Below are 60,948 nucleotides of genomic sequence, written 5' to 3' on the forward strand. Positions count from 1 at the left end.
CCCAAGAGGGCCAGCAGCTGCAAGACCCCACCCACATTCACTGTGTTGCTGTCCCTCTGCAGGGGAAGCCGGACTTCACATCCAAGTTCAGCCTTCCGCAAACAGCCTACATGCCACAGGGTGAGCGATTCTTTCCCCCACCACTTCCAAGCCTTTCTCACCACAGACTGTCCCAGAAATGCCAAAGAAGAACATTCAAGGATAGGGTCTCAGTAGGTCCCTTCACCTCACCTATCAGATGCCTGAGTTGGATACCCTCTCCTTACCCCCCAGAAAGAAGGCAACCTTGTCTTCCAAGCTGGCGTCTCAGAACAGAAGATCCAAAGCCGGTGGCCGGACACAGCTTCCCTGGTCTGGTCCCAAGCCCTCCTATCCCTCCTGAGGATCTGTCTTGCTCTTGACTGGAGTTCCCTCAAAGCACACCCGCACTTGGGTGTGCAGTCCCAAAGCAGCTGTGGGATTGGTCGGTCCGAGGATGCGCAAAGCCACTGGATTTAAAAGCCACCAGGCGCAGAACTGCTCATTTATCATTCTCCCGTCGCCGGGGAGGGTTGCCTCCTGCCCCCAGCCCTCGACTCTAGAGAAGTATTGTCTTCCAGAAAAGGTGGTCTAAATAAAGCCAGGGACTCACTCGCTGCACCAATCAGCGCCGCCGTCCGGTCGGGTCTACCCGGCGCGGGTTGCGCGCAGCCGCCAGGAGGTGGCCGTCGGGACGCGGGTGCGGGCAGAGCGCTGCGCCCTCCCTGAGCAGTGGTGCAGGGTCTCTGCATCGCCTCCGCTGCTGCAGCCCCGCAGCCGTCAGCACTGCTGACTTGGCCCAGGAGGAGAGGGCGGGGGTGGGGGGGAGGGCCTGCAGCAGCCTGGGCTCCAACTGCCCCTGCGCAAGGAGCTTGGGAGAGTCTAGCTTCAAGGGCTTGGCTGGCCAAGGCTGGGGTAAAAGAGCTGGAGAAAAGGGCCCTGAGTCAGCGCTGGTGCAGTTGAGGTGTCCCAGGAGCCTGTGCACAGGATGGATGGCTCCCCCTGACCTGGGACCAGAGTGTACAGCCTTCAGCATCTTACTGCACCCACCCCCACCTGATTCAGGGAAACTGTGCTAGCCTCATTTCCCCTCATTAGCGTTGCTGTACTATAATTCACTGTTCTGGGGACTCTGGATGATGCAGAGAGAGACAGAGAGACAGAGAGAGACAGAAAAAGAGACAGAGAGACACACATTGAGAGACACAGAGAGAGCGAGAGAGACAGAGAGCAGCAGAGAGAAACAGAGAGACACAGAAAGACACAGGGAGAGACACACAGAGAGAAAGGGACACAGAAAGAGACCTTTCCAGTTCTACTCAGACCCATCTAAGTCTCCACCTGGACCACTGGGTGAAGCACCAGGCCATGAGATCTGAGACAGTCCCCACACCAATCTGTCTCTCAAAAGGGTCACTGGGTGGCATGGAGGCTGTCAACACCTGCACTGGATTTTCTGTCTGAGAAACCTGGAAGACACAGGGATCTCAGGACCATCTCTGCTCTCAGCAGTGGTTCCCTGGCCCTGCTGCTGGGAGATGAAGTGTCCCCGGACCCTGCCTAGCTCTGAAGGTGCTGTGTCACCTCTGCAACATCTCCCCTTCAGCCAGGATGGTAGTAGTCACTTCGGCCCTGACACCGTCTAAGGCAAGGACCTCTTGCAGTGAGACACTTGGGGAAGCTAGGTGGCTGCCCCCATTGTTCATTTCAAACTGGCAGTATGCACTGTTTGGGCACTGGGATTGCTGGGCACTGGGGTCACCTGCTCTCACTCAGAACTTCCTTCTCATCTGATGTCTCTTTAGGAGGCCAGTGGACCCACTGGTGGCTAATAACCCATGGCAAGGACACTCATTTGTCGTCCATGCTGCAGGAAGGTACAGAACGGAGCACTGTTTTCCTGGGCACACCTGCTCCATTCCCTTACCCCTCCATCCCCTGCCACTGGTGAGGTCACAGAGATGCTCATCTCGCTGATGAGGAGAAATGATCAGTCCAGAGCCAAATGACACGCCCCGACAGCTTCTGGGGTTGTGGGGTGGAGCCGGGATGAGCTAGAATTGGGCCTAGTGATATATAAGTGAGGTTCGCCTTAGGCAGCCCAGGATGCTGGCCTCAAAAGATCCTGGTGTGGGGGACTCTGATGACATGAACAGATGCATTGGGCTGGCTCAGAAACGGTTGCACCAAAGATATTAGCCTGATGGATTAAAGTCGTTGATTAATGGGCAGAAATCAAAGACACTTTTGAATATACTGGGAACGCATTTTGAAAAATGGACCAAGAAAGTGGTCTGTAAGGGAACGAGGAATGTGTGCAAAGCCAATAGGCGGTCAACCCCTGGTTCACACCTCCCCCCAGTGCTTTTCCAGGCAAAATAAGCATGTGGTCCAACAGCCCATAAAATACTTGTCTAAATACTTGTCCATTTCCCTGAAGACTGCAGTGTGTGGCGTGAGCAGGGTGCCTGCCAGCAGCCCCCTGCAGAGTGCAGACCCAGAATATCATGCAGACACCCATGGAGGTCACTCCCCTCCATCCGCTCAGCCCAATTGCCGTTTTAGAGGCTACCTGGATAATTTGTATCTAAGAGGTTTTGCTGCATAGCTTTTGAACTGAAGTTTGATGAGACTTAGGATTTTTCCTCTTGGTCAAAAGAGGAATCACAAGAAATTGAGTCCTTCAGTCCCGGACAGATGTCACCCCCAATGCAGACCTGGACCCAAGTACTGTGTGTCTGGGATGCCAAGCCAGCAGTACCAGCCTGGAACTCTGCCAGCTGGCACCTCAGCTTTGGGGTGGCGCTCTGGCCAGGCGCACAGAAGTCTGGGTACCAGAGACACAGCTCTGGTGCCTCAGGGTGCCTGGACCTCCCCCAGAAAGAGCCCATAACCAGAATGCATTTCGTCCCGGTTTCTGTGCAGGTGAGTCCGTCTCAGGGAACTCTTCATGGGGCCCCCTCCCCCACTCCGGAGCACCCACCATTCAGCCCTAGCTGCCAACCAAAGGGGTTTCATCCTTTCTTTCACATGTAAGCCTCTGCCCCAGGAACAGTACATCGCTCTGTTTGAGTTTCCCTCCAACGCTCCTCTCAGTAAATCCAGGAAAAATAAAACCTCCCCCTCTGAGAAGAGGCAATGAAGGCTGCCTCTGCATCCCCGGGGTGGGGTGCAAGCGGGGCTTAGACCAGTCTGCTCCAGCGCTACTGCACAGGTCTTAAAGAGCCAGCGAGCCTCACTCATGCACGAGGCAGCAGAAGACACGCACCCGGGCAGGACTGAGCCCAAACTCATCAGGAAGTCCACAGGGTCCCCGCCCCCAGCGTGTGGGAAAGAAACTAACGCTTAGGGTTTACGTGGGGCTGAGTGCATCGCAGGTCAAGGCACCCGACGAGCTGACCCATCCATGAGTGGGTACCCCTTTCTCTCCCCCAACCCCACCTCCAGCCACCTCCTCCCACTGCAGCCACCGCCGAGGTTCTGCAGTCACTTGAAGGAGAAAGATTTCGCAGTACGGCATTCTTAAAGCTGCAGTGTCCAAATTCTCCTTCAAAGCCCAGCTGTCCCCGACATCAGCTTACTTACCCTCGGTCCTCTGCAGAGGGTGGGTGGGCTAGGGGACGAGACTGTTGAGAGGAAGCTTGGAGCAGTCCTGCAGGTGGGGACCAAACGCCCAGACTCTGGCAAGGGTAAAGAGAAAGGAGACTGCCGAGAGCCTCCGCAGTTAAACCAGGTTGCTGGGACTGCAGCGGAGACTGCAATGGAGTAGTTTTTTTTTTTTTTTTTTTTTTTAAATCATAAACCCCCATCGTGATTTCCTCCACAAACTTACATTTTCTGCAGCTAATTAAAACACAAGATGCACATACGTGAAGCCCACAGGAGAAAGAACACCCCCTGCTTTTTCACCCTAAAGAATTTAAATAGCATTTAAAATTATTTTTAAATTGACTCCCGCGAGCGACTGACTCAGCTTTCCCTATGCCGCTCGGCTAGCAAGTCATGCAGGAAAGAACCTGGATGGAGTTCATTGAAGCCAGAGTTTCTGTAAAGTGCAGGGACAGAGGACTCCAGCTCCTTAGGGGAGAAGGCTTTTTGAAAACCCAAAGGGACACAAAAGATGTAACGAGCACCCCGCGGCAGCACACCCATGCCCGAAAAGTTACCTCTCTCTCCTGCTCAGCTGCCGCTGCTGAACTATCCGGATGGCTGGCAAGTTGCAGACTGCCGCCGGAGGGGCCGGACCCAAAACCAAAGTGTCAGCTGGGTGCAGGGAGTAGAGGGCTGCAGGCAGTGTCGCCCGCACACATCCCTCCCCAGTTTAAACCCCGACACTGCAGGATGCCCACTCCTGGAGGCACATCTCCAGAGCCTTCACCTCCCCTCATGCCAGGACTGGGGCTTTGTTCAACCAGCTGGGTTTGCTCACCTGGCGATGAAGATGAGTGGGGGTGGGGAAGGGGGGGCTCTTTAGAATCCTGTAGCTGGGATTTTCAGGGAAGGTGGGACTTGTTTCAGAATTAAAGCGTGCTGGCCAGGGTTGAGGCAAAGGTACTAGTCTGCTGGACTTCAGATAGGTGCTTTCTCTAGAAAGATCGGGGTAGGACAGTGAGAAAGGGGACAGCTCCTCTCTGCACACCAGCAAATCCTCAACAGTTTGGAAGGCACCTGTTTTTGCATTTCCGCTGAAAAGAAAATTTTCAAAACATTCAGACATTTAATGTAGACGGAGGCCAAGGAGTGTTAGTTTTATCCTGAGGTGTCTTCGGTTCCTAAAGTTTGTGCTCCCACCTCTGTGTAAATCGATATCATCTAGGATCGAGGCAGGGATTTAATTGAGAAAGTTCCAGGAGAGAATGCACTTTAAATGCAGATATGGTTAAATAGCTCATTCCGCTATAACCCACAGGGGATTGCTCAGAACAGACACACCGAGAGAGGGCAGAGGGTGAGGGGGATGTAGGTATTCTCAGGTTTTGAATTTATTATAAACTCAAGAGTATGAGAAAGGACAGCGAAGGAGAAAGTGCACATATGTGTATGTCTGTCTGTGTGCGTGTGCACACATGCACACACATGTATACACGCAAAAAGGTAAAGCAAAACTCTCCCTTTAAATAGCCTGCAGGAGGAAAAATTGCACCAATTCTGTGTCTTCTTCAGTCCCAAGATAAGAGACCAGGAGGGGCTCCTCTGCAGCCCGCAGCCCGCCTGGGACACAGCCATACTGCTGCAGTGCACCATGGCCAATGGGCACCACCTTGTGCCGGCGCCCTCGTCCACCTTCCTAGCCTGTGGGCTTTGTACAGAATGAGCTATGCTGGGGGATATGACCCAGCACCACCCACAACCAGACTGGCCTGTCCTCTTCTTCCTCACGGCACTCCTTCCTGGCTGAGGGGAGGAAAGCTGTAGAGACCCCTGAGATGCCTGGGATATCATACCTGAGGTATCTGTCATAGCAGAAGGGACCCAGAAAATACATAGCCAAACCTTTCCCCTTTTGTAAGTAGGAAATCTGACACCTGAGAATTGGGAGGATACCCTCAAGGTCACTTGGCCAGTGAATTGCAGCCTGAATTAGATCCTGGGTCTTCGGGTTCTTGGTCCTGTAAAAATTCTTGCGACTCCTATCATCAGACCCTTGAATAACTGATCTGCTTTGACTGTGACCTCAAATGACCTTGACATTCCCCTCCGCTCTGCTATGCAGATTCCTCCTGTAAATGTTGTGATCAATGACAAGCAAAGAGCCAAGAATTCCAGCTCTCTGAAAGCAGGAAAGAGTATTAGTTCTACGACCAACGGTGGCGAGACACGTGGGGACCCAAAGCAGCATTTCTTTCCTTCCTACCATACAAGAAACGTACAGTGCTGTCAACATCGGTTTCTTTAGGTTTCCTTGAAATTGACCACAAATCTGGAGGTATATGGCAACAAAAACGTGGTCCATAGGTGCCGTGGAAGTGGCTCAGTGGTAGAGTGCTTGCCTGACACACAAAAGTATATGATCCCCCATTTCAAGAAGCCAAAATCTGAATTGGAGGGGTGGGTAGGGTAGCTTGGCTCAGGAGTCTTGAGTAGACTGAGGTCCAGCCTCTCTCCAGCCCTGGGGCCCTCTCCAACTCATTAACACAGTTCTCCTGGCTTGTCTTCCCCCACCCCCACCAAGTAGGTGTTTCTCTACAACAGCAGTAAGGGCTTTTAACCACCGAGCCATCTCTCCAGCCCCTCTGGTCCTTAGTTTAATTATATCTGCAGAGACTCTTTTCCCCAGCCAGGACACACTCACAGGGTCTAGCTAGAGCTCTCTTTGCCCAGCCATAATTTACCTCTGCACCTTGCAATAAACTCTCCCCCGAGAAGAGCAGCAGTCAGTGAAAGGGATGGACTTAATCCTCTCATCCCACCCCACCCCCGTCACAGTCCTCAGGAGGGCAGTGACAGTGGCCCCTGTGGTCGTCCTTGTGTTTTTAGTATCGACTCCTTTGACTCCTACAGCCCTCTGCATAGGTGCTACCATCAGCCCACTTTACAGAAAGGCACAAAGAGGTGTGCGCCATACAAGTAATAATGGCAGACTTGAAGCCATTTGACTCTTGCCCACACTGCTGTCTCACCACACCCTGGCTGCAAATGCTCCTGTCTCTATTTATGCCGTTGATTTTCAGCTGGCTCCGACACATGTCTTTCACCGACCATTTTGGGATGTGCTCTCTGCACTGGCCTCTTCATCTGGTGTCCTCGGTGGGCGTGGTTTCTGTTGCGTTTTTTTACAGATAGGTGAAGGCACAGTGGCCAAGGTCATGCTGAGACTGAGAATGGAGGAGAGCTGTCGCTGCACACTGAACTTGGTCAGCTGTGATTAACAAGACCCAGAATCCCACGTGAACGTGTTAGCACAACACTGGCTGGGTGGTACTGAGCCAGAGGGGACAAGCCATGTTCATCCTTTCTCTTCTTCTTCCTCCTTCTCCTCCCCCTTTCCCTCCTCTTAGTCCTCCTTCTGTTTCTCCTCTTCTTCCTTCTCTTCCTCCAGCCCTCATCTTCCTCCTTCTCTGCCCCTCCCGTTTTGTAACGCTGGTGGTGGAACACGGGCCTTCTCCCAGCCTAGGCAAGCAGCCGACCACTGAACTGTATCTCCCAGCCCCAATCATTGCCTTTGAAATAAAAACGAGAGGACACTTAGGGCAATGACAGTCATTCGGACAGTTGTAAATGAGTTGTAAATGACTTCTCCTTGGCCCCCAAATCTTTGAGCTTTGCCACAGAAGTGTTCAGTTAACTTGGCCCTTGAAAAGAAGACAAACTATGTGTGCTATTTCACTCCTGCTTGGGGTCTACTAGGGCAACAGGACAGGAGGTTCCGGCACACAGGGGCTCAAGGCAGCCATGGCCATGTGTGGGACACCGATCCTACTGGTGCTTATATTTTCAGTAACGTTGGGGGAAAACTAGATTGAAGCTAGGGGAAGTTCTGGTGGGAGGTCTCTCTCTCCAACATACGCTCAGGGAGAATGACTGGGCTGCTCCTTTTAAGGATGAAGCAGGCTCTCACGCTGCGGTAGCCCAGGGCTAGCACCATCGGAAGTCAAGAGCATCCCTAGATTCTCTTGTCATTAAATCATAAAAAGTCCCCTGGCCTGTGGATTACCACATGTCTGGATTGGGAGCGGAAAAAGTAAAATGGACCACAGCTTTCCCTTCCTGCTGAGCAAAGCCTCGGAGGACCTCAACATCCTAAGCTTTTCCCCCACCAACACCAAACCACAGTCACCCGGAAGGGGAGCAAGGTGGTCGTGGTCAGCAGAGGATGAAGGTTTTCTCATTCTGGGTCCCTTATGTCACTGATGTTGATGACCTCACGTGGGGACCCTTCTGCTCCAAGGACACCCGGGTGACAGAGCCGAATGCATCACATCCTTGGTGAGACCCCCACCTACCATAACTGAGTGTTCCTCTATCTCCAGCCACGGACAGCTCTTGATGTATTTAAACATGCATTGTCTAAGGAGCAGAAAGGCCAGCTTGGGCCCGCATCGTTGGGGTCCCTCACTTGCTCACTGTTTATATCAGGCAGGTGCCATGTGCAGAGCAGAGGAGAAATATAGTTCTCCTCACTGAGAGTCTCCACTGCTGTCTCCCTGGTCCCAAGTCAACCAGGTTTAGCTTGCACATCCTCGTGGGTTAAACTGTTTCGCTAAGGTAGTTAGTTGGCTTCTGGGAGCCTTCTCCTCAAGGGAGTTTGTGTTTAACAGAAGAAAAAGACACTTTAACTACAAAAGGAATGGTGGGTGCATCTTCAGGCCCCAGTAGCCAAATGGAAGCTATTTTTATCACAAGGCAGCCTTCCAGGGCCCTCGAGTACCTTCCTGCGCATGTGCCTGCATTTCTTCAGCTGCACCAGAAACGTCCCCTGAACCTGCCTTTTGCTGACAGGTTCTCTCAGGGGGTCCCTGTCATGGGACAAGATGTGGGACGGTTACTTCATTCCTGCTGAGCCCCCAGCAACAGCCAGGAGCACAATAGGATCCATTGGGCTTGTGAGTAAGTGGAGAAGCCGACTTCTGCTCTTCTCTACGTGGCTGAGTCAAACTGCCCACTTCCAGGCCAATCTGTGCCCCCACACTACTCGTAAAATCCTCTTGCAGCACTGTGAGTGAAAACTGCTTCTTACACCCTCCTGTGTCACAGCTACTGGTCACAGACATAGACGTCACCCCTGCCGTGTCCTCGTGAACGAGCTGGGAGAACTGGTTCCTGCAGCCCGAACTCTGCAACCCCGCTAAGGCCAAAGGCTACAAGATCTAGCCTTCACAATCTCCCCTGTCGGTCTCCATATGCTCCCCAGCCACCACGCTCTTTCCATATCTCTGCTCCTCGCGCCATTTGCCATAGTCCCTGCAGTCTGGCGGCTGCTGCTGCCCTGGGTTCCCTGGTTCCCTGGCTCATGCGTGGCTCTGTCTTTTTTCAGTGGGGTGGCACCATTGTGTAGACAGAGGCCGTGAAGTTTCTCCACCAAGAAACTCTAGTCTGAGAGAGATGCCCCTCGACAAACAACGACAAACATAGACTTAGCATGGCTGCTTCCTTGCTGGCCAGCGGCTGGCTTCCCACCCTCTTCTCTCCCGATGCCCCTGTCTGTCTGTTCCTCCGTTCCCACTGCTTTATCAGCGTACCAGAGACTGGACGGCAGAAACGGCCGAAATCTCTTCTTTCCACAGCTCTGGGAGTTTGGGAGTTCCAGAGGAAGGTGTTGGTGAGGCTGTTTCCTCCTGAAGCTTCTCTGTTGGCCTGAAGGTAGAATGTGCTCTGGGGGATGTCCCTCTGTCTGTCCTGGTCTCTTTATTCAAGACTGTACAGCAGTGGTGAGAGGTCAGGCCTATCCTAAGGACCTCAGGTGAGCAAATACACCTTTTGAAAGCTGGTCTCTCCCTGTCTGCAGATTGGTCGCGTGGAGAGAAACTTGGGGTTGGGGCTTCTGGGTGAGCTCAGCACAGCATGAACTAATTTCTATTTCACTTAAAATGCTGTCGAGGGGCCGGTGAGATGGCTCAGTCGATTAGAGGTGCTTGCTGCTTCATTCCCTGGGACCCACACAGTGTAGGAGGAGAGAACCCACTCCTGCTAGTTGCCCTCTGACTTCCAGGCATGTATCGTTGGCGTATGTGCAGTTCCGGGTTCCTGGTCCCCAAATAGACACAGAAATTTTCTGACTGTTTAATTTAAAAAGTATTGTAAAGATCAAAAATATTTTAACCATTCTTTGTAGCTTATGGTAGCCCCTGTGTGTCACCAGAGACCCTGGCAGCCCCACCCTTCTCTTCTGCCATCCTCAGCCTGAGCCGGAAGAGAGGCTGGAGTGCCATCTGCCCTGTCAACATTTCAAACAAGAAGAGGCAGGGAAGAGAAAACTAGGGGCCAAAAGTCAAATCCTCGTCATAATTCTACTTGATCGATTTTGTTTGCACTTTGTTGGGCAGAACTTAGGCATGTGGTCGCACCCAGCTGCAAAAGAAGCTTGGGGAAACAGTGGTACAACTATGAACATTGCCACACAGAAGAAAAACGAGGGTCTGTAACTAGGGAAAGGGCAGTCAAGCATTGGGTGGGCCAGTGGCCTCCAGGGACTGCCAAGTCAGCGAGGAATCCCAGCCTTCTCTTCTGGGGCGGAGGGATCAGGGGCTTTCTTTCCTTTCCTCTTTCTTTCTTTCTTTCTTTCTTTCTTTCTTTCTTTCTTTCTTTCTTTCTTTCTTTCTTTCTTTTGTTCTAACACAGTCTCTTTGAACGTCTGTTGACTTCTGCTCATCACCATTCTCAGGCACCAAGGGCACAATCTCAAATAGCAGAAGAGTAATAAAAAGAAAGCAGATTGAATTTTCTATGACTAGAATCTAATTAAAAGGCTGTTTTTAAAGAGAAGAGAGAGCTCCTTGAAGAGTAAGATTCCTGGTCTCTGTGCCCCCCACCACCTCAGCCTGATCCTAGGAAGGGACTGGCATGGGATTGGGACTAAGGTGGCCTGCTTGTCAGTGCTGTACCTGCTCACCCAGATGGTGCGACTCCAGCCTAGGCCCCTTCGTAATTAGGGCAGGTGAGGAGACCACACCCATGCTGTAGAGCTGAGAGGAAGGAGGGTGGTTGGGGTGCCTTCAGTATTGGTGGAGGAGGAAGACTCGGAGCTGCAGTGTGGCGCAGCCTCAGAATGAGGGCTCTTAGCGGTGACTTGTCCTTGAGCAGTGTCCTTCCTGGGCCTCAGTAAGTTGTTTGGTGATTCACATGGGTCCCTTGAGTCTGCTGACAATTTTTCACCTTTTAGATTTTGCATGACTCAAAACTATTAAATTATTACTATTGTTGATGTTAGGGTTAAATCCAGGGCTTGGTACAGCTAAGCGGTCCTCTACTACTGAGATGCACACCCCAAACACCCAGATCCTGTTTTGTTTTGTTTTGTTTTTCTCCTTCTTCTTCTTTTGAGACAGGGTCTTGCTATGTAGCCCAGGGTAGCCTGAAACTCACATTCCTCCTGCCTCAACCTACCAAGGATTGGACTCACAGGCATGCAATAATCAAGATGTGGAAAGAACCGGGGTGTCTATAAACGAATGAACAGATCAACAAAATATGGCATAGCCGCACAGTGGAATATTATTCAGCCATCAAAAGGAAAGGGATAGAGGCAATTGCTTCCACATGATCGAACTGGGGGACATTAAATTAAATGGAAGACGCCAGTCATCAAAGCCCTACATACTGTGAACTGGTGTTTAATGGGGACGGTTTTGTTGCAGGAGATGGAAGCGTTTTGGAGGGGAATGCTGAGGAGAGTCACTAGGCACTGTGAACACTGACTTAACGTTTCCAAAACGTGAACTTACAGTAAGCAAAATGATACAGTTTGCGTTTTTAGTTGCTGAAAACGAGGAGAAAAGTATCACATTAGTTGTGTCCTGTGAGTTAGAAACTGAGAGACCCTGGGCAGCTACAGCATCATATACAGCAGGCTTCCCTCCCCCTAGGCTGAGCCGCCACGTGGCTGCACTTGTGTGGAGAGGATCGGAGACATGGAGCATTTATCCCCATGGCAGACATTTATCACAGCTGGGACAGACTCTGTATCAGAACAGCAAGAACAGTAATCTTTCCGAAGGCCCCATTCCAATGCCTGGAAAAAGCCTTGTCCAGTTGCAATTAAAAATATTTTTTTATGTGCATGGGTGGTTTTGTTTGCATGTATGTCTGTGTACCACACATGTTCCTGGGCCCATAGTGGCCAGAAAAGGCTATGGGAGCCCCTGAAACTGGAATTACAAATGGCTATGAGTTGACATGTAGGTGCGGGACCCGAACCCTGATTATCTGGAAGAGCATCCAGCTCTCTTAACTGCTGCCATTTCTCCAGCTCCCAATCCATCTGCATTTTCATGCAGAAGGTGGTTAGAGTTAGTGTTAGCCAGGCAGCTCTCCTTAGTCCCAAGCTCAGGAAGGGTGTTGAGAGTCCACTTCTCTACAGGCAAGGCATGTGCCATTCAAATCTAGGGACCTGAGGGTGAAAGGCAGCTGGTGAACTTGCTGGAAGCCCTGGGTTTCATCCCCAGCATGGGATAAACTTGGGATGGCGGCTCATGCCCATCATCCCAGCACTGGGGAAGGGAGGGCAGGAGAATGGGGAGCTCAAGGTCATCTTTGGCTACATAGCCTGGGCTACATGAGATTCCGTCTGAAAAGTAAAGAAAGAAAGGAAGGGAAGGGAAGGAAAGAAAGGGAGGAAGAGAAGAAGGAAGGAACCCCAACCTAGGTTGAGGCCACTGAAATGCTTCCTCCCTTGAAGGGGCTCAAGAAGCTAGCAGGATGCTTCTCTTCTGACTCAAGCAATCCCTGGATGAGGCCCGACCTGAACCTGCTTCTCTCTATTAAGTTCCAGGACACTGGACCTCACCAGCTAGCTTCAGGCTCTGCCTCTTGAAGGAATCCCATCGTTTGGAGTGAGCACTGTCTGGTCTGCTGAAAGCAGGCAGAGGTGAGGCAGGCAGTGCAAACAACAGCCCTCATTAATACATGTGCTAATTGCCTTAGCTGCCCTGGCGAGATGAGCCCCTGTAGGCATTTCTAAAGCCTTCGCCTCTAGCTTCCGGCACTGAGCAAGTGGAACTCATGGGGAGCCCAGTCCATAAAAATGGCTCCCATGCCCCTTGAATGACATCTAAGGCTAGGCCCTGGACCTGTTGGCCCCTTCCCCAGTAGCACAGAGGATCTGCAATCCTTAAGTCATAGCCCCTCCCCTACACACTCTGTGTCTTCCCACCGTTTTTCCCTCCTCCTGGTAGCACTTTTGCCTCCTTCTGCAGATGACACAGGAACAGATAGGTGTCTAAAGTGTCGGGGTCCGATGCCCCAACATAAAACTACTTTTTCAGTTGGGACACATTGAAGGAACATTCAAGGCTCTTTAACAGGAGGACGTTCCAATTTCCTCTCCCATCCCTCTTCCCTTCCTCCTTCCTTCTGATCCGGGCAAGCCTAGGACTGATTGATATTTCTCCGTGGAAGTTATTGTTATTATGGTGCCAGAGGCCTTTATGAATTTCGAATGTTAATTTTTTCAGCAGAGATACTGTTTCCAAACACCTCCTCCCATTCTGCTTCTTCACTCTGTAGAAAAAATCTTTGGTGCTGGGTGTGGCAGTGGACACCTTTAATCCCAGCACTCATGGCAGATGCAGGCAGAGCTCTGTGAACATGAGGACAGCCTGGTCCACACTGTGTGTGTGTGCGCGCGTGCATGTGTGCATGCGTGTGTGATGTGGTGTGGTGCGTGCTTGAGTGAACACCATGGTATGTGTGCGGAGGTCAGAGGACAATCTCGGCTTCTGGGTCTCACCTACCACTTTATTTGGGGCAAGGTCTCTTGTTGTTGCTGTGTTCTGGACCAACTGGCCCTTAGGCTTCTCATCTCACAGTAAGAGCTCTAGGATACAGACCCATGCTATGTCCTAGGCCAGCTTTCCCTGAGTTCTGGGGCCCTGGACCCCAAGCTTGCTCAGCAAAGACTTGATCCCCTGAGCCATCTTCCCCGCTCTGCTCTGTCGCGCTCCTGCTCTAACCCTTTGAACGCAACCAAGTGAGAGTTTTCCATACGTGAAAAGCAGACGTTTATCTGACAAAGATCTAGTCCGCTAACAACTATGCTCCGCTAATTAAGTCACGCGTGGAACCAACCAACGTAGATAAAAGAGCCTTGGGGGGGGGGGGCGCCAGGTAAGGCTGGGAGCACTGGACACCTTGTCTGCAAAGTGTTTACAGTCTGGTTAACACGGGAAGGCTGCAACCCACTGCGATTATATTTTCTCCCCCGTAAACAATGAAGCTTGAAGGTGCCACACGGTCACCTCTATGTGTGCATCTGTCAGCTGGTGTGACGGGAGGCTCCAGTGTCACAAAAACCACCTGAGTCCTTCATTGGTCCTAAACCACACAATCCAATTTCTCACCAAGAATCAATATTCCACCCACATGGCAGATGCCGAGGGACATCTAGATCAGCGAGCATTGACGTCAGGTGTTGTGGCACCCCGCCTCGTTGAGTCTCTTACCAGGTCAAGGTCGTGTTCTAGAGGAGTCTGTCCTAGTTTGACGTTCCATTGCTGCAATCAACACCATGACCAAAGCAACTTCAGAAAGGGAAAGGTTTAGCTGGTTTACTCTTCTAGGTCACAGCTCATCACTGAGGGAGGTCAGGATGAAATCTCAGGCCGAAATGAAGCAGAAATGGTGCGAGAATGTTGCTTATGGCCTCACTCAGCTGGATTCCTTAACACAGCCCAGGCCAACTTGCTTAGGGATGCTGCCGCCCACAGTGGGCTGGGCCCGCCCACAGCAGCCATCAATCAAGACAATCTCTCAGATCTGAACACTTCTTTAATTAAGGTTCCCTCTTCCCAGGGGACTCTAGACTGCGTCAATAGACAGTAAAAACCGACCAGTCAGGCACAAAAACATCACCTGCCCTTCCTTCCAAGGGGACTGAGCCGTCAAAAGCCAGAGAGGTGTGGTAGTGTATACCTGTAATTGCAGCTACTGCAGAAACGGATGCTCGCAAGGTTGAGTCTGGCCTGGGCTATATAGCGAGACCCTGCTTCTTAATAAATAGGCAAACAAATAAGAATGACATCCTTAGGTGTGACACATATGTGTAATCCCAGCACTGTGGGAGACTGAGGCAGCAGGAGGCTAGCATGGGCTACATAACTATACTTTGTCTTAAAAAAAAATAGTTACGGACATTTACATATACATATATATAATTAAATTCAATAAAATGAGCTCTAATAAAGCAAAAAAGTTAGAAAGCAATTATTTACACAGTCAGGAGAGTCCGCTACATGTGTGTTTCTAAGTTATTCGTTTTACATATATAGATGTTCTGCCTGCATGTGTGTCTGATGCCCACAGAGGCCAGAAGAGGGCACTGGATTCTCTGGAACTGGAGTTACAGACAGTTGTGAGTTACCATGTGGGTGCTGGGAATTGAACCCCGGTCCTCTGGAAGAACAGTCAGTGCGCTTAACCCCTGTGCCATTTCTCCAGTCCCCTTAAAAGATGTTTAAAACAAAGCCAAAAACAGGACCAGGAGATTCACTTGCAGGCACTGTCTTTGGGTTCTCCTCTTCCCTGGTTGGTGTCTGTCTATCAGTCAGTTCTGTTAATTTCTCTTCCCTAGGGCCATTCCATAGGACTCAGAAGTCTTGTTTATACTGTGTGTTTCCAGTGTTCTGATGTCTGCTAATGCAGACGGCCCTGAGCCTCAGGTCAAGTTAGTTAATAGAGGTTACCAAGAGTTTGCCTGGGAGCTTTTTATGTGCACATTGAGCAGCCTAGAGCCCCACACCACCCCAAGACCATCATGCCTCTGCCTTCATCACCCCAGGCCGGGCATGGACAGCAGAGGGGCAGGCTGGGTTATGCAAGTATGTGTGTTGGAAGCATGGTCCTCAGGGTGGTGATGTTGGGAGGGACGTGGGGCCTGTGGGTGCTTGGCCTCTGCTCTCAGAGGGGTTGAAAGCGGTTCTCAAGGGCTCCTGGTTATTCTTGCAAAAGCAGTTTGTTGTCAAAGGGAAAGCCTACCGCTTGCATTTTCTAACTTCCCGTCTCTCTGGGATCTGTTCCCCTTATACATGATTCTGCTATGATGCTGGCTACTACCGTTTGATGTGGCCAAAGGATCGCAGTGCTCTTGATCCTTTGAAAATTATGTACTGTGTGGGTGGGGTGGCGCACGCCTTTAATCCCAACACTCTGGAGGCAGAGACAGGCGGAACTCTGTGAGTTCGAGGTCAGCCTGGTCTACAGAGTGAGTTCTGGGACAGAAACAAAAACAACAAATACAGAAACAAACACCCGTGCCCCCCCTCCCCCAAATAAAGACGACACTATGAACCAAATAAGTCTGTTTTCATTATAAAGGACGGGTCCAGGTATTTCACCGAAGTGACAGAAATGGGCTAATGGGTCTTTCCTGCCTAGAACACTATCCATTCCTAGACCGGCCTCCCCGGAGTCACTATCCCTCATCGCAGAAACCTCACTCATTGTTCTCTTGCTTGCTTTGCCTCCTGAGAAACGCGGACACTTCCTTGCGTGGTGTCCTCTCTCCCACTTGTTGGGGGACTTTGAAGACAAAAGCTGTCTTTCCATGTCAGTCGTCTCCGGATCTGTTACCCTGCCCTGCTGGAATATATGAAAAATCTGCGGGACCCTTCTTCCGTCCTGGAGATCGAAACCAAGGTCCTCATCCACGCTATGTAATCAAGCATTCTACTGTGAAACTATGTTTCCAGCCCCAAACTTACACTGGCTTGTTTATTAGTTTGTTAGAGAGAGGGTCTCTCTATGAAATTTTGGCTGGCCTGGAACTCACTAAGTAAACCAGGCTGGCCCTGAACTCAGCCCCAAGCTTCTGTCTCCTCAAGTGCTAGGACTGAAGACATGTGACACCATGCCGAGACAATGCACCTTAGAGCCGTGCAGCTCGCCTGCATGGCTCTGCTATGAGTTCTACCCAGCATGCTTTTCTATAATCCAAGAATCTAAAATATCTTGTTGATGTGGGATGTCCTTCTGTATATGTGTTGCTCTTATTGGTTAATGAATAAAGTTGCTTTTGCCTATGGCGGGGCAGAAAATAGCCAGACTGGAAGAGATATAGAGAGAGAGTAGGCAGAGTCAGAGAGACACCATGTAGCTGCCTAAGGAGACAGATGCTGGAACCATATCCATAGGTCACAGCCTTGTGTTGATACACAGAATAATAGAAATGGGTGAATTTAAGATATGAGAGCGAGCTAGGAATATGCCAAAGCTATTGGTCAGTGTTGTAATTAATACAATTTCTGTGTGATTACTCAGGTATGGGTGGCCGGGAAAAAATGAGCAATCTCTGTTTACAACTTGCTTCCTATTTATTTATTTGTGAGGCAGGGTCCTATAAAGCATGGGCTGACCTCAGGTGGCTAAGGATGACTCTGAACTTCTGATCTTCCTGCAGTCACCTCCCTAGCACTGGCATTACAGATATGTGCCACCACACCTAGTTTACAAGGTACTGGGTATCAAACCCAGGGCTTCCTGCAGGCAAGGTCACCCTCTACCAACTGAACACCATCCCTAGCCCTTATTCATTTACTTGTTTTGAGACAGAGCCTGAACTCTGTATCCCAGGTTTACATCAAACTCACTATGTAGCCTGAGACGGCCTTGAACTCTGCCTTCTCCAGTCCCCTGTCTCCCCCAATTCACACCTACAGAGGTTCTAAAATGAACCCCAGTTGTGTCATTCTGCCATTTGAAACCCCACAGAGCCTTCCGCTGGCAACTGGCATCAATGCCATGTGTGGCTTCTCAGGTCCCGTGCATCTCAGACCCTGCCCTCAGGAAGCCTCTGCTAAGGGACCAGATGATGCTCGCTGCCTTCTAGCTCTTCAGAGGTGCTGAGTTGATCCCACGGGACGCCTTTGTGTATGTTTTTCCTGGGACATTTTTCGTCAGCTTTTGGGTACCAGCTTCTTTCTCTCCAGCCGCTGTCCAGTGTCTCCTCATGGAGATCTCCTCTCTAAGCACCCAGTGAAACCCAACCCATCACTCAGTTGTCTTTCCTTCCTGGCCCTAGCCACACTCTGATTCCCCATTGGATTTCTGTCTGTTCCTTATGCAGACCGAGAACAGACTAGAGGCTGCCTGAGAACGGGGCCCTTCGCTGTGCCCCTGAGCCTGGCAGAGCTTGGCAGGTTCTACTGATTGAAGGGATGAGGGTGTCTTGGGGGAGTCTTACCTGCATTTTCAGCACAGGAAGAATACAAGGAGTCCTTGAATGTGGACCTGTCTCCCGCTGTGACCCTGCAGCCACTTGGGAACTGCTGGCTCACCAGCGGCTTCCAAACTCTTGGCCCCAGACCAGGCCACTGCAGTGGCAGTCTGGGGAAAGGCAGACAGAGCCTGCTTCCTGGAGAAGCCGCTGTCTCATGAGGTCCTGCTGACCATCACATTTCCCCTACAAGGATGCCTTGTCCTTCCCCCAGGACCCTGGGCTTGCCAGTCGCTTGACCATAGCTGGGCTGTGTCTTCTCTTGGCCCACAGGCTACGATGCAGCTCTTGCTGGTGCAGTGATGTCTGGGACGGCCGCCAACACTTTTATCTTTTTGTTGTGTTTGCCAACTGAGAGCTTGTCCTCTTCCCACCCCTGCCCCCACCCCCCAAGCTCAAGGCAAGGGATGGCAGCCTTGGGGACAGGTGCTTCTCTTCTCTTACCCAAGGTCCTGCCCTGGCTCACACCCAGGTCAACTGCTCCTGATCTCTGTCTGCCTAACCCTTTGCTCCCAACCCCTAGGGATTCTTCTCCCCCCATCTGACTCCAGCAAGGACCGCATTGTTCTTGTGCCCCTTCTGTCCAAATGCGTCGCAGTGCTCTGTAGACAAACATCCTCTCCGTCTTCGCGGCCACGGGCAGAGCAAAGGAACCCCCGTTCCCCCCAGCACCTGGGCTTGGTAACTCTGACTCCTCAGCAAACCCTCACTCTGTGGGCAGTTGTCTTGAGGGTATTTTATTTGTTAGGCCCTGGTTTCCCGGGTCAGCCTCACGGGATGGGACAGGCATTTTGATCATGCGTGTGTTGTCCGTCTGGGAGCAGATGTTTCAAAGGTGCACCGTGCACATCCTGAGACTGGCAGTTATCCACATGCCACAGACATTAACCGAAAATGACCTGAAATGTGTGTCGGGCTAGGGGTGGAACTCAGGGGTAGACTGCTCTTGTCATAAGCTCAATGTCCTGGGTTTTATCCCCAATAATGAAAAAGACAAAGACGGCAAACAAACCTAAATACAGGAGCCGGAAAGATTTCCTTCTAGGACCGAATGCACAGCACGCATTTCCCTGGCAAGACTGTGCTGTGGCTCTGTGGTGTGGTCTGTGGCGTGGCTCGGTAGTGTGTGTGTTCAGTGGTGTGGCACTGTGCTGTGGCTCAGTGGTGTGACTCTGTGGCAGGCAGAACACTTGCTTTAGTGTGCACGAGGCCCCGGATTTCCTCCACAATACCACACACACACACACACACACACACACACTCTTTATAATATCGGGTTAGCCTAAGTAAGCCTTCTTAGACAGGACACTAAGAGCAAAGACAGCAAAAGTAAAAATAGATAAAGTGGACATCATCAGAATTAAAAACTTTTATGTCTTAAAGGACACCATCAGGAAAATGAAGAGATGGCTAAAAAAACGAGGGAGAACATTTGCAATCGGGGCTGGGGCGACACAGCTCAAGTGATAAAGCGCTTGCCTAGCATGCACGGACCCCGGGTTCTGTCTCCAGTCTTCATAAACAAAGCCTGCTGGTGTATACCTGTAATCCCAGTATTCTAGAGATGAAGGCAGGAGGTTCAGAAGCTCAAAATCATCCTCAGCTACATGGTGAAGTTGAGGCCAGCCTTAGCTACGTGGTAAAGTCGAGGTCAGGCTCAGCTACATGGTGAAGTCAAGGCCAGTCTTAGCTACGTGGTAAAGTCGAGGCCAGCCTTAGCTACGTGGTAAAGTCGAGGCCAGCCTCGGCTACGTGGTGAAGTCGAGGCCCTGTGCTGGTTAATCTGACTGACCCGTAAGCAAGCCTGCGGGGGCACTTTCCTGAATAGTGGTTGGTATGGGAGGGCCCAGCTCACTGTAGATGGTGTTGTCTCTGGGCAGATGGTCCTGGGTTGTATAAAAAAGCAGGTTGAGCAAGCCATGGAGAAGTCAGTGAGGGACTTTCCTTCATGGTTTCTGATTCAGTTCCTGTCTCCAGGTTCCTACTTTGAGTTAATCTTGGATTAGGAAATAGAAGCTGAAATAAATCTTCTCTTCCCAAAGTTGTTTTGGTCATGGGGTCACGGTCTTTGTCACAGCGGAAGAAAGTGAACTAAGACACCTAGTTCTCACAAAAAATGCAAATAACTTACCTGGCGAGGGATTTGTACTTAGAACATTTTTAAAACTCAGGCTGGAGAGACGGCTCAGCAGTTCAGCTTACCTACTGCTCTTCCAGAGAACCCGAGGTCCATTCCTGGCATCCACACCAGATGGCTCACAACAACCTGTAACTCTAGCTCCATGGATCTGAAGCCTCTGGCTTCTCCTCAAGTACCCAAACAGATACACTCAAGACCAAAGTGGGCAAAGAACCTAGCTAGACATTTCCTCAGGAAACAGATGATAAATAAGACAGACAATGGTCTTCAGCATCATGAGCTACTAGAGAAAATACAGATAGGCACCACAAATAGGTCCCCCTTTGCGGCCTCGAGAATGGATGGCTACAATCAAGATCCAGACAACCACAAGCCTTGCTGCATTGCAGGGTTTGGGGAAAAAGTACAAACCGTTTAGGAAAACAGTGGGTCAGGTCCTCAAAGGTCATGCACAGAACTGCCCTGTGACCCTGCCGTTCCACCACGAGTATACACCCAAGACAAATGAAAGCTGTGTTTACATTAAGACATGCACACATGTTCATAACTACATTGTTCTCAAGAGCCAAAAAGCAGAAATAATCCAAATATCTGTCTAATGATGATGGCATCAACCAGACAAAGCTCACCCATGCAATTAAACATTATTGGGAACTGAAGAGTTGGTTTAGTGGTCAAGGAAGCTTGGTGCTCACTCCTGAAGTGGGCTGGAGTTTGGTTCTCAACTGTGGTGGTTTGAATGTAATAGGCCCCCATAATCTCACAGGGAGGTGTGGCTTTGTTGGAGGAAGTGTGTCACTGTGGGGGTGGGCTTTGAGGTTTCCTACGCTCAGGATACTGCCCAGTACCTCAGTCGACTTCCTGTTGCCTGAAAGATGTAGGGCTCTAAGCTACTACTTCCGCACCACATCTGGCTGTGCTCCCCGCCATGATGATAATGGACTGAGCCCCTGAAACTGCAAGCGAGCCACCCCAATTAAATGTTTTCCTTTGTAAGAGTTCCTGTGGTCCTACTGTCTCTTCACAGCAATGAGAACCCTAACTAAGACACCAGCACACGGATTGGGGTGCCCGCACAGCCCATACATAACTCCAGTTCCAGGGCATCCTGTGCCCTCTTCTAGCCTCTTCAAGCACTTGTACACACATGTATATACACATAAGTAAAAATAATCTTGAAAATACTTTTGGGGGACTAGAGAAATGGCTCAGAGGTCAAGGGCACTGCCTGCTCTTGCAGAGAATCCAGGTTTGGTTCCCAGAAACGTATGGTGGCTCCCAACCATCTGTAACTCCAGTTCCAGGGGCTGTGATGGCCTCTTCTGACCTCTAAGGGCACCAGGTGTGCATGTGGAACACAGGCACCATGCAGGCAAAGCACCCATGCACATAACGCTAATAAATAATAATAATAAACAATGGTGGTGCACACAGCTTTAATCCCATTACTTGAGGAGACAGAGGCTGGCAGATCTCTGTGAGTTCAAGGACAGCCTGGTCTACGTAGAGAGTTCCAGCCCCTTCCCCCAAATATGGAAAATCTAAAATGAGAAATATTATAATTTGGGATTATACAAGTGTCCCCCACCTAGTTTATTATCACAAGCCCTTAAATCAGATGCCCTTTCCTGGCTGAGTCAGAAATTGCACCCTGATAGAGTAAGACAAATTTTCAATTCTCAATTTTTTATCTAAACCTTGAAGATAAGAAAATTCCCAGGCCAAGGAATTTTCAAACTGAGAACAGTTCTCAGTGAAATCAGGAGGAAAACTGGGGATTCCTTAGATCACAAGGCACCGAGCTGTGCCACGAGCAGAAGATGATGGATGGATGGAGCAAGACCGAGCAAGAAAATGGCTTCTCTACAAAGGACCCGAGTCTTGTGCCCCGTAGCCCAGCCAGACCTGAGCCAGCGAGCGGTAAGATGACAGCTCTATGCTGTTTAAATGTGGTACCCTATTATGGCAGCAAAAGAGAATGAAATAATCGCTCCTTTACGGAGCCAATCTTAAAACATAAGAAGTCATTTGGAGGTTTCTCATCTGGGGATGAAAATGTCTACCCATGGCTGAAAAACGTACGACACCTGTTCCCTCCCTCCCTTCCCTCCCCTGTGAGAAGCAAGGAGCCAGCAAGTAGAGCCGACTAGGGGCATGGTGCCTGAAAATAGAAACTGCAACGTGATTTTATTTCTAACTCCATAGACATGTCTGTGAGTCATTCATCTCTCTGGGTTTCACTTTCCGCGTCTGCAAGGCAGGTTGAGTTAACCCCCGACTTCTGTTTACCCAGTATGCTGTGTGATGAGGAAGCAAAGTCCCCACCAATGTGCTTCTTAGGCGGAGCCCCTGGTGACTTCTTTACCCAGGGCAAGATAAACCTGATGCAATCTGCCCGTAGAAGCCTTCCCCGCAGAGGCACTTTCCTCCCCAGCCCCACCTTCCTACTGAGAGCACACCTTTGCCATAAGGTTTGGAGTGGGTAGTAGCTGCTAGCACAGAGATGAGAAATTCCAGGCAGGCAAAGGCACTGGAACCAATCCCACGGCAGGCACAGACAAGGTTCCCAGGGTTGATTTGGGGAGGCAGTGGTCTTCTACCTAAACTATTGGATTTTTGACATAAATGGATTGATTCTCTGAAGAAATTTAATAAATTGTTCAGATCAAACAAGAAGACGCAGGGTAGATGGGTCTGTGGGTACAGAGACTGCTGTGCGGGTTTGAGGACCCAAGTTTGGATCCCTAGCACCTACATAAAAAGGCCGGACACAGTGGTCAATGGCCTGGAATATAAGTATGGCAGATAGACCATGGTAATCATGGAAATCAAGCCTGTTGGCCTCACTTTGTCCTTCTGGTCCTGCCAAATTCCTCTGCTAGTGCTCTGCGGGCAGAGAGAAGCCAGACTGGTTTGTGTTTTCTCTCACACCAGGAGGCTTTCCAGGTGGCTCAGAGGTGGCCATGCAGCCGTTCTGCCTGTGTGGTGGCTCGGAGGAACCTCTGAAGAAGGAACAGAGCAATGGTGCTCCAAGAGTAAAGATGGGCACCCTCATCCAGGAGGGGCCCAGGGGCATCCTGCCGTCGGTGCAGCGCCATCCCTGCCTTCGTTAGCCAAAAGTTGCTTGAGGGTCACGGAGGGAAGAAGCAGCTTCATCTTCAGCGTCAGGATCATGGGGACTCTGTAGGGTTAACACTGAAATGGGCACAAGGTTGGGAACAGTGCAGCAAAATGGATAGGGGGTGGGTGGAGCCAAGATGTCTTTTACACAGCGGCTACTCTTCATAAAGCACTGTTTATTTCCTGTCTTACTTAAGGCCTCGTAGCCTCAAGATAACCCTCATCAGAACACAGAGAGTCCCAAGCCCCTTACAGTTAGGGGCGTCAGAGATCTGGAGCCAGCTGGCAAAGGTATGGGAAGGGTGTACACTCCGGCGTTTAACTCACTCCTCTGGGTACAGTGGACCAAGCTATTCACTCTACAGACGGGGGACCATGAGGCCTGGGGACAGCAGGTAACCTGTTCCAGCTTCCAGACGACAAGTCAGAGACACTGCTCATCCTCTGAATTTTCTCAACAACACATCCACTATCTCCACCCCTAGCAATCTTTAGGGGCACACGCGCTTTCCCGCGCAGCAGGGCAGCCCTGCCATTGAGAGTATGACCCGGATAGCAGAAAGGACCACGGAAGCATGGCAGAAGGAGCCCAAGTGTAGCAGCTGGACGTTAGGAAGCACTCGGAGGCCCCGCCTCCTCTAACGAGCCCGCGAGATAGGAGGCGTGCCCAGGCCCGAGGCTCCGCCTCCTGCGCGCGCTTCGCCCTAGGCCCCACTGCGCGCGCTCCTGGAGCCCGGGTGACCGCAGCGCGGGGCCGCGGTGGCCAGAGGCCTGCCCGCTGGGCCCTGTCGCTACGCAGCCTGAAATACTGCGGCATCCAGGGTTGAATTTGGCCTCGCGCCCGGGCGCTCTCGGAGGACCGAAGCGCGGCCCCGAGTGAAGCGCGCACCTGCCGAAGACGAAGCGCGGGCAGGGGGGTCGCAGGTCCCTCCCACTCCACCCCCGACCCCAGCCGCCTGTCGTGCTAGCCAGCCCGGGCCACTTCCCGGAGGAGCGAAATGAAGTAAGCTGCACCCCCCCTGCTTGCTCTGGGCTGCGCACTTCTTGCATCCAACGGCACGCTTGCCAGCCGGCCATGGAAATGGCTCGAGTCCCACGGTGCTCGCCCGAGTCATCGAACCCTCACCCGCACGCTCCTCCTTCCGCGGAATAAAGGCATCATCACCCCACCCCACCCCACTCCACCTCTGCAGGGCCTGGGGATGCGATGCAGTTAGGTGATGGGCCAGTAGGAGGCGGCCAGGCCCCTTCCCCGGCAGCCCTGGGGGCCCAGCGCGCCCTTGTCCCTAGGCTTCCCGGAACGTGCCGCAGAGAGCGAGCCGGTGATTTCCCAATGCTTAAACTTTGGCAGCTACTATCGCATGAGCGTTTCCTGCATACCGACCCAGCAAATTCTTTTCCAGGGACACGGGGCCTCTGAAAGCCGGCTTCCCCAGCCTTGAATGCTTAGCCGGAAGTAAGAACTGAAAATTCCATATGGCTGATACAAGTAGCTAGTCCACCCCTCTATCGTGGCCCTTGAAAGGTAACCAGAAGGAAAACCAGGACTCCTATAGTCTCTGCCGTGATGCATGACTGGACGAATCTTTTGAATTGATGAGGCTAATCCTTATTTTGGGAGCACATCCCAGAAAAGCGTCTGTTTAAGAGGGGCATAGTGGTGTACATCTTTAATCCCAGCACTTGGAGGGAGGGGGCAGAAGCGGGAAGATCTCTGAGGTGGAAGCTCGTAGCCTTTTCTGCAATTAGCATTCTAGGCTAGCCACACAGTGAGACCCAACCTAGAGGCAGGCGGATCTCTGTGAGTTCGAGACCAGCCTGGTCTACAGAGCTAGTTCCAGGACAGGCTCCAAAGCCACAGAGAAACCCTGTCTCGAAAAACCAAAAAAAAAAAAGATAAAAAAAAAAAATTACTGTGTTTGACTTGAGCAGGGCTCATTTTTAAAAGAGTTTTGTATTTAACAACAACAACAAATTTTAAGTACAATGTGATTTAACAGAAAGCAACAGATTACTATTGGCTGTTTGGGTAGATCAGGGGCCATTTTAAAGAGAAAGAAAGCCGGAGTGGTGGGGCCCATCCATTGTCGCAGCATTTCCGAGACCGAGGCAGAAGAATATCCAGCCAAGGCCAGTCTGGGCTACCTGGCCACACTCTTTTTTTTCAAAACCAAACAAAAAAAAACCGTAAAGGAGAATTAGGAAGATTGCTTTGGCTGTCAGTGGCCCAGTGCTCCAGGGCTGCCTGGAGCAGCTGTCCTGGGCTGTAAAGTCAGGAAAACCCCTTAGACCATGTCCTCACGAAGTACGTTTTGTTCCCCGATCAGGTTTCTTCTGGCTAGCCGCTAAAATGAGGTCGTTCATCCCCATTTTACAGCACGGAAGGTAATCCAGAAGTAAGCCAGGGATTAGAGCTGTGCAATCTCAGCCTCACTCTTCTCACTGGGGCCATTGTTTTCCACCTAGAACATTGTACGCACTAGGCAAGCCCCAGACCTTTGGCTACAGCCCCAGCTCATACTCCTTTGCAAATATGTTATTTTTAAAAGATTTTTAAAAAATTTGTGCATATGAGTATTTCACCTGCATGTGTGTAAGCATACCATGTGTGTGCCGTGTTCGGCTAAAAGAGGGTATGGGCTCTCCTGGAACTGGAGTTGTAGATGGTTATGAGCGGCCGTGTGGATGTGGGGAATCAAACCTGAGTCCTCTGCAAGAGCGGCATGTGCTTTTAACCACCGACCCGTCTCTCCAGCCTCATTTATTTTATTTGTATGTGCGTGTGTACGTGCGTGTATATTCGCATGCCTGTGGAGAACGGAAGAGGGAGTTGCAGTGCTAGGAACCGAATCTCAGTCTTCTACCAGAACAGCAAGTGCTATTAACCGCTGAGCAAATTCTCTAGGTCGTCCTCCTCCACCCCAGTTTGTTTTGTTTTTATCTTATTTATTTATTTTGTGTGTGTGGTTGGGTGTTTTATCTCCATGCATATCTGTATGCCACACATGTGCCTGGAACCCCGGAGGCCAGGCGAGGGCTGGAGTTACAGATGGTTGTGAGCTGCCACGTACATGCTGGGAACTGAATTCAGGTCCTCTGCAAGAGCAGCAGGTACTCGTAACTGCCGAGTCATCTCTCCAGCCCTGCTGTGTGTTTAGGGAACAGGGTCTTGTTTTGTATCCCAGGCTGGTCTCAAGCTCTTAGCCCTTATCCCTCAGCTTCTTGGGTTACGGGGCTGTGGACAGGTGCTACCACACCCGCCTATCATACTCTGTTCTTCTGGCTGGATGGTAGACTTCTCAAGAGCTGAGAAGGGGCCATGCCAGCCCTGTAGCTCTTCAGCCTTTCGTCAGTGTGGTCAGATGGAACCATGCCTTGCAGGTTTCCTGTGGCAAAGTGGTTCGTTGCTTCCAAGGCTTGGTGGGAGCCAACTTCATGACACTCATGTTCAGTGGCAGAAGCTAGCATTTTGGGACAGCCTACAGCTTGCCAAGTGTGGCGCCGGAGTGCCTTACATGGATCGTCTTCGTGTGTGCGTGTGACGGACTTGCTTTTCTGTTTTGTGGTTGAGAACACAGGTTAGACATTGCCTCAGGTCACCCAGCTGCAGAGAGGCCTGGAATACACAATCCCAGGTGTATACTCAGTGTCTTAGCCCACAGGGCTCTTCGGGTTCGCTTGGGTATCGACTCCATGTCTTCCTATATCAGAAGGAGGGCATTTGAGTCACTATTAGGCAAGTGGACATGGGGCCTTAGCAGAGACCAGTGAGAGGCCACTAGTGTTCGGGGTAACGTGGCAGTTTAGAGCAGTTCCTGGCCAGCTGGCTTATGTGAGCAGCCACTATCAGGAAAACCAGTAATGGTACACCATGCTGCTATCTGCCATTTCATTGTTTGGGAATTCTTTTTTCTCTTTTTTTAAGGCTTATTATTTTTATTTCCAGGTATGAGTTTTTGTCTGCATATATGTATGAATACCACGTGTGTACGGTGCCTGCAGAGGCCAAAAGAGGTCACTGAGTTCTCTGGAACTGGAGTCACAGATGGTTATAAGCCATCATGTGGGTGCTGGGAGCTGAACCTGTGTCCTCTGCAAGAACAGCAACTGCTCTTAATTGCTGAGCCGCCTCCAGCCTTTAGCCACACACTTTATAGTGGCATCGGTAGTTAGCTCCACTACCAGGCCTGTCACCTCTAAGGTTGTCTGGCCATCAGCAAGATAGTTTACCTTCCCGTGTCTTAGTTCACTGCTCTGAAATGGTTGATGGCAGCACCTACCTCACAGAACAGTAGCAAGAGTGCAAGGGTTCGTCGCTTGTCAACTCCAAGCCTAGCATTTGGCAGATGGCATTCGCACCATAAATAGCTCACACTACCGAAGTGTTGTCATTCGCAAGAAGCAGCTGCTGGTGGGTTGCAGCGGCATGGCGCCTGACGTGGCCGTTACAACGCAATGTTTCCATGCCAATGTTCAGTCCTGGGCACCTTGTTCATGGGGTTACAGTGATCCTGTGCAAATGGTATTTATTTGGTCATTGGCAAATGTCACACGGAGCTTGCTGAGTGCTTGGCCCTGTTTTGGATGCCAGAGACACTGCACTGAAGGGAACATACCTCTCCTTGCCTCAGGACAGACGTCATCATCGTATAGACATAGGGCTGGGGATGTGGCTCATTTGGTGGCATGCTTGCCTAGCATATATAACATATCCAACACGGCACAAAACTAAACATGGTGACTCATGCCTGTCATCCTAGCGTTCAGGAGATAGAGGAGGGAAGAACAGAAGTCCATGGGTCTTGAGAGATGGTTCAGCAGTTAAGAATACTGACTGCTTTTCCAGAGGACCTGGGTTCAATTCCCAGCACTCACATGGCAGCTCACAACTGTTTGTAACTTTCATTCCAGGGCACCTGAAGCCTTATTCTGGCCTTTCCAGGCACCAGGCATGCATATAGCACACAATCACACACAGCACCCACACACATCAAATAAAACAAGGAAAGTTAAGGTAATCCCCAACTACATATGCGGGCAGCCTAGGATACAGGAAGCTGGGAAGGAAGAAAAGGAAGGAAGGAAGGCAAGGGAGGACAGAAGGAAGGAAGGAAGGAAGGAAGGAAGGAAGGAAGGAAGGAAGGAAGGAAGGAAGGAGAGACTCCAGAGAGAATAGAGTGGGGAGGAGGGAGGAGGCATGAAGTGGAGGTGGCAGTTCTAGTATTTTGTGGAGTGGTCTGAGAAATTCTGACTGAGAAAGTGGTCCTGCTGAAGTTAGTGAAGGAATGCACCATATGGCACCTGCGAGGAAAGCAGGTCAGACAGAGAAGAGCCGGTACAGAGGTCCTGAGGCAGGAGGGTGCGCAGAATTGTATAAGAGGTAAAGAAATGATAGTGAGAAGCTAGAATGTGTAGACCTGGGGACATGATCCTACCACCGCTGGGAGGGTCGTGTTGGACCCTGTGCTAGACTCAATTGTGCAGGGCCCGAGGGAGACATAGGAGGGAGGAAGGGTGTTCTGTAGTAATCCAGGCAGAGGTGCCAGCAGAATAGACGAGGACGGTGGGAAATACTGTACTCCAAACCTCTGTGACTTTTTTTTTTTTTTTTTTTTGGTTTTTCGAGACAGGGTTTCTCTGTGGCTTTGGAGCCTGTCCTGGAACTAGCTCTTGTAGACCAGGCTGGTCTCGAACTCACAGAGATCCGCCTGCCTCTGCCTCCCGAGTGCTGGGATTAAAGGCGTGCGCCACCACCGCCCGGCTCTCTGTGACTCTTATTGTGTTTGTGTGTGCATTCCTGTATACACATGTGTGTGCATATGTGTGTGTGCACATGGAGGTCATAGAACAAGTACTGGAGTTGGAGCTCCTCTTCCGGCCTGTGAATTGAGTTCAGATCATCAGTCTTGGTGACAGGTGCCTATAGCTGCCCCCAGATATAATTTGAAGGTCGATACTGGTATTTTCCAACAGACCAGACACCTCTTAAGGTTTATAATCTGAACATGTGTGTGTTTACTGGGACTTGTGGAAGCTGCATTTGAAGTAGGTTGAGAGGTGTGTTGGTTAACGCCTGTAACCCCGGTGCTAGGGAGGATGAGGCTGGAGGATAAGAGTTGAGGCCAGCCTGGGCTACAGAGAGATGCCTTGTCTCAAAAATAAAGAAACACAGACCTGAAGGAGGGGAGGGAGGGGAAGCAAAAGGAGGGGAGGGAAGGAAAAGGAAGAGAGGAGATTTGGGGTAAAGAAGTCAGGTGGATGTTGATGTGGTTAAGCCTAGTCAGCATTCAGCTAGTGGGATCAGATGATTTGAGTGTAGGTTGATTGATTACTCTAGAGGTGAGGTGGGAGGGTTCAAACTGGACATACAGGCTTGGCTGCACAGAGAGCAACTGGCTGGTCAACTTTGAACAACTGCTGTGTAGGAGGCGAGGATGGGCTGGGGAACCTGATTTAAGATCTTTGCCAATCTCCATGTTACAGATGTCCTCTGCTCAGCCAGTCAAGGGCACATAGCAAAAAAGTGGTCTCATGGCTAGGAGACGCTGTTCTGAGTGTGTGGTGACCTTTGTTTGCTCTTTATAGAATTCAGCTGGTTATTCAGTAATGTAACTCAGATTTAGTAATAACTGTGCTTGACAACCAGATGTGAAAATACCCGGAAATTGAGCAATCGAACCTTGGAGACTGGTCCAAAGGGGCTTTGGGTTTCATCACTGCTTCTAGCTACCCTCAGAGGAGGCCAGGGAAAGGGCTCTTTGGAAAGAGCTCGATCTGGAAACCCTGGTCCTCAGATTGGCCGCAGTGGACCAAATGCAGATCAAGGTTGAATGCCACAAGTTCTGTCTTTGCCTGCTCTGGTGAGTCTGGCGTCAGGGCCTCAGAACTAGAGGGGACCTTTGGTTGATAAGGGCAATTCTCAAAAAGTGTCCTTTCATTTGAAATCTTGTTTCCTTCCTACTTCTTTTACAAAGTCCAGCTTTCTGGTCTGTGATTTGAGGCGCATCCCCTCTTCTAGCTCCATCCCCAGGAGTCAGCTCTGTCAGTGGCATCTGTGGGAGCTAGAAAAGGGAATGGGGGTAGGTATGACCCCTGATTTTCCCTCTCTCTGCTGGCCTGAGCGGGACAGCTGTGGACTGGCCTTGTCCCCTTGCGTGTGAGGGTAAACGGAAGATGGAGCTGGACACTGCCCTGTTCACCATGGCTGGCCAAGTCCGCCTTTCACCTTTTGCAGTGTGAGCAGGGCCTTTGTCTAAATGGGCAGACGCTCTAATGACCTCCCTTAGTTGGGCTTGGAGAGCCAAGGGTGTTGGAATCAGATCCCTGTGTGCACACTCAGTCCTGATTCTAACACGAGCCCGTCAGAGCCATGTATTGTCGCCCAGAGGAGGCCGCCTGTCTTCCTGCTTGCTGACTCCACCTCCTTTTCACTTATTTTATTTTGTGTGTAGAGGGCTTTGCCTGCATGTCCGTATGTGCACCATGTGCATGCTTCATGTAGGTTTCCCTGGAACTGGAGTTTAGGATGGTTGTGAGCCATCATGTGGGTGCTGGGAACGGACCCTCTGCAAGAACAACAAGTGCTCTAAACTGCTGAGCCGTCTCTCCAGCCTCTACCCTCTCTCTTCTTCCTTACTTTTCTTTCTTTTGATATGGGGTTGCTGTGTAGCCCAGGCTAACCCTGAACTCACAATCCTCCTGACTCCCAAGGACTGAGATTGTAGGTGAGTTGCCATGTCCTATTCTGTTTCTTGAATAAAAAAAATATATGAAATTGTTTTCTCTATACTCTTTTTGTTTGTTTTGTTTCTCCTGGCTGTCCTAGAACTCACTCTGTAGACCAGGTTGTAGACTTGGATTTATATTTCTTGGCCCTGTGACCCCTTACAGAGGTCTCCCCTAGCCCTTCTCTGTCTATGTAGCGTCTCCTTGATAGTAGGGCAGGACCTCCCTGGCAAAGCATGGAACCAAGGGCCGGTAAGGTACCTGGACCCACTTAGTTCATTTCCCAGGCAAGGAGGCTGAGGCCTTGGCAGATTAAATGCCTTCTTCACAGTTGTGTGGTTGTTTAGGATGAAGGCAAGAGCGTGGCTGAGAACGACATTTTCCAGTGTCCCTGTTGACATCTCTGTCCTCTCCTCCAGCTTCTCAGCCTGTTGAGTGATGGCTTCCTGACTGATTGTTTAATTAGACAACAAAGAAAGCAAGGGAGAAACAAAGTCCTAAGTGGGCGTTTGTCCTGCCTCGTGACCAATGTCTAGCGTCGTGTGCACAGCTCTGGTAGGTTCATCTCAGTTGGTGCAGAGCCCAGAGCCCAGAGGGAGGAGTGCTTGTGTAAACCTCCTCAGACTGCAGCCTCCTCAGACTGTAAACCTCCTCAGACTGTAAACCTCCTCAGACTGTAAACCTCCTCAGACTGCAGCGGCGAAGGGAGGGAGGGAAGGTGTAGCGGCAGGGAGGAGAGCTGAGCCCAGGTCTCACCGGCCTGTCCTGGGAGGCTTTGCTCATCAGGGTGTCTGGCGGGGTTGGCTCTGCAGCCTAGAGGTGAGGGCGGTGGCCCTGTATCTCACAGCAATGCTGTGCCGCTCTAGGGCAGGGAGTCACTTTATACTCAATTAACTTTCATTCCTTTTTTTATTTTTCTCCCTGAGACAGGGTCTGCAACCACTTATATTGCAGGCTGGCTTTGCATTTCTGACCGCCCTGATCTCACCTTCCAGGTGCTGGGTCACAGGGGCAGTCTCTCTCTGGTTTTTCAAGACATGGTTTCTTTGTGTAACAGCCGAACTTGCTTTTGCTTTGTAGACCAGGATGGCCTCGAACTCACAGAGATCCGCCTGCCTCTGCCTCCCAAGTGCTGGGATTAAAGGCGTGCGCCACCACCGCCCGGCTAGTATCATTTTTAAAAGACTTTTTATTACTCTTTAGTGTGTGTTACACGTATGCACATGCATATACTTGCCATGGCTTGGATGTGGGGGGGGGTCAGAAAACAAATCCGTGGAGTGAAATTTCTCCTTCTGTTATGCTGGTTCCAGGGGCTGCGATTGGGTCGTCATGCTTCTCTGCAGCAAGGGCCTTTACCCACTGAACCATCTCATCCACCTGGGGGGTGGGTGAGTGAAAGAGGGTGGAGGAAGGAGCGAGAGATTGTGTGTGTGTGTGTGTGTGTGTGTATGCGCGCGCGCACGCGTGTGTCTGTTATATTGTTCAGTTTTGGTTTGGAGAGAGTCTTACTATGTAGCCTAGGCTGCCTTGAACTTTTAGTAATTTAGTAATTCAGAAGGCCTTAGTCTTCTGACTGTTGGGATGACAGGCATGTGCCCAGGTACATGGCTGTGCATGTTTTTGTTTTGTTTTGCTTTGCTTTGGGTCACATCCTCATCTCTGTCAGTCTTTCTAACCCTTCCCTCTTTCAGGTCAGCAGAATCTGTCATGATTTGTTGTTTTTTTTTTTGTTTTTTTTTTAAATTTATTTATTTGTGTGTGTGTGTGTGTGTGTGTGTGTGTGTGCGCGCGCGCGCTAGAGACTGGACCCAGGCCTCACTCCCGATAGACAGATGCTCTGCCACCGACTGGGTTCTTCAGCCCTTTCCCACTCTTACTTTTGAGATAGGGTCTCTCTAAGTTGTCTAGACTGACCTCAAACTCCATCTGTAGCCCAAGCTGGCCTTGAACTTTTGACTCTCCTGCCTCAACATCTCAAGGACTAGGACTGTAGACACGATCCACCATGCCTGGTTTCTGCCATGTTTTATAGGTGAAGAAGTCAGTACCAAAATGGATGAAGTTGTTTCCGAGGGTCCTGCCACTAGGAGGGTGGAGGCTTGGAGCCTCCATGCCGTGATTGACTGAGAACGGGGTTAGCGTGGTAGCGTGAGCTTTATAGTTCGTAATTCATTCCTCCTAGTCTCCTCAACTGTAGTATAAGAATCATGTCAGAACCAGTGGGCTGAGGCCAGTTCATGTCGGCTTCCACAGTCAACACAGGACTTAGTCAAAGCCATTTATGTCAACTAAAGCGTCTCAGGTCAAGCTCGAACAGGATCGTTCTGATGTGGTGATGAGAATAGGAGGCCAGGCCTTTTCCTTTTGTGTGTATGGGTGTCTCACATGCACCACGTGCCTGCCTGGCGTCTGCAGAGGCTAGAAAGGGCATTGCATCCCCTGCGACCGGAGTTAGAGTTGTGACCTGCCTTGTGGGTGCTGGGATCTAACTCTGGAAGCAACTAGTGCTCTTTGCCACCAGGTGGACTCTCCGGCTGTCTGTTTGGATGCAGATGCCTCCTGTGCTCAGTGTTCTGGAACCTGGCAGCTTTGGCCTCTCCATCAGAATCTGCGTCTTAAACAGTTCCCCAGGGAACTCAAGCACACACTACAGCCTGAGCTATGCTGTTAAGGTTAAAAAACAGGGTCATAATAAAAACAAGTAACATGCCTACCCCCTCCCCATCAACACCTGAGGTCAGTAGAGCAGGATACATGTCCCTGCCTCCAACAGCTGTAACGTTCCAGAGAGCAGGCTCTGCACCTCACCTGGGCAGGACAGTAGAGCTGACCATGTTGGCGGACATGTGGGTGAGCCAGCCCCTAGTTGTGAGCATGGGGGAGCTGTCCCCAGTACTCATCTGTCTTGTGGCAGCAGCACCCCCATCAAATCCTGAGGCAGTTGGAAGAGCATGCCCCAAGGTCCTAAGAGTAGGGGAGCTGTCCCTGCCCTTCATCAGCTGTAGCATTCGGGAGAGTGGCCTCCACATCTCACCTGGGCAACAGTAGAGCTGTCCCTGAAGGTGTAGGTGTGGAAGAACTGACCCTGAAGATGCGATGCGAAAGCCAGAGAACTGGCCCCACCCCTTACTTATCCCCTCAGCAAGGGGTGAACTGGCCAGGGCAATGCAGGAGAGCTCACCTTGGTGGTGAAGACGGGAGAGCTGGTGGGCTGACCAACCCCGCAACTACCCAGGCCCAGAGCCAGGGTTCTGTGTTGGCCCACCCCAACATTCACCCTATCTGTGATCTGCTGGACAGGAGTGAGGGGTGGGGGTGGGGCCGGTGGTAGCAACAGGATATCCAGGAAGAGTTCCAGAGAGGGCCCAGCATTGATGGTATAGCACAAACCAGGGGCCTTGAATCAGACCAATGATTCTTGGCGATGAACGCCTGCGTGTAAAAATGTGCGGATAAAGGATTTACTGCTCAACTCGCCGTGTCACAGCGCAGCTTCCAGGTCGAGATTTTCCCTTTCTCACCTTCTTTTCCTTTTTTCTCTTAAATTTTATTTTGTTTTATTCTGGAGGGGTGGGAGGGAGATGGGTGGGATTGGGAGGCATGATGTGAAAGACACAAGAAATAGATAGAAAGTTAAAAAACCAAGTAACACGTATAACACCCCTGAAAGTTAAAAAACTAAGCAACACGTAAAGCTGCTTTCAGGAAGAGTAGTTGTGTAGGTGTTTAGTAATCACTCTGCAAACAATGCTGTTGTAATTCCCAGTGTTGCTTGCTTCAGGAATTCTGGAATGCAAGAGAGAAGACGGGTTTACCTGGGCATTAGGTCCAGAACACACCCGTCAGAGGAAACCGGTGTGGTTGAGGGTCAGAAAGCAGTGTGGGTCAGGTGCCATCCACTCCCATTGTCCTCAGAGAGGCGGCCTTGGGCTCCCCCACCTGCCAGCCCCTGCAAGACTCCCCAGCTTCTCTCTGTACCAGCACATCCCAAGCCCTGGCTCCCAGGACCTGATCAGGAGTTTGGCGAGCCGCTTGCCAGCTGGCGCCTCCTCCTTCTCCAGGCTGTTCTCTGGGCTTCAGATTTCTCCTGCACTGACCTTGCAGCTTTTCCTTCCCCCGGGGCAGAGCTGTTGCCAGTGGAGAAAGAAAGGCTCAGGTGCCAAGGACAGGAATTGGGAAGCAGAGAAAAATGGAATGCCCTGTAATCTGTCTGGTGTTTGAGAACTAGCAGAGATCCAGGGTGAGCAGGAGAGGAAGGCTGGAGCTGCTCAGGCTCTTTGAGCGGAGGAAAGTGTGTCTTGTGGATGCTGGCACAGACACTGTTATTGAACCTTTGTCTTACTTGGCTGTCACTAGAGCCATCTTGGCGGTGGGTCCCCAGAGAGATGAGGAAGGAAGACTAGGACCAGGTAAAAGCAGGTGCATGGCTCACACCTGTAATCCTAGCACTTCAGAGACTGAGGCAGGGGGATTGCCATGAGTATGAGGCCAGCCTGGGCTACAAAGTAAGACCCTGTTTCATATAATAGCAACAACAATCAAATAAACAGGTAAATTTAATATCAACTGCACAGTGCTGGTAGGCTGGTCAACTCTGTGGGAGCTTTTATATGTTCGATGATCTCTGTAAACTCCAGTCTCCCATCTGTGTGGCCGTGTTTATTCTGTTCATGCTGTCTGGTTTATGAATGGTGTTCAGCCAGTTTCTGTCATTGCCTTCACCTTTACACCTCTGTACTACGCCCTGTTTCCACCTTTACTTCCCTTAGCTGTGGGTCCTCTTTGATTCCTTCTGCCCTTTCCCAAAGCCCAGATTCAGTAGAGACCCTGAGGACTATGGTGATATAAACACAGCGCTGGGCCAGAACAGAAAACCAACCCAGTAAATACCCAGGTGCTCTTGTGACTTGATCCAGGCCTCTTGCCTCTTGGATATGCCAGCTGCCACAAGTCAGTCTGGAAAAGCTGGCCAGGAAGGCATGCTTGCCTGTGGAAGGCCAGGTAAGCAATTGCAAGGACCCAGCTTGCCACTCTGTCACCATGGAAGCTTCATCCCAAGCACCTCAGCCTTTCCACATGCAAAGGGGACTGTAGTTAAACTGTCCTGTATGGGTCCTCAGGGCCTGGTCTGGATCCAGTAAGACCGGACTGAGAGCGTTTGGGTTTGTGATTGACACATATATTAGCACTTCTAATCAAAACCCAGAGACAGATATTAGAGTTCAGCCTGAAGGTCAGAAAAGCAAAACAGCCGGTCATTGGCTCTTATCTCTACCTCAGTCCAAAATGGCAACCCTGCCTCCAGGAATTTCAGAATGAGACTGTGACTGTGTGTGAGCGCTGTCTCCTCCCATTTTATATTCCTCTCTAGGGCTGTGATTAAAGGCATGCAACATTACCGCCCGGTTTCTATGGCAAACTAGTGTGGCTACTGGGATTAATGGTGTTACCACTGCCTGGTCTGCGAGGCTAACCAGTGTGGCTGTTTTACTCTCTGATCTTCCTTTTTCCCCTTCTTTTTCTTTTTTCTTTTAAATTTTATTTTGTTTTATTATGGATGGGTAGGAGGGAGATGGGTAGGATTGGAAGGCATGATGTGAAAGACACAAAGAATAAATAAAAAACCAAGTAGCACATATAACACCCCTGAAAATTAAAAAACCTACTAAGTAACACGTAACTTTGGCAAGCTTTGTTTGTTAAAATCAAATGAATGCCACTGCAAATACCGTTTATGCCATCAGCTCTCCTGTAAACAGTGACTAAAAGGCAGCAGGTGCTCCCCTAAGCATCGCGGAAATGTGTTTATTTTTGCTACAAACCTGTGATGGAGGCAGCACTCTCGTTCCCATGTCAGCGGAAACTGGGTGTCGCCCGTTAAGCCGATGAGTTCTTAAGGAGCAGAGCTGGGGTCGCACTCAGGCACTGCTGCACATTCTTTGGTTTACTTGTTTGTTGTGGTTTTCGATTTTATTATTGGTTTGGTTTTGTTTGTTTTTCAGACATGGTTTCTCGGTGTAGTCCTGACTGTCCTGGAACTAGCTCTATAGACCAGGCTGGCCTCGAACTCACAGAGATCTGCCTGCCTCTGCCGTTGGGACCAAAGGCACGCACCACCCACATACCTTTTCTTTTTCCCTCCTATGTTGAGGATGGGACCCAGTGTCCTTGTTATACTGAACAGTTTATAACTGAGCTACACACACCCCACCCCACCCCCAGAGTCTGTGCTTTCTCTGTTACATTTCCATGTGTGTGTGTGTGTGCACATGTGCACGCATATATACATGGAGGAGGTCAGAGGACAGCTTGCAGGAGCTGATTCTCTCCTTCCACCATGCGGGTCCCAGGGAATGGACTTGGATTGCCAGGTTGGGGTGGGGTGCTGGTGTATTTTTACACTGAACCGTCTTGCTGGCCCCCACACCCTCGAGTAGTTGGGATTTTGTGCATGGAGTCCAGTAGACATGGGAAAGAGCTGAGTGGTGGGTGCGAGAAGGTGGTCGTGCCCTCTCGCCTGCTGCTCTTCCTGGGTTAGGGTTCCCCTGCTGTCCAGCTAGCCTGTGCTCATGGCAGAGGCTGGTTGTGGCTGTGAAGGGGTCCACTCCTCTCTCAGCACTGGGGGCCTCTCTGGTGCTCCTAAGCAGCAGAATGTCCTGGTTCCATCACATGGCCTAGGACTTTCCCGGGCACATTTCCTGCTTGCAGAGCAAGCTCCTAAACACCGACTTCCTGGCACAGAAGCCAGGCTGCTCGGGAGGGAGGGAATGCTGAGTGACTATAATGTTTCCCCGAGTAATGTGTGGTTGTTTCTTGCCAGGCAGGAAATGTTTGATGCCCTAGCTGTGTTATTTCCACATCCTAACCTCCTGAGCCGTGTCTGATGCTTCCTCCTTCCTTGTCTGTTCTTCCCAGGTACCCCAAAATTTGGAAGATGCTCATAGCAGCAATGTGCTTGGCCCTTCTGGGCTGCCTGCAGGCCCAGGAATTCAAGGGGCATGTTTCCATAATCCTGCTGGGAGCAACTGGGGACCTCGCTAAGAAGTACCTGTGGCAGGGCCTGTTCCAGCTGTACCTGGACGAGGCTGGGAAGGGCCATAGTTTCAGCTTCCATGGGGCCGCCCTGACAGCCCCCCAGCAGGGCCAGAAGCTCATGGACAAGGCCTTGGAATCCCTCTCCTGCCCCAAGGACTTGGCACCCAGTCGCTGTGATGAACTCAAGGGTCAGTTTCTGCAGCTGAGCCAGTACCGCCAGCTGAAGACAGCTGAGGACTATCAGACCCTGAACAAGGACATTGAGACCCAGGTCCAGCAGGATGGGCTCTGGGAAGCTGGCAGGATCTTCTACTTTTCTGTGCCTCCCTTTGCCTATGCAGACATTGCCCGCAACATCAACAGCAGCTGCCGACCACACCCAGGCGCCTGGCTACGGGTTGTTTTTGAAAAGCCCTTTGGCCATGACTACCCCTCAGCCCAGCAGCTGGCTTCAGAGCTTGGGAGCTTTTTCCAGGAAGAGGAGATGTATCGAGTAGACCATTACCTGGGCAAGCAGGTGAGCTGCAGCTTGGAGCCTGGCATGGCTGTGCTATATGGGGTACCATGGGGCTGACATCAAGGACTTACTATCGAATGTAGAATTGGGTTAGGGTGTTGGGATCCCTCGGCACCCATAGTCTTCCTGAAGGGACACGGGAGATGTGGAAGCAGGGGAGCCAGTGAATAGCAGGCAAGACCACTTTCTGTCTCCTTGTCTTGGCTTCCCAGAGAGAGAGAGTGCATTCTCATTCCTCCGTATTGGCCTGCCTTCTCTGCAGAAGTGGTCCAGGGACTCTGATGTCTGGAACCAGCTTTCATTTGGGAATGCTATAGGAATTAGAGTTAGCTTAAGTCCCTCACCTATAGCACGATTAATAAAAACCCAGAGACAGAAATTGGAGTTCAATTAGAAGGTCAGAAAAGCAAAACAGCCGGCCACTGGCTCTTACCTCTACCTCAGTCCAAAATGGTGATTCTGCCTCCAGGAATCTCAGAATGAGATTGTGTCTGAGAGCTGCCTCCTCCCGTTTTATAATCTTCTCTAGTGCTGGGATTAAAGGTGTGCACCATTACCGCCCCGTTTCTTTGGCAAACTAGTGTGGCTACTGGGATTTAAAGTGTATGTCACCACTGCCTGGTCTACAGTAAGGCTGACTAGCATGGCTGTTTTACTCTCTGAACTTCAAGCAAGCTTCACTTATTAAAATACAAATGAAATATCACTACACTCACCCATCTGCCTTTTTAAAATAAAAATCTTTGTCATCTTGAATTCTGTCTTGAGGCACAAAGCTGATAACAACTTAGACCTGAGAAAGGGAAGTGGACCCCGAGTTCAAGCACTTCAGTGAAGCGTAGACAGGAGCTTGGAGGATCCCCTGGAGATAGAGGGCAGCATCGGTCCACTCCGCTCATCAAGCGCCAGCATCGCCAGTGTAGACCGCACTGCGCCTGTACTCTTTGGTACCCAGACTGCTGAGCTGGGCCACACACTGGGTAGAGAGCTAACTCCCCAGGCAGGTGCTTCATTTTCCATCCAACCCTTTGCGTCTGTCATGGAGATAGTCTCAGATTGCAGTCCCCAGACCAAGGCCAGGCTCGATAAGGTTTCACTGGCCTGGAAACAGAAAGGAATAGTAAGTATTAAATGTATACAGTTTAAAGTTTTTCATGTTACAATTTTGTCATTAAATGATTTTATTAAAAATTGATAGTCTTAAGAGAGGGGGTTCATTTTTTCCTTTCCTTTTCCACCCTTTTTGTACTGCAGATTGAACCTAGGGTCTCATGCATGTGAGGCCCGCACCCACCACTGGGCTACAGCACAGGAAGACAGTCAATTTAAAGCATGCTCTTTCTTGGCTGGGAACCGTTTAGGTCATTTAGTTTTGAGCATTTCCATGGAACTGTGCGTCCTGAGGTCTAGGAAGCTGGTGCCCACAGACGACTTTCTCCCTGGGCTCGAGAGCCAGGCCTCTTTCACCCAAGAACCTGGGATGACCAGTCTTCCTCCCTGACAGGCCGTGGCTCAGATCCTGCCCTTCCGAGATCAGAACCGCAAGGCCCTGGACAGCCTCTGGGACAGGCACCATGTGGAGCGGGTGGAGATTGTCCTGAAGGAGATGGTGGATGCGGAAGGTGCGTGAGAGCTCCGGTGCCCACGGCTCCTCAGCCTTGCCTGCCTGGTATTCGGTGGCATGCCAGGCTCTGCGGTCTGGAGTGCCAACCACGCCTGTGCCCCGTGGCCAGCTCTGCTTGGAGGGAGGATTTCTGTTGGTATGTGACCTCCCTCCAGGCCTCCTGCTGTGTGCTGCAGGAGCTGACCTGCAGGGACCTGGTGGCAAAGCCCGAGTTGTCAGTGATGCCATCGGAGGCATTTGGTGCAGTTGACGTGCACCTGGTGCAGACCCTTGAAACTGCTGACAAGAAGTCAGTGCTGGAGGTTACTCCAGGTGTGTGTGTGTGTGTGTCTATGTGAGTCTGTCTGTCTTTCTGTATGTGTGTGTGTATTTTTCTGAGACAGAGTCTTGTAGCCCAGACCTGCCTCAAAACTGCTACATAGCCAGGGATGACCTTGAACTTCTGGTCCGTTAGCCTCTGCTTTCCTGGTGCTGGACTCTGGGGATGCGCTGCCACAGTCAGCTAATGTGGGCTTTGCGCTGCTGTAATGTGGGCCATTGCAGCTGTGAGGTTTTGTGCTTGCGTGAGTGATGCCACCGCCTGGGAGGTGGCAGCCACTCTTATGCCCTTCTCCCTCTCAGGTGACCTCTAGCGCCCTTGCTTTTCCTGTATAGGGGCCTTTACTGGCCACTCCTTCCGGAAGCCACAGACTTCCATTGCTCTCTGCAGGGCCTCTCTTCTCCGGTGCTGGCCTCACTGTGTCTCTCACATGCTTGTGGGTGCCAGGAGGGCACCCATCTTACAAAGTGCCATGTGAATGGTGTCAGTCCGGGCTCAGGAGACAGTGTTATACTTGTCTCTGCCTCTAGCGAGGTGACCTCAGTCTGTCACTTTTACATCTCTGGCAAGAGTAGGTTTTGCAGGTGATGACAGATAAGGTGGCTTTGAGCTCTGACATTCTACAATGTTGGTACAAAATTTTTAGAAATGTGTGTGTGTGTGTGCGCGCACGTGTGCGCTCGCGCATACACATAGGGTCTTGTGATCTTGTGGAGGTTAGAGGGCAGTCTTTGGAGTCAGTTCTTTTCTCTGTGTGTCTCCTAGATGTTGAACTCAGATCATCAGGCTTGGTGGCCAGCACATTGCTCACCAAGCCAACTTTCTGGTCCTGTTAAATTAAAACTATTTTTATATTTATGTCATTATGTTATGTGTATTAGCATTTTGCCCAGGGAGGTCAGGAGAGGACGCTGGGTCCCCTGGGACTGGAGACATAGACAGTTGTGCATCACCACGCGGGTGCTGGGAACTGAATGCAGATCCTCGGCAAGAGCAATAAGTGTTTTTAACCACTGAGCCCAGGGGTTAAAATCTCTCCAGCCCCTGTTATTAAAAATTTTGATCACTGCATTTACAACATGGGTTCTTACATCATCATATAATAACAATCATATAATAATAATTTAAACAGACTAACTGTTGCTATGTCTCCAGTAACCGTATGAGATGGGACAATCCCTGGCCAATTACTTCCTTCTCTAAATGAAGTGGATAGTTCTCTGTCCAGTCCTTGGCTGGAGTGAAGGAGTCTGCCTCTAGGCCAGCACTGTGGCACACTGCACAGTGCCACCACCCCACACAGATGTATGCCCACCTTCTGCAGCTGCAGGAATTTCCAGGGCCCCCTCTCACACCCCAATGCATGACTTGGCTAGAGGAGAGGTCTCCAAGCTCCTGGACCAAAGGTGGGCAGAGGCCTGTCCTCTTCTCTCCTCCATCTGTCCTTTCTGCTTCATCTTTCTCTTCCCCTCGGTAACTCTGGCTTTTCTCCTCTCTTGGAGTGTGTAGTTAGTGCTGGAAGCTCTGGGCCGGGTGGGTGGTAGGGTCAGAGAGGTGAGACCCAGCCCCTGGGAGGCTGGGGTGGGGGTGAGAAACTCCAGTATGGAGGCTGCAGGCAGACTGTGCTGGGTGGTGGAGGAGTGAGGGGCAGGAGGCTAGACAGGGCTTCCCAGACAGGCTTCCACAAGCGTCTCTCCATCAGGAGGTCCTGGCTCCCCCTCCTCCAGGATCCATGGCAGAGAACAGGTACCAGCCCCTTCTGGTGACTTCACCTGGGTCTCAGGAAGTCACTGGAGCCCTTTCAAGTGTCTGATGTCCAAGCAGGAGAGTATGCTGCACCTCGTTCTTGCTTTATCTGCAGAGCTGAGCTGCAGATCTGGTCCCGAGAGTGGAGATCCAGTGGGAGGTGCAGCGACCACTCCTGAGCAGACCAGCAGCAGCATCTACCCCTGCTTCTGCTCTCTAGACTTGGTCTGTTTCTGCCTAGGCTGGGAGGCTGGGTCTCGCTCCCTCTGCCTGGCGTTCTTCCCTGTGCTCACCATGGGGCAGGGAAGAGTTCCATGTGTGGAGTTGGCTGTGGTCCTCTCACCTCAACCTTCTGCCCATTTCCTCCTCCATATCCTACACATCCTCTATGGACTAGAATGTCTGTGGAGACAGGGGCCAGACAGGCTACAGCAAAGGTGCCTTTGACAGTTAGAACGTAGAAGCCAGAGATCAGACAGAAGCCAGGTGGGGTGCCTGGGCAGGTGGACTTGCTGAGTTGAGCCTGCAGCAGTGACAGCGTGGTCTAAGCAGCAGCTGCTACCGGGGTGGTTGTGCCTAGGGACGGGTCAGGGCTCTGGCCACAAGGCTGCTGTAGCAGGTGGATTCCACTGTTCCTAAGCCTCCAGCATGACACTCTCCCTCTCAGTGGTAGGCCAGGCAGCCAGGCTCCCCCTTGTTCCAAGCCCCTACACCTAGTAACAGAAGAGGCTGCTGTGTGGGACTGGCCTGCTCTCTGGGCTTGCTTCCTTTAACCATTGTTTGGTTTGAGACAGTGTCTCTCAGTGTAGCCTAGGCTGGCCTCCATCTTACAATATAGCTCAGGCTGGCCTTGAACTCACAGAAATCCTCCTGCCTCAGGCTCCCAAGTGCTACCACTTCGCTCTTCTGGTGTCTGTTGTTGTTGTAGCTGGCTGGCGGGGCTGCTGCCCTGCTGGGTACAGGCCCAGAGAATAATGGGAAATTCTGCCACCAAACCTCTAGCCCAGCAGGAGGGCCTCTGCCATGGGCCACTTTGGCCATAGGGTGAGCACACGTGAGTGCTGGGAGGGCAGTCTTATTGGCACCCTCAGGAGGTGCCTACAGAAGCTCTGTGACTCAAGTACAGTTCCCTCCCCCACCTTCTGGACAGGAACTGCAGATCCACCCAGGTGCCAACATCTGGTGGCCATGGTGGGCTTCGATGAGTGGTGGTTCCTGTTGGCCTCAGTGTGGGCTCAGTGTTTCCAGGGCTGAGTCCTACAGTTTGAATTTTAAGCAAAAAGACCAAGGTCACAAGCCATTCCCTGTCCACTGCCCCCCAACCACTCCTCCATTATTCCTACCTAGGGGTAGATGCTGGTGAGTCTACACTGTACCCTGCCTTCTGGGAGGGGAGGAGCCACTACCCAGGCCTGTTCTCCCCTGGCCCCTCCCCTGCTTTGCAGTAGCTGGGAAGGAACTTTTGAACTGCAAGGTCATTTGGCTCTTTCTCTCCCACCCCACCCACCTGGATGGCAGCAGCTTCCCAGCTCCCTCCCCTCCACAGCTTCTGCCGCAGCCTTTGGCTCAGTGGATCTTGCTGTAGAGGCTGCAGCACAGGCTGGGGGCACACTGGAGAAGAAAGGAAGGAGCCAGCAGTAACCCTGCAGTGTCTGATCTGGGTTCAACCTGCAGGAGGTCCTGACCCCTTCCCCCAGTCGCAGATGCCCTGGGGTCCTCAGGGGGGTCTCCTGCTGTGGCAGTACGGGCTGTGGGTATGACCTTGGTGAGGTCACCTGCTGCAGTGTGACAGTGACTCCAGATGGCTGGCGGAGGAATCCCATCTTTAACAGCAAAGGTTCAGTAGTGTGTGCTCTGGGTTTGAAGCAGCCTCTGGATCATCAGAACCCAAGCCTCTAGCCATTGTGTTCCTCATCCTCTCAGTGCCCAGGCCCCAGGAATTGGCCTCCCTCACTACCTTGTATTTATGGGCACTCCATACCAACCCAGCGTCCCTCTGCACAGGGCACTTCCTGAGGCTGTCTCTCCTGGGCAGGGTCTCTATCCAGGCTCTAGGGAAAGGATGCGTGAGTTAGAGTGACTGCCCTGTGCCTCTCACCAAGGGACCAAAACAGCCAGGGTTCTCCCAGGTAACACTAGTTGTCCTGCTTTCCTTCACCGGTGTGACCCATCTGCTGTGCTGTCTGCAGGCTGAGCTGGGGTGGCTGCATCCTCCTGTGCAGAGGGAGGGCGACGGGGAGAAGGGGAGAAGCAGCCTGCAGTCAGACAGTCTCTCCACTGCTCCACTCTCACCGTCTTTATTTTTAGCGGTCCCAGAAGACATTGATAGGGACTGCTGCTGGCTTTTAGTAGTTTTTCCTTTGTTTCGTTAAAGTATCTATTTTAGCTGGGAAACCCAGCTCTCCCAAAGCACCAAAGCAATGGGAGGGGTATTAGATCATTTCTGGAGGCGTGACCCTCAGCTCACCTTTTATAGTGGCGGAGAAGCCTGGTAGTGTTCTCTGGGTGTTTTTCTGTATTAAATTAGATAATATCCATGGGCGTAATTAACAAATAGAGATGCTCTCCAAGTTTACCAGGAGAGGAACGATCGTAAAATGCCTGTTCCCACCAAGGTTGGCTTGATGTGTGACAACCTGTGATTGGTCTAAAATACTCTTTGTCCTTTCTTAGTGAGCCCCATCTACCTTTCCATATATTGATAATCTGAGTAATATATTTTTAACAGCTCTATATTTTGTTCAGTTCTATTTATATCACAGAATATGTAGTTTAAATTCTATAACTAGGCATTTTGGCTGTTTCCAGTTTTTGCTATTTTAAACAGTACTTTCTGAATTTTTTTCTGAAATCAGATTCACACTCTGTAAAATTCACAACTTAAACTTTGTGACTCAGTATGTTTTAGTACTTTGCAATATCGTGCAGCTCGTCTTGACTTCTAGAACACTTATGATCTTAACTATTTCTCCTCTGGTATATCTCCACAGTGGGGTCCCTGGGATGCTGAGCAGTTTGGAGCCATCTTCCTTCCCTTAGACTGAGCAGGATGACAGAGGGCAAAGTCATGATCCACTCTGGACTCGCAGTTAGGAGCTGAGTTCACAGGGTCTTTCTTTGAGTTGGCCATACTGCTTGCCCTTTCTCTTCTCAACAATGTGGATGTTAGCTGGCTACCTTTAACCTAGGAAAGGGTGCATAAAGCCAATACACACCCCCTTTAGGGGAAAGAAACATCAGTCCCCAACAACTGGCAGTTCCTGGACAAGTCAGCACACTGAGCACCATGGGAGCGCCAGTGTCTGGCTTTCCACCCGCTGCTCAGCTGCTGAGCCCCGTACACGGTCTCTTTCTTGTTCACATGTGGCTCAGGCCATAGCCCTGCTCCTTCATAGCTGACCACGCTGGGAGCAGAGACACAAGACCACAAATCTATGGGTTGTGCTAACACAGGTACACCCCTGAGTCTGCAATGAAGAAATAAAGACAACTCTCTTCCACTCGGCAGGTAGTGAACCCCAGGCAAACAATCTCCCAGAATCCAGCAGCGGGTGGATAAAAATAGGAAAGGGGCCACTCAGGGGTTTAGGAAATTAATGAATAGTAAGCAGAAAGCGGGCTTTTAAGGACGCCGGTGCTCTCTCTCCATCAAAAATGCATCCTTCTTAAAGCTGTAACCACCCTCTCTCTGCTTCAATCTGCTCTAATTCATTGATTTTATCAGGTACGGGTTTTCATCTTTGAGCATCTCTGAAGCTGGGCTTACCATTGAGGGTGCCAGGCTGAGCCAGCAGCCAGCTTCTTCCTGAGGCTATAATTAGCAGGGTTCGAATCTTGGGCTTGGCGAAGTCTGTTGTTGCCTCACCTTATACCTCCGGTGACCCTTCAGGGATGGCCACCAGAAGCCACGCCAGCACTCTTCAGAATCAGCGATTTTAAATGGACATTATCGTGGTGTCCTTGCACTTTTCTCATAAAATGCCAACTACCTTTTAAAAAAATTATTTGTGCCGGGCGGTGGTGGCACACGCCTTTAATCCCAGCACTCGGGAGGCAGAGGCAGGCGGATCTCTGTGAGTTCGAGACCAGCCTGGTCTACAAGAGCTAGTTCCAGGACAGGCTCCAAAACCACAGAGAAACCCTGTCTCAAAAAAAACAAAAAACAAACAAACAAAAAATTATATGTTTCTATTGTATGCATATAAGCATCTTGCTTAAATATACGTCTGTGCATTGCATGAGTGCCTGGTGCCTATGGGAGTCAGAAGACGGGTCAGACCCCTGGAACTGGAATTAGGAATGGTTGTGAGCTACCATGTGGGTGCTGGGAACTGAACCCTGGTCTTCTGTAAGAGCTACAAATTCTGCCATCTCCAGCTCCCTGAAACTACCATTTTTAAAAGACACACATCTCTTTAAAGGCTTCTACTTTTATTTTTTGGGTTGCTTTTTCTTTTCAAGAGAGGATCTGAATATGTAACCCTGGCTGTCCTGGAGCTCACTATGTACACCAGGCTGGCCTCAAACTCACAGAAGTTTGCCTCCCAAGTGCTGGAATTAAAGGTTGGGCCACCACTGCCAGTCTCTATTTTTACTTTTAACTCTGTGTGTGTATGTGTGTGTGTGTGTGTGTGTGTGTGTGTGGTGCTGGAGTTTAGGTAGTTGAGGGTGTGGGAACTGAACTCAGATCTTCTGTAAGAGTGGCAAGTGCTCTTAGCCTCTGACCACCTCTCTAGCCCCCCAGCTGCCCTTTTCAATTCCCAATGGTCACCGTGTCTCTCCAGCAGGGCGGGTTCTGCCGACTCAGGGAGCCTGCTCAGGACAAGCATGCTCGGCTCCACAAGTCTAACCTGGCATTGCCTCCCCTCTATCTGTTTGCATTAAATATTAACTAGATTCCAGGTAAAATAGTGCTCAGAAAATACATGCAAGGTAAATATAACTCTGTGATAAGCAATGCAAACGGGTTTTAATTTAAATTTTTTATTTTGCCCTCCTGGGAATGAGCCTGGAGCCTCGAGCTTGATAAATAAACATCCTACCACTGCTCCACATCCAAACTCCTTCCTACTAGTTCTATACTTCAGAAACCCTTTAGTACACTTATTTACTTATTTATGTGCGCGTATGGGTGTGTGCATGCCGTGTCACATATGTGAAGGTCAGATGATAACTTGTGGGAGGTTCCGCTTTCCATCTTCTGGGACCTGCGGATTGAACTTGGGTTGCCAGGCTGTCTGCAGGCCCCCGTCTCCACTGGTCACTCTTACAGCCTCCCCCTAGTTAAAAGCATGGTAACAGCCCTTGGGTCCATCTCCTTGGACTCTGTCCTATTCCTGTTCTCTGTTGGTCCCAATTTTGAGTGTGCTTACATCTGTTTGTATGTTTGTACATTTTTGTAAGTACATGTGTGTGTACATATGTGTACTTGCGGGGAGCCAAGTGTCTTCCTCAGTCATTCCCCACAGCACTTAATTTGAGTTAGGGTCTCTTTGTGACCAGCCAGCTGCTACTAGGGCTCCCCTGCCTCCACCTCCTCAGGGCTGGAGATGCAGGTGTGAACTGCCATGCCCAGCTTCTTACATGGGTGCCAGGAATCTGAACAGAGATACTCATGTGTACATGACATGCATGTCGCTGGCTGAGTCATCTTCCCCATCTCAGCCAGCCCTCATTTCTCCTTACTCCTGTCATAGATGTCCGTGTTCTTAAACAATGCACTGTTAGATTTTAGTGTGGAGCCACACGTGGTACAGCAACTTTTTGTTTCTTCTTTGTGGTGCTGAGGTTGGAGCTCAGGGCTACATGTGTGCTGGGTAAGATTCTGCTGCCAGGCTCCACCCAGCCTTCCTCTCAGCTCTCATCCTGCCCCCCTTTGCGGCATCACGTGTCTCTTCTACTCTGACTCTCCCGGCCCCTTCTGATCTGTAATTAACCCCCACTTCAGTGATGATTGCTTATTGAAATCCTGCCCATGTGGGCAAGTTCATAGCCTGTTTATTTATTATGACTTGACTTTTGTGTGTGTGTGTGTGCGTGTTTGCACTCACGTCTGTGTACGCACATGTTTGTGCGGCTACCCTCAGAGGCCAGAAGAGGGTGCTGCCAGGTGCAACTCCTGAAGCTGGCGTTACAGGCAGGTGTGGGCTGACTGCTGTGGGTATCAGGAATTGAACTCTGATCCCCTTAACTACTGACCCATCTTTTCAGCCCCTAGATCCTCTCCAATAAGTTCCTTCTCAATCAAAGCAATGCTGTCTTCTTGTGATATCATGGGCCAGGATGTGTGCATTCATCCCTTCCACAGTCTCTCGTGTGAAGGTGGCAACAGCTAAGTAGCAGGCACACGACAGCTCTGTCCCCACTGTGGGCCTCAGGTGCAGACCTGAACGGCCAGCATCAGGTGGGCTGGAGAAGGCAGGCCTGCAGCTGAGAGTACACAGGAATCAGCATCCTCCCATCGCCGTGAGTGTTACCGCCGGCCCCCCTGTTGCTTAGGTCCAGTCTGAGGGTCTGCCTTTGCCCCCTCCTTGCCTCCTGTCACTCATGCTGTCCTCTTCTGTTGGCCAGTGCAGTCAGTTCCAGATGGAAATGACTCTAGCTCCTGGGCCACTGCTCTAGCGGAAGCCTGGCCCTCCCTTCCATCTTCCAGCCTCCGCAGCCTTGCCACATAGCAGGCCAGGACCCCGCTCTCAGTGTGACTCAGGTCTGCTCCACTGGGGTCGTCCAGGGGCTTCCCTTGGAGTCCACAGCACTGTCCCTTTACCTCTTCCCACAGGACCTAACTCCGCTCCAACCTTGTCTCTGCCATCTCCTTGTTTCTCGTGGTTCAGCCCCAGCAGGCCTGTCTCTTCTGCCCCAGAGCTGTGCACTTGAGGGTCTCTTCACCTGCAGTGCTCTGGCCTCAGGGAGCCTCCCACGATCCTCTGTCATAGCTAACAGTTTTATTTCCTCGTTCTTCTCTCCCACTTTTTCACTTTCCCATGTGCCCTGGCTCAGTGGACTCTCGCAGTGGATCATGGGGCGGCGTTTTTGTTTCTGTCTAGTGGTCAGATACCCAACCAGTTAACTAAGCAACGCACACTCGGAGGAGGATGTCAGAGCCATCCTAGTCTGTTCTCTGCCATCCCACCCTCCTCTCGTCCTGGCCAGGGTACCCCCCTCCGCTGTTGGTCAGTGCCCGGGGAGGGAGGGAGGCAAGGAGGCCAGCCAAGATACACAGATGTTTTCTGCCTCGCCCTGAGACTAGAACAGCCCAGTGGGATGATCCCTTTCCTGAGAGTGGTTCTTGATGGAGGGACGTTGCCCCAACTGTCCCCTTGGCTGTCTCAAGTTGAGGTTGCAGCAGCACACCTTGTCGTAGGTTCTTCAGATGAAGGAATGAGGTGTGAGGACGAGTGGCGGGGACTGTAGTGTCTCACCACCCTGAGGACCCTGCTGACAGCCCCCTTGTCACTCAGGCCGAGCCAGCTTCTACGAGGAGTACGGCGTCATCCGTGACACGCTGCAGAACCATCTGACGGAGATCCTCACCCTGGTGGCCATGGAGCTGCCCCACAACATCAGCAGCTCGGCTGCCGTGCTGCAGCACAAGCTCCAGGCCTTTCAGGCCCTGCGGGGGCTGCAGAAGAACAACGCCATCCTGGGCCAGTACCAGGCCTACAGTGGGCAGGTGCGCCAGGAGCTGCAGAAGCCAGACAGCTACCAGAGCCTGACACCAACCTTTGCAGGTAGGCATTAGAGCCATCAGCGGTAGGGCCATCAACCGCGAGGCCAGCACCAGCTGTGGGTCCACCGACAGCAGGAAGCAGCTGTCCCACCCAGTGCCCTTTAAGTGTGGCAGCTCAGACTAACCAAGAATCTTTACAAGAGTACTCAGTGCGTGGTGATTACCACCCCCAGGCCTTCTCCATTTTGAAGCTTCAGGTCACCCACATCAGCCTCCATTCAGTTCCAGAAAAGTCTCCTGGGGGCTCAGATAGGTGCCACCTTCATCGGCTGTGTATATGGCTTCCATAATATGGGAAACCTTTATTCAGCTACAGCCAGGGAATGTCCATGAGGACAGACACCACATTGGCCAGCAGATACCTGCTAGAGCCACCTGGAAAGTCCCAGAAGCTTTTGGGGAGAGCTGCTGGCTCCTGGTAGGAAGAGACTATGGTCAAGGGACAGCCCCTGTATAGAGGCTGTTTGATGTGCCAGGCAGTGGGTGTGCCTCTTCTCACTCAGCACTCACACACCCTGGAGGCAGGCGCAGTTGTTGTCCTCAGTGAGGATACAAGAGGGGAGGCAAAAAGGCAAAGCCTCGGCCAGGCTTGAATTCGTGTGTAGTATGTCAGCGCCCAGCATCTGTGACTGTGGCACGCACACACATGCATGTACACATGCACACATGCACACACACTACTCCTACTCACAAACTCCTTTTTACCCTCCCCCGCCCACCTAGCTTCCCCTCACGCGTAACTTTGTTTGGCATTCTGGGGGCCTCACGCAAAGGGAACTGCCCTTCCCCATCAAGATCCAACCTGCCTCTCACCTCTTCTGTCCCACCAGAGAGCCTTCCATGGCAGGCTCCAAGCCTAGGGACCTCAGAGAGCTGGTGTTGTGGCCATAGAATTAACCCCACTGGCTGTTTCCATCCCTGCCTGGGAAGAAGAAATAGCAGAAGGCTGAAGGCACAGCAAGACAGGCTGGACAGGGGCACCAGGTGCAGGGTGGGCGGCTTAGCGGGCTCCAGGCTGTGCTAGCACTGTCTGCTCTCTCCCCGCCCCAGGTGTCCTCGTCTACATTGACAACCTGCGCTGGGAGGGTGTGCCTTTCATCCTGATGTCTGGCAAGGCCTTGGATGAGAGAGTGGGCTATGTTCGGATCTTGTTTAAGAACCGGGCGTACTGCACCCAGAGCGAGAGACGCTGGGCGTCGGAGCAGAGTCGGTGCCTGCCCCAGCAGATTGTCTTCTACATCGGACATGGAGAGCTGGGCCACCCCACCATCTTGGTCAGCCAGAACCTGTTCAAGCCCCATCTACCTACCCAGAGCTGGAAGGAGGTGCACGGCGAGCCTGGGCTCCGCCTTTTCGGCCGCCCTCTGTCTGATTACTATGCCTACAGACCTGTGCGGGAGCAAGATGCCTACTCCACCCTCTTGTCTCACATCTTCCACGGTCGAAAGGAGTCCTTCATCACCACAGAGAATCTGCTGGCCTCCTGGGTCTTCTGGACCCCCTTACTGGACAGCCTGGCCCTCGAAGTGCCACGCCTCTACCCAGGGGGAGCAGAGAATGGCCATCTGTTGGATTTTGAGTTCAGTGGTGGCCAGCTGTCCTTCTCCCAGCAGCAGCTAGAGGTGCTGATGCCAGAGTTAGGGTCAGTCCCAAAGCCCAGTGACTTCCAGGTCCTCAGGGCCCAGTATAGACAGAGCCCGCTGGTCACTGCTTGGCCAGAGGAGCTGATCTCTAGGCTAGCCAGTGACATCGAAGCCACCGCAGTGCAGTCCGTACGGCTCTTTGGCAAGTTCCACCTGGCATTGTCAGGTGGGTCGAGCCCCATCGCCCTCTTCCAGCAGCTGGCCATGGGGCACTACAGCTTCCCCTGGGCCCACACACACCTGTGGCTGGTTGACGAGCGCTGTGTCCCGCTCTCAGACCCAGAGTCCAACTTCCAGGGCCTGCAGGCTCACCTGCTGCAGCATGTCAGGGTTCCCTACTACAACATCCACCCCATGCCGGTGCACCTGCACCAGCGGCTCTGTGCTGAAGAGGACCAGGGCGCCCAGTCCTACGCCAGGGAGATCTCAGCCCTGGTGGCTAACAGCAGCTTTGACCTGGTACTGCTGGGCATGGGCACCGACGGGCACACGGCCTCCCTTTTCCCGCAGTCCCCCGCTGGCCTAGATGGCGATCAGCTGGTGGTGCTGACGGAGAGCCCGTTCAGGCCACACCAGCGCATGAGCCTCAGCCTGCCCCTCATCAACCGTGCCAAGAAGGTAGCTGTCCTGGTCATGGGGAGGACAAAACGGGAGATCACCACGCTGGTGAGCCGTGTGGGCCATGAGCCCAAGAAGTGGCCCATCTCAGGCGTGCTGCCTCTTTCTGGGCAGCTTGTTTGGTACATGGATTATGAGGCCTTTCTGGGATGACAGGAGCACCCTGGCCTAGGTCACTCTCCAGCTTTCTGTCACCCGCTCAATGTGCCCCAGCTCTCCAGAGCCTGGTGCCAGAATCAGGCCCCAGAGAAGGGAGGACAAAATTCTACCCTGCTTCCTGGGCCCCCTGGTTCTGTGTAATTATGGTGCCTAGACAAAAAAACAAGGCAGAACTCAGACCTCTGCTGTGGAGAGGCCTTCAAACCCATCAAGAAAGAGACCCTCATCACTATCTACAACACAGAACAAGACAGAGATCCTTTCACTGGTTCCTGCAGGAAGAGGGGCCAGAGTTGGTGGAGAGACTCCTGGAGAATGCAGTGCTCTGAGCCAGGCAAGAAGAGTAGAACTGGTCCTGAGACTGCTCCCTCTGGGCAGTCTGCCCCTTCCAGAATCCCTTCATCCCTCCATGCATCTAGCTGACGCCTGGCCCTCCTTCAGGCAGCGTCTGCTTGGTCCTCCTTCAGGCAGCGTCTGCCTTCTCTGTGCCTGACAGCCACTGCCCTCTGCATTCCTGCTGCCCTCAGCCTCCCCCTATACACTAAGGAGGGACAGCTACAGACACTGCCATGTCAGAAAGGTTCCCCCCCTCCAAAATCTAAAGACCCAGGCTCCCCTTCCCCCACTGAGAACTGTTGCCATCACTGGGCCATCAGGTGTTTCTGATCTATTAGATAGGGCTCTCTGCTCCTGGAGGTGGGGATTACAGCTCACAGCTTCTTTCTGGGGCATGTATGGCCAATTCCCTACACTAGGGGGCAGGCTGCATCTAGGTCTTCTTGCTACCTCTCTTGGGCTCCAAGCCTGGCAGCTGACTCTGCCTGTGTCTCCTCCACCTCTCTTCATCCTTAACCTGGTACCACTGGGAACAGGCTAGGCAGCTCCTAAATCCAGCCTCCTCCGGGGCCTCCGAATTTTTAATTTTTTAAAAAAAGAAAGCCGACAATGTAGAGCAACCTTCTCAGGGCACATGCAGTTTTGTTTCAGCCTCTGGTTTGGTCACGTGGACAAGGGAGGGCATAGAAGGGCTACCATGGCCCCTGCGTCACAGCCACGCTGCGTCAGTCACACAGTCTCGGTGTCTTTCACAACTTTCCCAGAGAGGGGCTTTCGTTTGATGAGGAGCATCAGGAAATCTGTTTCTCTACTTTTGATTGATCGTACTTTTCTCCCAGGCAGAACATGGAAAAGACCCTCACTTTCACTAGAGGTGCGTGCACAGTGTAGCCTGAGCTGGGGGCTCTGTATGAAAGGCACTCTTGTTAAAATTCTGCTTTCTCTGGCCTCCGGTGACCCAGACTGACAGAACACCTCTATTGCCAGAGAGCTACCCTGGGCAGAAAGTTCACATAATGAATGCCCTGGGGTTCTTTTCTGGGTGGGCTTGCTCACTTTTCTGGCTGGCGTCACAGGTAGTTGCGGGTGAGCTCCCACATTTGGCCATGTGGGGGAGCCCACGCGCCACCACTCACATTCCACCCAGGCGGCAAGTTTAGTGCCAAATGTCGTTCCTTTGTTTTTTTGGTCTGCCTCTCTGGCTTCTTAGCCCCAGTGCGTTCTCATCTGTTCGTTAGGACTCAGCCCTCCGAAGGCCTTGCATGACTCGGGAGAGAGGGTGAACAGGCTTTGTGTCACCGTTCTGAATAACAGTGAGTCACTGCCCAGCCTGAGCCTAGAATGTCCTGTTCTTACCCAGAAGAATGACTCGCCTTTATCTGTGGGGAGTTTGCACAGGGGAGGCCAGTGTGGGGAAATACCAAAGATTTTCTTTCCGGAAGCAAGCGCTAATAAAATCGCGTTGGGAAAGCTGGGGGGAGACATTGTCAGTGTCCTTTGGCATGCACCTGTGCTGCCCTTTCCCCTTCTGCCCCGGGGTTAGGAACTGCTCTTCAGACCTTGTGGACCATCGTCCACGGCAAGCAGTGTCTCAGGAAGGAGTTCTCAGCCTTGGGACCTGGGATACCCTGAATTTTCTATTTTCCATTAAAAGAAATTGTTGCTTGCAAACGACTCACTTGAGTTGATTACAGTGTGAAGAAGACAGCCTCAGCCAGTTTCCTGCCTGTCTGGACGTGGAGATCTGAGACTGGGGAGAGGGGGACGTATGGTCACTTGTTGTGTGGGACACAGCCCTCCTTCCTTCAGGCTCCCCCAGTGAAGTGAGGTCCCTGCCGCCACTGTGGGGAACTCTGACCTTGTAGGCATTCGCCCTGGGCTGGCTCAGAGCCAGTGGATGCTGCTGCCTGCATCCCCATCATTCCCATGGGGATAGGGGGGGGGGGGGGTGAAACAGCAGAAGCGGAAGCCTGCCTCTTGCTTGGGTGGCTCTCAGGTGTCCCCTGTGGCCAAGCAGATACTAAACTCCATGCAGGTCATACCTTGTCCTGGTGACAACCCACTTTGCTGCCGGTGGGACTTCAGTGACTGATGATTTGAAATAAGTCCAGTGGCAACCAGAAACGGTTAGATTCTAGAGCCCGTTCCCAGCACCCTGGGAACCTGATTTTTGTTTGTTTGTTTGTTTGTTTGTTTGTTTGTTTTCAGGGGACCCACAAGGGCATCCCGTGGCAAAGTCGGGCTCCCTGAATGAGCCCTTCGTGGGAAGGACATAGGGACATATGAATGGCAGAAGGAGCCCTTGGGGTGACATGCCAGTTAGCATTTCCAGCACAAACTCTGATGCTTGTGACAGGATTCTGATTTCCAGTCCTGGGCAAATGTTCCTGCTAATTGATTGCATGTTATAAATGGTCCCATCCTCTTAATCTTCTGCTTCTTTTTATGATTTTTTTTCCTTATTTTACATGCATTGATGTTTTGCCTGCATATGTGTCTGTATGAGGGTGTCAGATCCCTTGGAACTAGTTACAGACAGTTGTGAGCTGCCATGTGGGTGTTGGGAATTGAACCTGGGTCCTCTGGAAGAGCAGACAGTGCTCTTAACCACTGAGCCATCTCTCCAGCCCATATTCCCGGCTTCTCCTCGCTCCACAAAACCCTCTTCTCACTTTGGTCCCCAAATTCTCAGTGTACTCAGAGCTCCCTGTTCTTGGGCCAGTACCTTGGCCCTTTCCCCCGAGGGCTTGATCTCCGGGTTCTTGGTTGCCTACTTCCCTTCTTTCCCCTATCCTGACCTAGAGCCAGGGGTGTGTGGTGGAGAAGGGGATGGAGAAGCTTCCAGAAAACCTAACTGGGGCTATTTCTTGGAATTTCATTTTCAGGAATTTTGTTTTTTGTCTCCCCCCAGAGAGTGTGCAGCCTCACGGAGTGTGTGCAGCCCCACAGAGTGTGTGCAGACACCAGAGAATGTGTGTAGCCCCACAGAGTGTGTGCAGCCCCCAGAGAGTGGATCTGCAGCAGATCCCCAGCTGTGTTTTTAATCTTAAACATCTGGGGCTCCCGCAGGCCTCAGTCCGTTGGTAGAAAAAACCACCTGGCAACATCCAGTGTCAGGGACGAGCCACAAGTTGTGGAATGAAGTCACATTGGTTGGCCAAAGTGGTCAGCACCTGCCTGCCCTGGGAATGACACTCCAGAGGAACCAAGGGCCTGAACAAACTGCTGCCCCAGGTGTCACAGATTGCATGGGTCATGAGGCTATCTGCTGGCCAAACTGGGAGGAAACAGGCCCTTTCACTCTCTGCTCTCCCTCTCTCCAGCTCCCAACTCTTCTGAGGCAGACAGTTCTGCACCAGAGCCTCAGTCCCCAAGGTCACGCTGTTGCCCAGGGACCTTGGCACTTGAAGACATGCTCATGGCTTGGTTTGGCAGCATATCCATGAGGGAAAGGATTGCATTCAGGAGTTAGTCAGAACCCAACCCGAACCAGCAGTTAGTCAGGGTGGGTCTGCACTGCCCTGTCTGGGCCCAGTTTAATTGCAGCGGCCAGGGATGCGCAGCTGCAGATGAGAGTCATCTGTTCCGGACTCAGCCCTGGCTGCACTTATCTTGAGCCCTTCAGAACCGGGCTAACTTAGCTGCGCCGCCATTCAGTTGGTGGCACGCGTATCTTTTGTTTCCCTCATGTCATATCCCATGTGGGCTCTCTAGACACACAGCTGCCCTGCTTCCGGCCCTTCCCACCCCACAGCAGAGCTGGTCCTCCAGGTATCTAAAGATTCCTTGTAAGGATGCAGCTTCTGGGAAGGGGAGCAGGAATCAATGTGTTCCTGGAAGATGTAAGGGGCAGATGTCTTCCGGGAATACCAAATCCTGCCTTCTGCAGGCTGTTCACGCCGACTGCAGGCTCCTCACACTTAGAGATGGGTGTGAGGAACCCCGAGAATTCTTCAGCTCCTAGCTGAGCGGGATGTCAGTTCACCACTGCTATCACCAACAAGACATCCTGGCAAGTGATCTGCGTATGCTTTGCTGTGATCTAACAAGCCCTGGGGTTGGGGATGGCTCGGATGTTCTGTCCCTCCAGCCAGCCAACATTGTGGGTATATTTATTTGCATCACAGGGGATGGCCATATCTGTGTGTGACCATGGACAGGACCCCAAATTAATGACATTCTGTTCGTTCTTTCGCCTCCAAGGGTGAGCTTGTTCAAGCCCTGCGTTGTTTCAGTGCCTGGGGTTTTAAGGGAAGTCTATATATCTTTTTGTCCCTTTCTGTTGAGTGGCAAATATCTGTATTTGTCAAACACGATTGAGTCCATAAAACAGCTGGGAGTTGCCATTGAGAGTGCAGGTGTACAGAGACACCATGTGTGTGTGTGCGCGCGCACGTGTGTGTGTGTGTGTGTGTGTGTGTGTGTGTGTGTGTGTGTGTGTGTGGTCTTTGGCTGAGCATCACAGAGGCCTCCACGGGCTGATTATGGTGCATTATGGGACTGTAGCTCAACTGCTAGAGCACTTGCCCACCATGCAAAAGCCCTGGGTTCCATGCCCAGTGCCACATAAACTGGGAATGGTGGAACACATCTGTAATCCTAACACTTAGAAGGTGGAGGCAGGAGGACCAAGAACTCAAGACTGTCCTTGGCTACATCACAAGGTCAAACCAGCTTGGGATAGGTGAGATCCTGTCGCCTTGTGAGTGCAGAAGGTAAGGGCTGGGTTAGGCAGAAGTGAGAACCCCCGAGCTGTTTCCCTCTGTTCTGGGGGTCTGGCACCATCCACTTGGGAGAGCCGGGTAAGGGGAATCCAGTAATCACCACGGCTTCTGCTGCCCACCCGTGCAGTGAGGAGCCCGAGTCCCCAAGGAAAGTTAGACTTCTGAGTCACTGTGATAAGCCCCAAAGGAGTAAGGGTTTATTTTGGCTCATAGATTATTTTAGCCCAAGGTCACTTGGCGGTGTTGTTTGTGGGCCAGAACTGAGGCAGAACATCAGGGCAGGAGCATGGTGACCCAGAAGTGGGATTAAATAGGCAGGGAAGGGGGAAGAGACAAAACATGTCCTTCAAAAGCACACTCTGGGGAACCTGCTTTCTCCAGTGGACACTGACCTCCTCCTCCCACCTCGGAGAATGCTCTCTTATTATAAAGTCACCAAGGGATTAATGCATCATGACGTGAGAGCCTTCAGGACACAGTTCCCCAAAGGCCACCAGCTAGCAATCCAGCCCCCAGTGCCTGAGTCTGCAGACAGACTCCACACACAGCATCACAGGTCAAGCCACTGCCATACTGAGGGCCTGGGCCGGGGCTTGTGACTCGGGTATGTCCTCACTCTGTCCTATAGAAAGGAACTTGGGGGTCTCAGTCTTTGTCAGGTAGGAATGGCAGAGGGAATGTCCAGGAACAAGAATGTGGGGTTCCCCCACCCCCGGGGGAAACTGTCTCGATCTTATGGAGACTGGCACCTGCCCCAGAGAACGAGAGACATCAGAACAAATGCCTTTTTAAACAGCTGAGACCCTTTATGTCTTTCTCTGTATCAAATGTCACATTGTTTTGTGTTGTTTTTTTTTTTTAACAATAAACTTGTTTATATGCCAAATTTCAAGTTTCTTCCTTTGGGGCATGGAGTGAAGAGGGTGTGAGCCTGACTCATGTGACAGGGGAGGAGACATGGGGCAAAGATGCTGCTGGTTAGTGCTTGCCAACCAGACGCAGGCTAGAGTTCCCTGGGAAGAGAGAGACCATGTTGTGGTTCCCTGGGGCACCTCCATGCTCACAGACACACATGCACACACACAGAAACACATGCACACACACAGACACACATGCATGTGTGCACACACAGAAACACACAATGCACACACATACGCACATTCATATACATAAATGATTTTTTTTTTTCTGAGACAGTTTTTCTGTACATCCCTGACGGTCCTGGAACTAGCTCTTGTAGACCAGGCTGGCCTCGAACTCAGAGATCCGCCTGCCTCTGCCTCTTGAGTGCTGGGATTAAAGGCGTGTGCCACCACCGCCTGGCCATAAACAACTTTTTAAAAATTGTATTCTTTTGGAATGCAAAAAATGCTACTCAGAACACAATTGACTTTACATATCCACCATGCAAAACAACTATGACAGAACTGAAACTAAGAAAAAAATGCTCCTCTCTCGTGTCTCCTGTGACCTTTGGCCTACATTCCACCCTTTCTTATCACCTAATATTCTATTGATCTCCTTTTAAAATTGTAGGCTATATGGAGCGACTCCTTTTACATATGCGCATGAATACATTGCCGGCTGTGATTGGAATGTGACAGAGAACATGTTTTGGGGTTGGATCACCCTGTGTAATGTTACACTTTCCAGGTCTACCCATTTTCCTGAACACAGCTCACAATTTCATTTGTAAACTGCTTGAGTAGCGTTCTGTGTATAAATACACCCATTTGCATCATCCATCCATCTGTTGATGGACATCTGTTCTGGTTCCATGTCCTTGATCTTGTGACTAGTTCAACAATAAACACGAACGCGCAAACATTTTTGCGATGGAGCATGGAGATTGTTGGTCAATGCCCAAGAGTGTGATGGGTGGAGCATAAGTCAGTTCTGCGGTTTTGGAGGAACCTGTAGTGGGAGGCAGCAGACAGGGTAAGATGGCTTTGAAAATTGTCCTGCCTCTGAAAATGGTCTGTCAGTTACTCTAGGACTTAGCCCAAGTTGGTTGCTCCAATGTTGCAAATGTGACGTTGGGTGATTGCCCAGGGAGCCAGTTGTCTCTGTCATTTGTTGCACATTTTGGAAGTTGCTTGATTGCACTTTCTGCTTATTAAAGTAATATCATTTCCCTTCTAGGGTCTTCACTGGAGTTGAAGACTAGATAGTTGTAGTTACTTTTCTCTCATGACTTGGCCAAGTTATTTATATACAAGATTTAAGCTCATTAGGATAATTATTGAAACATTTACCATATGTTTCTTGCTTGCTATTGTTTATGCTGGTTGTAATTTTCATTTTTATACCTGATATTTGTTCTTATTGTATATAACTTTGTATTAGGCTTAGAACTTTCTTATTTAAACAAAAGGGGGAGGTGTTGTAGGAATTCCTATCACCAGTAGCCTTTAAGTTACCTGCCCACTTGGGTGTGGTCTTTTATACTATTTATGCCAATGTAAAGCGCGCGTCTGGCCTCTTTTCCGGCTGCAGGATTCGGTTGCTGTTCCCCATTCTAGCAGAGGATTGTGATCTGCTATAACCCTCTATTATACCCAATTCTGAGCTAGTGTGGGATTTCTTTTAGGCGTCCTTCAGGAACCTCCAAGCTGATTTCCACACTGGCTGCATTGATTTGCACCCCAGCAGTGAATAAAGGTTCCCTTTCCCCATACCCTTCCCAGCATTTATTGTCAGACTTCTTTTATAAATGATATTTTTATTAATTCTTTGTGAACTCCACACATGTATTTTGATGGAATCCACCCCTAACTTCCCCCTGATTCCACATCTACTTCTCCACCTCTCCCAACTTTGTATCTTTTGAAAAACTATTTTTAAATTTGTTTGTAGTAGTTGCCTGCCTGTATTTCTGTGTACCCATGTGTGTAATACCCAAGAAGGCCAGAAGAGGGCATCTGATCTTCTGGATCTGGCATTACAAACCATTATGAGCGACTATGTGGGTACTGGGAGTTGAACCCGTCCTCTGGAAGAGCAGCCAGTGTTTTTCACTGCTGAGCCATCTCTCCAGCCCTTGTATCCTTTTTTTTTTTTTTTTTTAAATAACTCACTGAGTCCAATTTCTGCTCCTAAATACTCATGGGTGGAGTCATCCACCAGGCCATGGTCAACCTACTAGGGGCCACACCCTTAAAGAAAACTGGCTTTCCGTTCCCCAGAAGCCAACAGTGGGAGTGTGTACTGGCCAGTTTTAAGTCAACAAGCCAGAGTCATCAAAGAGGAATGAGCATCTATTGAGAAAATACCTCCATGAGATTGGGTTGTAGGCAAGCCTGGAGGGCATTTTCTCAATTAGAGATTGCCCAGGGAGGGCCCAGCCCAGGTGAGTGGGATCAACCTTAGAATGGCGGTCCTGGGTTCTATAAGACAGCAGGTTGAGCAGTCACCAGAAGCAAGCCAGTAAGCAGCACCCCTCTGTGGCCTCTGCATCAGCTCCTGTCTTCAGGTTCCTGCCCTGTTTGAGTTCCTGTCCTGACTTCCTCCAATGATGAACTGTGATATGGAAGTGTGTGCCAAATAAACCCTTTCTCGTCCCCCAATCCGCTTTTAGTGACGGGGTTGCATCACACAGAAGTAGCAATCCTAACTAAGACAGTGTTGTG

General features: G+C 51.1%; 1 protein-coding gene across 2 annotated transcripts; it reads left to right on the plus strand.

Annotated features, from left to right (window-relative positions):
- The first annotated feature begins 23,844 nt into the window (after window positions 1-23,844).
- On the plus strand, window positions 23,845-58,148 carry H6pd (hexose-6-phosphate dehydrogenase/glucose 1-dehydrogenase). 2 transcript variants are annotated; one of them, XM_057784158.1, is made up of 6 exons: window positions 23,845-24,144; window positions 24,545-24,666; window positions 37,785-38,421; window positions 39,926-40,043; window positions 49,571-49,840; window positions 50,890-58,148. In XM_057784158.1, the coding sequence occupies exons 3-6, from the start codon at window positions 37,804-37,806 to the stop codon at window positions 52,251-52,253; spliced, it is 2,370 nt and encodes a 789-aa protein (XP_057640141.1). In that variant the 5' UTR covers window positions 23,845-24,144; window positions 24,545-24,666; window positions 37,785-37,803; the 3' UTR covers window positions 52,254-58,148. The 2 variants fall into 2 exon arrangements, with proteins under 2 accessions (XP_057640141.1, XP_057640140.1); XM_057784157.1 differs by lacking the exon at window positions 24,545-24,666.
- The last annotated feature ends 2,800 nt before the right edge of the window (window positions 58,149-60,948 follow it).

The sequence above is a fragment of the Chionomys nivalis genome, chromosome 11, assembly GCF_950005125.1.
Source record: "Chionomys nivalis chromosome 11, mChiNiv1.1, whole genome shotgun sequence".
Taxonomy (NCBI): domain Eukaryota; kingdom Metazoa; phylum Chordata; class Mammalia; order Rodentia; family Cricetidae; genus Chionomys; species Chionomys nivalis.

What these genes read in the sequence shown, in the direction of transcription:
- H6pd (XM_057784157.1), top strand. An exon ending in ACCATTACCTGGGCAAGCAG is followed by an intron (nt 38,422 to 39,925) that starts GTGAGCTGCAGC and finishes CCTCCCTGACAG; the next exon opens with GCCGTGGCTCAGATCCTGCC. An exon ending in CCTGACACCAACCTTTGCAG is followed by an intron (nt 49,841 to 50,889) that starts GTAGGCATTAGA and finishes TCCCCGCCCCAG; the next exon opens with GTGTCCTCGTCTACATTGAC.